General features: G+C 38.0%; 1 protein-coding gene across 1 annotated transcript; it reads right to left on the bottom strand.

Annotated features, from left to right (window-relative positions):
• Positions 1–39,610: 39,610 nt before the first annotated feature.
• Positions 39,611–47,179, bottom strand: LOC142617181 (DEAD-box ATP-dependent RNA helicase 31-like). Its single transcript, XM_075789915.1, has 10 exons — positions 45,924–47,179; positions 44,736–44,842; positions 44,500–44,555; positions 43,731–43,955; positions 43,197–43,403; positions 43,028–43,114; positions 42,840–42,935; positions 42,370–42,585; positions 41,842–42,024; positions 39,611–40,039 (listed from the first exon to the last, which is right to left on the bottom strand). Exons 1-10 carry the CDS (start codon positions 47,021–47,023, stop codon positions 39,812–39,814), a joined length of 2,505 nt encoding a protein of 834 aa, XP_075646030.1. The 5' UTR covers positions 47,024–47,179; the 3' UTR covers positions 39,611–39,811.
• Positions 47,180–60,877: the final 13,698 nt, after the last annotated feature.

Genomic DNA, 60,877 nt, shown 5'->3' with positions numbered 1-60,877 from the left:
GCACCGTGCATGGACTCATACTCTCTCTCACATGTCCCTTGGTCAGCAACTCCTCAACTTGCCTTTGAAGTTCCTTTGTCTCCTCCGGATTACTCCTATAGGCTGGTCGGTTAGGAATTGTTGCACCTGGCACAAAATCGATTTGATGCTCTATTCCTCTAATAGGTGGCAATCCACTAGGAACATCATTAGGAAACACGTCCTCATATTTCTACAACAAAGAGACAACAACACTAGGCAAAGATTCGTCAAGTTCGTTAGTATTAAAACACACCTCTTTGTACAAGAGTACAAATATAGGCTGTTTTGTATAAAAAGCACTCTTGACATCACTCGCCTTAGCATAAAAACTCCCTTGTTTTTTTTTTTTTCTCTCATTTTTTCCACCCTCAACTGTCTTTTCACTCTTTTTTATGGTTTCACTCTTTTTTTTTCTGTTCACACTCTTTTATTCTTTCACTTTGTTTTTCATTATCTTTTTTTGCATTCTCAATCTCACAATTTTTCAAGTCATTTTCTCTTTTCAGTTTCACTTAATCTTCATACACTTGTCTCGGAGTCAACGGTATAAGAGTAATGGTTTTATTATCTTTGACAAAAGAATACCTATTCTTGAACCCATCATGATTGACTTTCCTGTCAAACTGCCATGGCCTGCCCAATAAAATGTGACCCGCTTGCATTGGAACAACATCACAAAGTACTTCATCCTTGTACCTCCCAATTGAAAAAGAAACCAGTACTTGCTTATTTACCTTAACTTCTCCACAATCATTCAACCACTACAACTTATATGGTCTAAGGTGTTTCAAGGTAGGTAAATTCAATTTTTCAACTAAAGTAGTACTAGCCACATTAGTACAGCTCCCCCCCATCTATAATCATACTACATGCCTTGTTGTTGACGTGGCATCTAGTATGAAAAATGTTCTCTCTTTGTTGTTCCATGTCATCCTCTTTGATTTGAGCACTTAAAGCACGCCTAGCCACAAGTGACTCACCCTCCACTGGATACTCCACTTCCTCATCACAAGCATCCTTAAGTGATGGAATCGGGTCATCATCTTCCTCGCTTTCAGTTTCCACCTCTCCATATTGACGTGCGATCATGGTCCTCTTATTTGGGCATTGTGAAGCAATATGACCTACTCCCAAACAACGAAAACACTTAATATCACGATTACGAGTCTCGGATTCATTTTTACCTTTGTTGACACTGGGAGCTTCATCTCTCCTTTTTTGTGGTTCGGCTTTGGACTTGAAAACAGCCCCTTCGTCTTTCCTCCCATTTGACCTCCATGAAGTAGAGGAGCCCGGATTTTGAAATGACCGAGTTCCTTTCCTTTTAAGCTGTCGTTCCACCTTTATTGCCATGTGCACCATGTCCTCCAACTCCACGTAGTGCTGTAACTCCACCACGTTGGCAATGTCCCGATTCAGCCCATTCAGAAACCTTGCCATGGTAGCTTCCCTATCCTCCTCTACATTTGCCCGAATCATGGCAATCTCCATCTCCTTGTGGTAGTCATCCACGCTCCTATAGCCTTGAGTAAGACTCTGTAATTTCTGATACAAGTCCCTATAGTAGTGACTAGGAACAAACCGCCTTCTCATGATTGCCTTCATTTCCTCCCAAGTCTCAATAGGTCTCTCACTGTTTCTCCTTCTGTTCACCATAAGTTGATCCCACCATATAATAGCGTAGTCAGTAAACTCAATGACAGCGAGTTTTACCTTTTTCTCCTCGGAGTAGTTGTGGCACTCAAAGATTAACTCCACCTTCTTCTCCCACTCCAGGTATGCTTCTGGATCATTTTTTCCTTGGAATGTGGGTATCTTCATTTTTATGTTTCCTTGGTTCTTGTCAGTCCCATCTTGCCATCTTGGATCTCTTCGGAAACCTCTACCTCGCCTTTCTCTCCTTGGCACAAACCTGCCTTCATTGTTCAGTGAAGCTTGATCTCCTTCATCTTCAAACTCATCCTCGTGGTAGTCATTAGAATCATTCATGTGAGAACGCCTTTCTTGCCTTCTTGCATTAGGGCCTCTTTGACGACGCTCCTCACGCAAAGTAGCAATAACAGTGTCTTGCCTATCTATACGATCCCGAATCTCATTAAACACCACGTTCATGCGTTCAAATTGTTGTTGTATTGCCTGCAAAATGATGGACGACTCCTCCCCTCCTTCCCTATTTGATGTTTCACACCTGAAAGACATACTTTTGAAACAACAAAGAATTGTTAGAAATAATTCCTCACAACACTCCCTCACATGTTTGCACTCAAATTATGTCACTCCCACTCATGTTTCACTCTTAAATTGGCTTTTTCCCGATATTAGTCTCACACTCTCTTGCCATTTTCCACTCGTAGCTTCGCCTTTTCAGTTCTGGAATGAACTAATAAACTTGATCAAGAAATTCAACTTGTAGTGTTAAAACAGATACCAATGACAAGAAAATATGACAGAAATACCAGATCAAAGGAAGAAGACAAAAGAAAACAATATTTTGGTCTGAGAGAACTAAAACTACAAACAAAATTTTATTTTATTTTATTTTTTTTCAAATGTCTTTTTTTCACGTTTTTTTTTTTTTTTTTTTTTTGGGAACTAGGTGCACGATTTTAACCTAATGCACTTCAACAAAAACAAAAAAATAAGAACGATGAATGAAGAACACAAAAGAAACAGGATAGGATGATAACAGGAAACAAAAGATAAATAGATAGAAAACTGATTTTAGAACCTGTGCTCTGATACCAAATGATGCGAACCTCAATCGACACGCTTTGAGACCCAACAAAAATATTGGAATATTTAACCCAGGAAAGCTAAAAATCAGATTTATGATAGAAACCCTGACCCAACGTTTATAATTGAAACGCGAACCAAAGGTATAAGTTGAGCTTGACCCAATGATTATAAAGAATCACGAACCAAAGGTATAAAGTTTGAAAGCCACAAGGAAGAATCCTTGATAAGTTCACATTTTTTGAAGAACCCAAAGAGAGCAAAGCCTCACCTTTTCTGAATTTTATTCAATAATATTCTAAAAAACGTTTACAGACTTTAGGACCTATTTAAGGACTCCACAAAACTTGACAGATAAGAAAATATATTCTAAAATAACCCCTAATTGATACCTTACCATATCAGGAATCAAGTTTGACCTAAAAAGCATTAAATGCACCTAAAAACAAGGAAAATACCTAAAAAAACGTACTAAGTAATAAAACCCTAAATAAAAGTTGATTTGGTCTGAAATTAGCAGATCCAAAATAGGAAAAAATCTGTCTTAACTGATACAGAGCTAGAAAGTCAATCAGCCATTAATTCATGCCATAAATCACTCCCAATTAAGTCAGATCAGCCCTAAATAGCTTGAATTAAATTTGCTACACTTTCATCTTCCTTTGGGCCAAGCTTGGAATATCCTGCGTTAGAATCAGCCCAAATCTCTTGAATCAGCCCATTAAGTGCTTATTGGATCTTCTTGGATCTTGCTCTTGTAATAGGCCCAACTGGAACTTGCAATGGATCCTTGGGAAAAACCTTCGAGGCAAAAACCCCACCGGGTGATTTTAAGGTCACAACTCTCGACAATACACTATTATCAAAACAAGTGGTTACAAGTAAAGAAATCTCAGTACCTTATACCAACCTACAATTGAACCCTTACCCAAATACCCAATTGGACTTATTTTGTAGTGACAATCTTTCCTTGTATTGCACGGCTCCCAGTACGTGACTAACCAAAAAATGTGCAGATCCAGGTACGTGACTTTATCACCAACTTGAGAAGGATGTTAGCTACAAAGTTCTTCAATTCATCACACGATGAAAATCACGAAGTTGCTTGGTCACAAAATCCTACGATGTGTTAGGATGTGTGCCCTTAAATCCTATTGTATAATGCTATGTATGTTATTATTTATGACATTATGTATGACTTAATGTTGTGTTTAATAAAGTTGTTTTATTATTATCTAAAAATAATGGTAACATGAATATTGGGACATTATCAGATAGTCTATGGGATGCATAGTATGTGATTTATGTGATTTAGTCACAGAAGATATAAGTCACAAGTTCTTTATAAACTCAGAATTTATAGTTCGTAGTTGGTGATGAAATTGGGCATTTCATCTGTGAAGACTATAACGTATCAACTAAGATGATTTGTCTTGATCATAGAAGCGGAGACTTTTAGTTGATATATTGATTTGTTTTAAGAGTTAAAACATATTCAACTGGACCATGTGAGATTTATTATTCTTCTAACGACTGTCAAATGAATAATAAATTCACGACTTATATTTGCATAAACTCTTAATCCTGAGAGAATAATGGAGCATTGTCTTACAATGATCTATAATCTGAATACTTTAGAGGTTTTAGGTGCCGACATTGATGGAGAATCCCAAGTGGATATGTTACTCCAGTCACTACCGGAATCATTCAAGGAATTCAGACTGAATTATAATATGAATAAAAAGGTTTATTCCTTGTCTGAATTAGTGAATGAGTTGGTAGTGGCGGAAGGCATCCTTGGTACTTCTAGTGTTGAAGCCAATGTTGGTGAAGCTTCTACTTCTCAACCTAGGTCGAAAGGCAAGGGTAAGAAGAAGAAGAAGAAGGACTTCACTAAGCAAGAGGGTAAACAAATTGCCTTAGGGGTTGCCGATAAAGGAAAGAAGCTCAAAGGAAAGTGTTTCCATTGTGGTGAGAAAGGACATTGGAAGAGAAATTCTCCAAAGTTTAAGGCTGCCAAGAACAAGGGTATGGAAACTTCCTTTCTTCTTGAAATATGCTTGGTACAAAATCTCATGGATTCCTAGTGTGTGGATTCAAGTTGTACTAATCATATCTGGAATTCTGAATTAGATGATAACTCTCATGTACAATCATTAAAGAGAAAGTTTCCTTCTAATGATGCATATTTTTAGCACTTGCATTTGGGTCATATTAATTCAAATAGGATTCAAAGACTTATCAAAGATGGACTCTTAGAGCCCATGGACTTTGATGAATTTCTTGAATCTTGTTTGGAAGGTAAAATGACCAAACGACCTTTTTATGCAAAAGGTAGAAGAGCCCAAGAGTTGCTTGAATTAGTTCATACAGATGTGTGTGGTCCTATGTCAACCCAAGCAAAAGGAGGTTATGAGTATTTCACCACTTTCACTGATGATTACTCCAGATATGGTTATGTGTACCTAATGAGACGGAAGTCCAAAACTTTTGAAAAGTTCAAAGAGTTTAGGGCTGAAGTTGAGAATCAATTAGGCAAACACATAAAGGTCATTCGATTTGATCGAGGTGGTGAATACCTTCTTTGGGATTTCAAGTATTACCTAATTCAAAATGGGATTGTATCCCAATTGACTGCACCTGGACCTCCTCAACAAAATGGGGTAGCGGAGAGAAGGAATAGGACTCTTTTGGAAATGGTTAGATCCATGATGAGTTATTCAACTTTACCAATTTCTTTTTGGGGGTATGCCTTAGATACAGTAATACATCTTTTGAATTTAGTTCCATCAAAATCCGTTCCCAAAACACCCATGGAGTTGTGGAGTGGGCGTAAGCCTAGCAAGAGGTATTTCCACATTTGGGGTTGTCCAGCACATGTGCTAAAGGGGAAGCCTGATAAGTTGGAACCAAAATCAGAAGTATGTTTGCTTGTGGGTTATCCAAAAGAAACTAGGGGTTATTTATTCTATAGTTGAAATGATAACAAAGTTTTTGTTAGTACAAATGTTAGATTTTTGGAAAATGACTATATGAATAATTTTACTCCTAGAAGTAGAGTTATATTGGATGAAATGAATGAATCTGTAAATCAACAACCGTTGGATAAAACTAGGGATGATGTGGTTGTATTAGATACACCACAAGATACTACTCATGACATGTCTAGTACATAGGAGCCTCGTCGTAGTGGGAGAATTGTTCGGCCTCCTGTGAGATTCATAGGTTTGGGAGAAACTTATGAAGCTATCTCAGAAGAAGCTGAATCGGATCCTTACAATTATGATGAAGCAATAAATGATATAGATGCACATCATTGGGTCCAAGCTATGAAATCTGAATTGGATTCTATGTATTCCAATCATGTGTGGGATCTTGTAGAGGCACCTAACAGCATTAAACATGTTGGTTGCAAATGGGTTTACAAGAGGAAGAGAGGGATAGATGGAAAGGTTGAAACCTTTAAAGCAAGACTAGTGGCGAAAGGGTATACACAAAAAGAAGGCATTGACTATGATGAAACTTTTTCGCCAGTAGCCATGCTTAAATCTATCAGAATTCTCTTATCCATTGCTGCTCATTATGATTATGAGATTTGGCAAATGGATGTCAAGACTGAATTTCTAAATAGTAATCTTGAAGAAGAGATCTACATGTTGCAACCGGAAGGTTTCATAGCAAAGAACCAAAAGCATATGGTATGCAAGTTGAAAATGTCCATTTATGGACTTAAGCAAGCATCTAGGTCATGGAACATCAGATTTGATCAGGCAATCAAATCATTTGGTTTTGAACAAAATCTTGATGAACGATGTGTGTATAAAAGACATCAAGATAAAGTAGTAATGTTCCTAGTGCTTTATGTAGATGACATTCTACTTATTGGAAATGATGTAGGGGTAATTTTATCGGTTAAAGTTTGGTTGTCAAGCCAATTTGATATAAAGGACATGGGTGAAGCTAACTATATTCTAGGGATTAATCTTTGGCGAGATCGAAAGAATAGGATGTTAGGTTTGTCACAAGCTGGATATATAGATAAGGTTCTAGAATGGTTTAGCAAGCAAAACTCCAAGAAAGGATTACTTCTTTTTAGACATGGAGTTCCTCTGTCTGATGACCAAAGGCCTAAGACTCAAGAGGAAGAAAACATGATGAGACAAGATCCCTATGCTTCTGCTTTGGGAAGTCTCATGTATGCCATGCTTTGTACTAGACCGGATATTTGTTATACAGTTGGCATGGTCAGTCGATATCAATCAAATCTAGGACCTAAACATTGGCAAGTTGTAAAGCATATTCTCAAGTATCTAAGGAGAACGAGGAATTATGTGCTTGTTTACCATTGTGAGGATTTGATTCCCATTGGCTATACAGATTCAGATTTTCAATCGGATCTAGATTTTAGAAAACCCACGTCGGGATGTGTTTTCACTTTTGGAGGTGGAGCCATAAGTTAGAGGAGTGTTAAGCAATCTTGTATTACTGACTCCACCATGGAAGCCGAGTATGTTGTTGCTTGTGAAGCAGCAAAAGAAGCTGTTTGGCTCAAGAAATTCTTTTCTGATCTTGGTGTTATGAGAATTGAGCAAGTTTCATTACATTATTCTGCGACAATAGTGGAGCAGTTGCACAATCCAAGGATCCAAGAAATCACAAGAAAGGAAAGCACATAGAGTGAAAGTATCACATCATTCGAGACATTGTTGCTCGTGGAGATGTGGTAGTAGCAAAGATTGATGGTGCAAACAATCTAGCGGATCCATTAACCAAAGTCTAGCCCCAAAGGACTTTCGAGTCACATTTGGAGGAGATGGGAGTTAGATTAGTGCACAATAGTCTTTAGGGCAAGTGGGAGATTGTTAGGATGTGTGCCCTTAAATCCTATTGTATGATACTATGTATGTTATTATTTATGACATTATGTATGACTTAATGTTGTGTTTAATAAAGTTGTTTTATTATTATCTAAAAATAATGGTAACATGAATATTGGGACATTATCATATATTCCATGGGATGCATAGTATGTAATTTATGTGATTTAGTCACAGAAGATATAAGTTACAAGTTCTTTGTAAACTCAGAATTTATAGTTCGTAGTCGGTGATGAAATTGGGCATTTCATCTGCGAAGAATATAACGTATCAACTAAGATGATTTGTCTTGATCATGGAAGTGAAGACTTCTAGTTGATATATTGATATGTTTTAAGATTTAAAACATATTGAACTGGACCATGTGAGATTTATTATTCTTTCAACGAATGTCAAATGAAAAATAAACTCACGACTTATATTTGCATGAACTCTTAATCTTGAGAGAATAATGGACTTGATCATGAGGTGTGGGTTGCTTTGGTATATTAGGAGTGAGATCTAGAGTAACGGTCAAAACCTCAGTATGTTGGGCAACCACATTTAGTATTGATAGAACATATATTCTCAAGATGGAATTCATAGTCTCTTGACGGAGATATAAAATATTCCCTTGAGATAAGTTTAATGGGATTGTTATTCAGAGAGTTAGGTCTAACCACTTTAGTAAGGAGTTACTAAAGTACATATATATTTATGGAATTGGATTTCATAAATATATATATAATGAATAACTTTAAATGATTAAACCGGGTACTCAAGGAATAAAGATGTAGTAATCTACAATGCGACAATCTTCTTTCATGACTTTGTATTAGCACGAATATTTTATGAAGGGGTTGCATGTACAATAAAGTCTTGGGATATAATTTATATATAAGGCCTAGAGTGCAACTATATTTATATAGTGGTATTAAATATAGTTAATGATAACTTTGGACTTGTCAAGAGTTGACAGAAAAGCCCAAGGCCCATTAGAGCTAGTGTCTTATTGATCCCTTTTGGTCTCACTCCAAGCCACACAATTAAGCCCAATTGGAAAGGCCCAAAAGGTCAGCCCTATTTGATAATCGGTCAGACACAAAAGGAGAAACATACAGAATTTTCTGTAGAGATTTTTGTAAGAACACTATTGTGAAGTGGTGTAAGAAGTGTTAGTCACTCTTTGACCTTCTCCCTTTGGAATTGATTAAGACACCACACATCTTGGGCGTTAGTGGAATTGGAGTGAAGATTGAAAGTGTTCCCAAGCGATTTTGATCTTCGGTTTTTGAAATTCACCGCTCCAAGATACAGTCTCTTGTTCTTAAATTCTGAAACTTATATAGTACATGTTAACTTTTATGAATGAAGTAGATCCGTTATTTTTCCGCTACGCACATCCATATTTCTTTCACGATATACAAACACAGCAGCTTCTTCAAGATGAATTAGAGCAAACTAGGTTTCCGGTCACACTTTTCTTCACACTTGTGCAATTGTGCTCTTATGCAACTGTGCTTCTGTGCAACTATGGTCCTTTGCAACTGTGCTCCATGTGACAGCTCTTAAAATAATCCTTATATATGTTTAGGGTTGTGAGAAAAGAAAGCCCAAGCATACATTCACGAATTGGATGAAAATCAAAATTAGAAATCTATTTTTCATAAACCTCGACAGATACCCTATCTATGGATCAGCTATCAAGCCTCGAGCTGGAGCAGCTTTTTTTTTAAAAAACCTCGATAGATACTAGCTATCGAGTTTTAATAAACAACACTTCTTCACTTGATTCTTGGACAGACTTGCATGGCTTTAACACTTGAACTTGAAACCTTGTTTCTTGAAGCATTAAACACATCCTAGATCTATCCAAATACAAGTAAAGTGCGTTTTGTTAAAGGATTAGCCAATTACATAAAATGTTGGCATACGTTCCTAACATGAATCACATATATCCTAAAAATATCCCCATTTGGCAATCCATAACAAAGGCACAACAAACAAATGAACATATGAGAGAAGTCATAAATCACTTAATTCATACTCACTTGTTGAATACAATAAAATTTATCCTATCACAAACTCTTGAAAAACTTTGCAGGAAGAGAGTTCATGGCAAGAAAACTTTGACAACCTGTATTTCTGAAATACTTTAAACAAAACTCATCAAGGCATCTTAGTGTGAGACAAAAATAAAAGATTGCATACAATATATAAGAAACATGTGCATAAAGAGAGACAAAACAACACATGAAAAGATAGGTGAAAGAACTACAATAACAACCTCAAATGTATATATATCATCAACAAGTACAAGGTTTGCTATCACAAAGTGGTCACAAGACCTAAGGTACATGAAAAATGTATCTAAAATAGAAAGAAAAGAAAAAGATACATAAAGTCCTCACTACATCACTCAAAAATATAAACACTCCCCCTAACAAAAATCTCCTATACTAACCCTGCCCCTATGAGTATGACTACTCTCATATCTAAAACTACTTCCCCTTTTTGTCACGAGTGACAAAGGGTAAGTACATCAAGTAGACATCTCATCATCACTAGGCGAGCTAGCACCATCGTCCTCATCAGCATCATCACTGCCGGAGCCATCATCATAAGCTGTGCCATGATGTCCTTAAGAGACACCCTATCCGTGGAAGAAGGAGCAGAGATGGATGGAGCGGTAGAAACTGGAGGAATCGTCGTCCCTGGCCGTCTTAATCGTAGTTGCGCCTTGCTCTGCTTAACGGTAGCGGTGTCTATGGCACACATAACGGAGAAATGGTTGGAAACGGGAAAGAAGACAGAAAAATGGCGAAGAATCCTCATGATAGCCGAAGGAAAGATGAGTTTATCACGGGTCATCGTATCCCTATATACATTTATAAGGGATAGAATGAAATGAGAGGGAAAGTTTATAATGAGATGCTCTAAGAGGGAAAGCAAAAATCGAGCATAGGGCTTTGTAATTGAGTTACAGTGAGACAAAGAATGAAAACAAAATTCATCACCATGTCAATGAACCCCGGACCTTTAGCAAAGGTCGAGCAAGGAGTGAACTAACGATCACCCCAATCAGAAGGTCGCTCACAAAAAGAAGACATGAGCTCGTCTTTAGACGATCACAGCCAGGGTAGTCAGGATGCGCTACCCTTGGGACATGGAGCACCTCGAATACAATATCTAGAGTGACCAAGATGCGCGTACCTCGAACGCGAGTAGCAAAGAGAGGTATTGAATAATCAAATTCGTGCATGTTAGAGTAGAACTCTTGAATAATCATGGATGGACAAGTGACCGGGACACCACACAATGACTCTCAACCCCTACTGTGAATGACAATGGGTAGGTCAGTATCGGAGAAGTTCGATAGAAAAGTTCTCCGAAAAGTCCTGTCAAGCTTTATTATCACAGAACCAAATGTGAGAGGGGGTAGATTCAGAAGAGGAAACCCTAGAACGAAGAGGGTTCCGAGACAAAGTAGATTTTCGTTTAGGTGCCATAGAACAACTAACCAAAAGAAGGAGAGAGAGAGAGAGAGAAAGAGAGAGAAAGAGAGAGAGAGAGAGAGAAAGACGCAAAAAAGCACCAACACAATCAATATATAAGAATATAAAGAATTGAGGTATGTATGCATGAGAATGCATGAACATGTGACATGCAAAATTAAAAACCATCATGGGCTTAACCCAATCCAAACCTACCAGCACGAAACATTGCAACAAAGTAAACACACATTTAAAATGCATGAAACATTGTTATAATGCAAATGTGATGCAATGCATGATGATTTAAAGCCATTTAAGCAAGACCCATCTCAAAAATTTCACAAAAACTTCATGAATTTTGAAAAACCCTAAAATTTTCAAAAATCTTGAAAAGTTAGGTCAAATGCATGAAATGCATGAAGAATGAAGGATTTAGGACCCTTACCAGTGAAGAAATACTTGATCTAGGCCAAACAACATTTGAGGATGAAGTTTGGAGTGAGAGAGAGAGAGCTCTCGGGAGGTGAAGAGTCAATAGGAGTCAAGAGAGATCGAGAGAAGTGAACCTGGTATCACGAGGATCCTATATATAGAACCTCTTAATTCTCGATAGATCAAGAGGTGTCGAGCTTCAAACTTCGACAGATGCAGCTATCAAGGAGCTATCCAGAGGTGTCCACAGCAAAAAGAACTCGATAGATCGAGGAGCTATCGAGAATCTATCGAGGAGACAAAAACTTTCTCGATGGATCAAGGAGTTATCTAGAAGCTATCGAGATTGCGATAAGAGGAAGCTGAAAAGCTCGATAGATAGCCTAGCTGTCGAGAGGTGTCGAGAAGCTGTCAAGATTGCTAAAACCAGTTTTTTTAAGAAGAGAAAAACACAAACATGAATGCAATCAAACATGCAACTCAACCAAGGATCCAACCAACATTTTAAGCTCTCAAAATCATTTCTCAATCATGAAAAATGTAAGCACATTGATCCAAAACACACACACACACTAAACAAGTCTTAACCAATTTTATATTTCAAAAATAAGTCAAGAGAGTTTAGTGAGCATACATTAACGCATGTAAACCTTGTGATGGCCAAATCACACTGTACCTATACATGTATCAAAAGCACCAAAGAATATTGCGTGTTGTGTGTGTAAAAATCGCAAGATTGCATAAGTGTCTACATGTTATGACGATTTGAGATATGAGCAAATCAATTTAACTCACACATAATCATAACTGCTTGATGGGGACTATCACCTTCGAGGTACATCCTATAACTCCCACATCTCCTAGAATACACGCTTGCAATCATATTTTAAAGCATTTTGATTTATTTGCTTCAATTTTTTTTTGCATATTTTTCTTTTATTAAGCATATCATGCATGGGCATATAAGAGAGAGAAAAGAAATACGCAATGATGTTAAGTTTTTTGACATTGCATTTTTGCTATGCCGAAGCATACTGATGTCATTTCATGATTGGCGGGTAACAGTGGTGAGATGGTTATTTATGCTTTTCTCTTAGGATTTTCTAGTCTTTCCCGTCAAAAAGAGTGATATGAGTGTTAAGTACAAGAGATTACTTAATCTTACTCATCACAAATAGGAGCCACAAAGCTCACTTGCTTAGTTGTGCATACCAATGCTCATCTAAGTTACAAGAGATACAAAGTTTAGAAAACTTTGTTTCATTGTCCATTCAAGGTACACAAGTACCAATGTACACAAACACACATTGTTTTTGTATTTTTTATTTTTCAATTTTATTTTATTTTATTTTTATGAATGAAAACAAAACAAAACAAAAAACTGAAAAATAAAAAAACAAAAACATGTCAAACAAAGCAATGCTTAAAAAAACTATACTGGCTCAAAATAAGAAAGCAAAACACACAAGTAATGCAAAAACAAAAACAAGAAGGGGAGAGAGTAAAAAAAGTGACTAAATCACTTGGAGCCATTTTCCTTCCACACCTTGGAAGTACCTTTCCGTTTAGCAAATTGTTGAACCAGCGGTGAGGGGGAAGAATTGCAACCGTTCAAGTTCCAAAGGAATATGAAGGCTTTGAGGAGATCTCCTAGAGGAACAAGAGAGGATGGAAACTGACTCAGGTTTCCAGACGAGATCATGTTGTTGCTCTGTTGAGTGGCTTGCCACTTATTGCAATTAGGTCGAGTGTGTCCAACTGCTCTACAATGATGATAGAGATGCTACTTCTTCTCTCTAGACTTTTAAGCATTACTCTTCTTAGCCCTAGGATTTTTGGTTTCTTTCTTAGCAAGCTTAGGGGGTGCTCTTAAGATGGATTTTCAATTGTCTATGTTCTTACTAGCTATCACAGTTTTAGCATCATTATTCTTGGATTCAACATTATTAGCAGGAGAAACAAAAATAGTAGTATTAGAATAAGCAATATTAGGAGAAAATAAATCATACCCTAAACTGATTCAGTCGGAAAAAGATTTCTAAATACTGAGCATCTCATCAAGCTTTGCACTTGAGGTCCTCTCTAACTGGGCTCTAACTTGGATCAAGTCTGCCTCAAGCTTCTTGGTCTTCTCTGCCAAGAAATTTTTTTCAAACCTCAGTGCTCCAATGGTCTAAATTTGCTTCATCAAGCTCCACCTCACAGAGCTTCTTGGTGGCCAACCTATACAACTTCTCATTCTTTCTGAAACCTTGTATAACTTTGCATAAGCAGTGTGGATGTCATCTTGTTCATACATATTTTCAAACTTTGACTCCACCAAGTCTTCTTCTTCATCCACGTCTTCTACAATCCCCTCAATATGATTGACAGTGGCGGTGAAGACATTTAAGATTCTGTCATCTTCATTTTCGGAATCATCCTCAGGCTTGGTGTCACTCAATGTAGCAGCAAGTGTCTTACTCTTCCCAATGGACTTGAGATAAGTAAGGCATTCTTGTTTCATGTGACTGAAGCCTTGACATCCAAAGCACTCGGGTCCTAAGGGAACAGTGTACTGACCACCATCCCTAGCATCCTTCTTCCCTTTATCTTAGCCCTTAGATTAAGAAGAACTTGATTGCCTACAGTCCTTGTCAAAGTCCTTTGCATTGGCATTCTTCATGAACTTCTTGAATTGCTTGGTGATGTAGGACTTCATTTTAGAATCTTCATCGTCGGAAGACTCATCCGTGTCACTGCTCTTGGCTTTCAGTGCCATGCTCTTGCTCTTGCTTGACTTCTCGATCCTAGACAAACCCAACTCATAGGTCTGTAGATTTCCAACTAGCTCTGTCAATGGAATTTTGTCAATATCCTTTGACTCCTCAATCGCGGTGATCTTAGCATGGAATCTCTCAAGCAAAGATCTAAGCACCTTTCTCACAATCTTGGGTTCAGGAATGGTTTCCCCAAGATTAAAAGTTGAGTTTACTATTTCCTTAAGCCTAGCATAGAACTCATCAAATGACTCATCCTCCTCTATCTTAATCTCTTCAAAGCTAGTAGTGAGCCTTTGAAGCTTCAAATCCTTGACGGCCTTGGTTCCTTCATAGGTTTTTTGGAGAATGGTCTATGCTTGCTTTACAGTTTCAGTGGAGGATATCTTCTTGAACTCCTCATTTGTGACCGTACTGAATAAAGCATTCAATGCCCTGCTATTGAAATTTGCCGCCTTGATCTTTACGTCATCCTAATCGGCCGGTGCTTCCTTAAACTTGGTCCAGCCTATCTCCATAGCTTGCCACACTTTCTCATCTAAAGACTGCAAGAAAGCTCTCATGTGTACTTTCCAGTATGCATAGCTAGTGCCATCAAAGAAAGGAGGTACAATGAGAGATTTTCCTCTATCCATGACAAACAGGGGTCAACGGATCACACAGCAAATATTAAACCCTAATCAAAGTGTGTTTGCTCGGATACCCCTTGATAAGCCAAGAATGTATTGGCCCCTTGTGATAAATTAATTGATTAATTACTCAAATTTATTAATTAATCAAATTAACATGCCATGTATGTGGCAGCACAAAAAAATCACCAACTAAAGTATAATGCAACGGAAAATAAAGTTGACAAGATAATTTGTTTACGCATGGGGAAAACCTCAGAGGCACAAACCCCACCGGGTGATTTTAAGGTCGACTGATACCCTATCTATCGAGCAGCTATCGAGCCTCGAGGTGAAGCAGATTTTTTTTTTTAAACCTCGATAGATACTGGCTGTCGAGCTAGTTGTAAAGCTTTAATGAACATCACTTCTTCACTTGATTCTTGGACAGACTTGCATGGCTTTAACACTTGAACTTGAAACCTTGTTTCTTAAAGCATTAAACACATCCTAGATCTATCCAAATACAAGTAAAGTGCGTTTTGTCAAAGGATTAGCCAATTACGTAAAATGTTGACATATGTTCCTAGCATGAATCGCATATGTCCTAACATTGGGTGTATTACATTTTGAGTATAGGTTGTAGTAGAGTGTGTTGTTTGCGTTCACAATTAGAGCTTTAGGGTGGAACTATAGAGGCATTTGCAATGCCTCATTGGTGAAAGCCTTCAGAGCTTACAAAATAAGTCATAATCCATATATAATTTTCTATGTGAAATGAAAGCAAATGAAGACTGATGATGCACAAAAATCATTAGTGAGTTGATCGTCCCCACACGTACCTATGGGTGTACCTAAAAACCAAATGAGAAGAACCAATTAAAGGGCACTGGTGGCGTACCGGCCAAAGACCCTCCAAAGGTAAAGTCAATGTTAAAAGAATCTCCAAGAACTCAAGTGTGCAAGAGCTAGAGAGAATTCACGTACCTTAAAAAGGGTAAGGTTTGTGGCTTATATAATGGTAGAGAACGGACCTGAATCCCTTGATAGAGGAAATTTCCTTGTAGAGAGAAGGATCCCAAGATACTCAGGATCATCTTTCCATATATAAGAGATCTAATTGCGTGGTAGGGCCTTTGGTCATGATATACAAGCAATTTTCATGTACAGATGTGTGAGTGAGCCCCATGCAAGCCCCACGGAAACCCTAGGGGATGGGTCATCCGGATCACGGATTACTAGATCCATTAGCCCCGAGTTGATCATCCCTTTCAGGGGCTGATCTTCCCTTTTGAGGTTGATACTCCCTTTTAGGGTTTGATCTTCCCTTTTGAGTGTGGTATTCCCTTTTAGGGGTTGATCTTCCCTTTCACGGGTTCTTCTTCCCTTTTGAGGTTGATCTTCCCTTTTAGGGTTAGTCATCCTTTTTGAGGGTTGGTCAAAATTTTCCTTCATCGGCTGCCCCTTACTCCATGAGTCATTGTTATGGCAGACTAGTCGCAAATTTGTCATAAATGCCTTGCCTTAATGACATGCGTCATAAATAGGGGTAATCATGTCCTTTTAATAGGGCTCGAGACACGCGTCACCCTCTGGGTCATGGAACCAAACATTGCAACGCTTTGTTTTTCATGCCAGACCATCCTATAAATAGTTCAATGCTGTTATTGTCCTCATTACCTAAAAGTTTTCCCTTTCAATCCTAGAGCTCAATCGTCGATTCTTTTGCTTCGTCAGTCTACTATTCGTCCATCCTTTAGGTATGCTCCGTCAGTCTATCTTTTTCTTTTCCCACTTCCTTTTTGTTTGTTAGTTGCACACTTAAGAAGTAGAGTAGAATCTTAGCTTTCATTCATCGCTTGTAGGTGAGAGATGTCTGGAGATAGTGAAGCATCGAGTGATCGTACCCCGTCGGTCCGCATGGGTTCGGAAGACAATTTGTCTAGTCATTCTAGGCTTAGGTACTCGTCAAACGACTCATCGATCTCTGATAGGGAGTCAACATTAGATCCCAGCATCAAATCCCTCTTCGGGGGAAAGCCTTGAGGTTGATATTTGACATGCCAAATTTCAATCATCAATGGAAAGCTAGGTTCTTTTTTATGCAAGGGGTCAACTAGGTGTGTCGTCCCGACGAGTGGAATAGCATAAGGTCTTTTTATGACCGCTCGTGGGGGCTTCTGAACAAATCTAGTGAGTCATCAGGATTGTATGGGTCGTCGGTTTACACATTTTTTTAACTAATGTATCCATTTTGTTTCGTTTCAGCTACAGTGTGCCCGACGATCCTTCCTAAGCAAGAAGCATTCTTGGAAAGGGTCTTTGAGATACCTCTTGAGGAGAGGTCTTGGACGAGGCTTGTTAACTTAGACACACTTCACACCTTCTGTGGTGGACCTGTCCCTTCTGAGAAAGCCCAACAATTAGACCGCATCTCCAGAGTTCGTAAGTATTTTTTATTGCCGCTTTTTCTTTTGTTCTATTCAAAAGATGGAGACCGTTGGTTGGTTTCAGAGATGGAGACCATGAAGAATAAGCAGGTAGCAAAGAATAGGCAGGAGGATATCAAGAAGGTTGCCACCGTAAGGGCTCAAGGAGAGGGATTGTCAACCCTGCCCCTTCATGTCTCAAAGAAGAGGAAGTACACTTCCGACGTTCAATCATCGGGTAAAGGTGCTTGTGGCTCATCCACTCATCTAGAGGCCCACGAGGTTACTGTTGACGTCCCTCGCCATGGGATTGGGAAAGGATTCATGACTTCCCAAGGACTCATGACTTCCTTTGTTGGTGAAAGACAAGGAGTACGCAGTGGATACCGCTCATTCCATCATCCGTGATACTGATCTAAACGAGCGCTCAGAGTATGAGACCGACCCTTTGAGTGACTCTGGTCTTCATGACATGATGAGGGTACACAATATTTTACATTGTCCCTCCTAGACTTGTCCCTTTTAATAGACTTGTCTCTTTCTGTAGACTCACTATTTGATCATCCTTTTTTTCCTCAGGGCCTAGTTAGGATTAGTGCCCTTAAATCCTATTGTATTGTTGGGAAATTTAGGGCCCGATTAATAGAATTAGCAAGTTTTAAACCCAAGTTGTAAATTAGATTTATTATGCATAAAACTTGTTAAAACATACAAACATCAATATCATGTCACAAATAATATGCAGCGGAAAAGTAAATAAGACAAGATATGATGACCCTGGAAAACCAATAAAACCAACCAGTTTCACAGTAAAAAACCTGGGGGAAAACCTTCCCGAAAAGCAATTCACTATAGTAAAGAGAAGTTTCAGATCTAGTACAAAACTTTTGTCCCTAGACTCTACAATCCCCGTAGATAAACTCACAGCAGAAACCTTCTACCGCTTCAGAACCTCTGAACTCTTCAATTTATGAATGCCACCCTTTGATGCACGAATCCCAGTACATGACTAACTCCTTTGCACAAATCCCAGTACATGACTCACTCACTAACTTGAGAAAGAAGAATGTTGGTTACAAAGTTCTTCACTTCATCAATAATGAAGATCAAGAAGCACTTGATTACAAAACCCTAAGGCGTAAAGACACAATAACTTCTTCAAGAGAGAATAAGGCTTTGGTCACCTTTTGCATATGTTCTCCTTGTATTCTCTTATGTGACGGCCTCTAAAATAAGCCTTATATATGTCTAGGGTTGTGAGAAAAGAAATCCTACACAAATACAAAAGTATGGCCCAAAAATCATATTTGAAAATCTAAATTTCTGTAATCTCGATAGATACCTCAATAGATAGCAGGTGTCGAGCCTCATTAAACCTCGATAGATAGCTATCTATCGAGCAGGTGTCGAGCAGCTATCCAGCAAGTGTCCAGCTATATGTCCAGCTTTAGTGATGCGAACCTCAATCGACACGCTTTGAGACCCAACAAAAATATTGGAATATTTAACCCAGGAAAGCTAAAAATCAGATATTTGATAGAAACCCTGACCCAACGTTTATAATCGAAACGCGAACCAAAGGTATAAGTTGACCTTGACCCAATGATTATAAAGAATCACGAACCAAAGGTATAAAGTTTGAACGCCACAAGGAAGAATCCTTGATAAGTTCACAGTTCTTGAAGAACCAAAAGAGAGCAAAGCCTCACCTTTTCTGAATTTTATTCAACAATCTTCTAAAAAACGTTTACAGACTTCAGGGCCTATTTAAGGACTCCACAAAACTTGACAGACAAGAAAATATATTCTAGAATAACTCCTAATTGATACCTTACCATGTCAGGAATCAAGGTTGACCTAAAAAGCATTAAATGCACCTAAAAACAAGGAAAATACCTAAAAAACGTACTAAATAATAAAACCCTAAATAAATGCTGATTTGGTCTGAAATTAGCAGATCCAAAATAGGAAAAAATCTGCCTTGACTGATACAGAGTTGGAAAGTCAATCAGCCATTAATTCATTCCATAAATCGCTCCCAATTAAGCCAGATCAGCCCTAAGTAGCTTGAATTAAATTTATTACAATTTCATCTTCCTTTGGGCCAAGCTTGGAATATCCTGCATTAGAATCAGCCCAAATCTCTTGAATCAGCCCATTAAGTGCTTCTTGGATCTTCTTGGATCTTGCTCTTGTAATAGGCCCAACTGGAACATGCAATGGATCCTTGAATGCTTGTTGATTCTCATCATTTAGTGAACACTTTTTCTTCACTTGTTTCTTGGTCCAATCATCATGGCTTTAATACTAGACTTGAACAACATGTTCTTTGAAGTATTAAACACATCCTAGATCTACCCAAATACAAGTAAAGTGCGTTTTGTCAAAGGATTAGCTAACTACATAAAATATGTCCTTAACATGTATAATGCTATGTATGATATTACGTATGACATTATGTATGACTTAATATTATAATTGATAAAGTTATTTTATTATTATCTAAAATAATGGTAACATGAATATGGGACATTATCATATAGTCCATGAGATGCATTGTATGTGATTTATGTGATTTAGCCACAGAAGATGTAAATCACTCCTTGTAAACTCAAAATGTAGTTCATAGTCGGTGATGAAATTGGGAATTTCATCTGCAAAGACTATAACATATTAACTAAGATGATTTGTCTTGATCATGGAAATAGAGATTTTTAGTTGGTATGTTGATATGTTTTAAGAGTTAAAACATATTGAACTGGACCGCTGTGAGATTTATTATTCTCCTAACGACTGTCAATTGAATAATAAACTCACGACCTCTATTTACATGAACTCTTAATCCTGAGACGATAATAGACCTGATCATGAAGTGTAGGTTACTTTGATATATCAAGGGTGAGATCTAAAGTTACGGTCAAAACCTCAGTATGTTAGGCAACCACATTTAGTGTTAATGGAACATATATTCTCAAGATGGAATTCATAGTCTCTTAGCGGAGATACAAAACATTCTCTTGAGATAAGTTTAATGGGTTTGTTATTCAGAGAGTTCGGCCTAACCACTTTGGTAAGAAGTTACTAAAGTATATATTTATGAAATTGGATTTCATAAATATATGATGAATAACTTTAAAGGACTAAACTAGATACTCAAGGATAAGATGTAGTAATTTACAAAGTGGTAGTCTACATTCATTACTTTGTATTACTACGAATATTTTATGAAGGGGTTGCATGTATAATAAAGTCTTGGGATATAATTTATAAATAAGGTCTAGAGTGCAACTATATTTATATAGTAGTATTAAATATAGTTAATGGTAACTTTGACTTGTCAAGAGTTGACAAAAAAGCCCAAGGCCCATTGGAGCTAATGTCTTATTGGTCCCTTTTGGTCCCATTCCAAGCCAAACACTAAAGCCCAATTAGAAAGGCTCAAAAGGCTAGCCCAATTAGATAATCAATTATAAGGAGATAAACATACAGAATTTTAATGTATGAAAAAGAGAGACATCATTGTGAAATGGTGTGTATGTGAGAATGAGACATTCTATCATTCTCCCTTTGAAACTGATTGAGAGACCACACTTCTTGGGCGTAAAGTGGAATTGGAGTGAAGATTAAAAGTGTTCCCGAGTACTTCAATATTTGGTTTTGAAATTTACTGCACCAAGCTACACTCTCTTGATTCTATATTTTGAAATTTACATAGTGCATGTTATCAATTACGATTGAAATAGATCCGTTAATTTTCCGCTGCGTACATGCATATTTTCTTCAAATGGTATCAGAGCGATCTTCAATTCGGATCTGTATAACATGTTTTGTGAATTCTAGAATTAGAAATAATAGTTTCATGATGTCAGAAGATTATATATGTATTTAATTTTCTGCATTGTTGTTCAAACTATGATTTGATAAAAACTGATTTTGATGTTATGACGTTGTTTAAATTTGAATTTAAGTAAGTTAAATTGATCTTTAAGGCTATAGCATCAATGGAATTTAGTTTTGATATCAAATCCCATCTATTATGTTCATATGGTGGTTGTTTGTTCATGAAAAACGGTTGAAAACTGTTCAGACGTTCCTTTTGAAAAACTAAAAATACGAGTTTTTCGCGGGTAAGCGTTACTCGCGAAATAGTCGCGAAAGCTTCTGTCTGAACTTTGTGTTTTCACAAATTACTTCGCGGGTAAGCTTTACTCGTGAAACATTCGCGAGACAATTGCGAAAGTCTCTGTTTGATTTTTGTGTTTTCATTTTTTTTTCATAATTCATTTTCACGAGAAGAGCTTAGTCGCGAGATACTCGCGAAAATGTCACTGAAGGGAATTTTGAACTTTTTCTAAATGTTTTCAAATGTATAAAGTGCAAGGCTGTGTGTAATTAAATTATGCATGTTTTAGAATTAAAAACCTTTAATTTAAAATATCTAGTGAAGGAAAAAAACTGGTTTTGTATCTCATACAAAACACATAGCGGAAGCAACAAACAAGGATCTATTTCATTCATGATTGATAACGTGCACTACGTAAATTTCAGAATTTAAGAACAAGATAGTGTACCTTGGTGTGGAGAAATTCAAAACCAAAGATTAAAGTACTCGGGAATACTTTTAATCTTCACTCCAATTCCACTTTACGCCCAAGATGTGTAGTCTCTCAATCAGTTTTCAAAGGGAGAATGAAAGTGTATGTCTCACACTCACATACACACCGTTTCTTATTTCACTAATAAAAATTCTGTATGTTTCTCCCTTTATAAGTAACTGATTATCTAATTGGACTGGCCTATTGGGCCTTTCCAATTGGGCTTTAATGTGTGGCTTGGAGTGGGACCAAAATGGACCAATAAGACACTAGCTCCAATGGGCCTTGGGCTTTTCCGTCAACTCTTGACAAGTCCAAAGTTATTATTAATTATATTTAATACCACTATATAAATATAATTGCACTCTAGGCCTTATTAATAAATTATATCCCAAGACTTTATTATGCATGCAACCCCTTCATTAAAATATTCGTAATAATCCAAAATCATGAATATAGACTGCCACTTTGAAGATTACTACATCTTAATCCTTGAGTACCCGGTTTAATCCTTTATGTTATTCATCATATATTTATGAAATCCAATTTCATAAATATATACTTTAGTAACTCCTTACTAAAGTCGTTGGGCCCAACTGATGCGAACCTCAATCGACACGCTTTGAGACCCAACAAAAATATTGGAATATTTAACCCAAGAAAGCTAAAAATCAGATATTTGATAGAAACCCTGACCCAACGTTTATAATCGAAACGCGAACCAAAGGTATAAGTTGACCTTGACCCAATGATTATAAAGAATCACGAACCAAAGGTATAAAGTTTGAACGCCACAAGGAAGAATCCTTGATAAGTTCACAGTTCTTGAAGAACCAAAAGAGAGCAAAGCCTCACCTTTTCTGAATTTTATTCAACAATCTTCTAAAAAACGTTTACAGACTTCAGGGCCTATTTAAGGACTCCACAAAACTTGACAGACAAGAAAATATATTCTAGAATAACTCCTAATTGATACCTTACCATATCAGGAATCAAGTTTGACCTAAAAAGCATTAAATGCACCTAAAAACAAGGAAAATACCTAAAAAAACGTACTAAATAATAAAACCCTAAATAAATGCTGATTTGGTCTGAAATTAGCAGATCCAAAATAGGAAAAAATCTGCCTTGACTGATACAGAGTTGGAAAGTCAATCAGCCATTAATTCATTCCATAAATCGCTCCCAATTAAGCCAGATCAACCCTAAGTAGCTTGAATTAAATTTATTACAATTTAATCTTCCTTTGGGCCAAGCTTGGAATATCCTGCATTAGAATCAGCCCAAATCTCTTGAATTAGCCCATTAAGTGCTTCTTGGATCTTCTTGGATCTTGCTCTTGTAATAGGCCCAACTGGAACATGCAATGGATCCTTGAATGCTTGTTGATTCTCATCATTCCCCCTCTCTTCAAAAGGATTCATCCTCGAATCGTCACCTACATCAAAAGGAGAAAGATCAGAAACATTAAATGTAGCACTAATGTTATACTCACCTGGAACATCCAACTTGTATGCATTATCATTGATTCTCTCAAGGACTTGAAATGGACCATCCCCTCTAGGATGCAACTTGGACCGCCTACGAGCTGGAAATCTTTCTTTTCTCATATGCACCCAAACCCAATCACCTGGTTCAAAAAGGACTTGTCGACGGCCCTCGTTGGCTTTGGTCGCATATTGCTCATTTTTCTTCTCTATATGTTGTCGTACACTTTCATGGAGTTTCTTCACCATCTCAGCCTTCTTCTCACCATCCAAACTAGTCATTTCATTAACTTGTCCCTTCAGGTGTTTTAAGGACTCATGGTCAGTATGTATGACAAATTCTTTCGGCCAAAGGTAGTGTTGCCAAGTCTCCAATGCCCTCACCAATGCATAAAGCTCCTTGTCATATGTTGGGTAGTTCAAAGCTGCCCCATTTAGCTTTTCACTAAAATAAGCTATCGGCCTCTTCTCCTGCATCAAAACAGCTCCAATACCTATTCCTGAGGCATCACATTCAATCTCAAAAGTTTTAGAAAAATCAGGTAATGCTAATAGAGGAGCACCACATAATCTTTCTTTAATTTCATTAAATGCACGATCTTGCTCATTTCCCCATTTAAAACCAATACATTTTTTAACAACTTCAGTGAGTGGTGCAGCTAGTGTACTGAAATCTTTGACAAATCGGCGATAAAAACTAGCCAAACCGTGAAAACTTCTTACCTCAGTGACTGACTTAGGTGTGGGCCATTCCTTAATAGCCTTCACCTTTTCCTCATCCACCTCAATTCCTTTCGCGCTAACAACATAACCCAGAAATACAACTTTGTCCATGCAAAAGGAACATTTCTTTAAATTGGCATATAGTTTTTCTTTTCTCAAAACAGCAAGCACACAATGTAAATGATCAATATGCTCATCTAAATTCTTGCTATATACCAAAATATCATCAAAATAGACCACAACAAATCTGCCTATAAATGCACGCAATGCATGGTTCATTAACCTCATGAATGTACTTGGTGCATTAGTTAGACCGAAAGGCATTACCAACCACTCATACAATCCATATTTAGTTTTAAAGGCAGTTTTCCATTCATCACCCTCTTTCATCCTAATTTGATGATATCCACTTTTCAAATCAATTTTTGTGAAAACACATGATCCATGCAATTCATCCAACATGTCATCTAGCCTAGGAATGGGATGTCTATACTTTACTGTAATGTTGTTGATAGCCCTGCAATCAACACACATTCTCCAAGTTCCATCCTTCTTAGGCACAAGCAGCACCGGCACCGCGCATGGACTCATACTCTCTCTCACATGTCCCTTGGTCAGCAACTCCTCAACTTGCCTTTGAAGTTCCTTTGTCTCCTCCGGATTACTCCTATAGGCTGGTCGGTTAGGAATTGTGGCACCTGGCACAAAATCGATTTGATGCTCTATTCCTCTTATAGGTGGCAATACATTAGGAACATCATTAGGAAACACGTCCTTATATTCCTGCAACAAAGAGACAACAACACTAGGCAAAGATTCGTCAAGTTCGTTAGTATTAAAACACACCTCTTTGTACAAGAGTACAAATATAGGCTGTTTTGTATAAAAAGCACTCTTGACATCACTCGCCTTAGCATAAAAATTCCCTTGTTTTTTCGTTTTTCTCTCATTTTTTCCACCCTCAACTGTCTTTTCACTCTCTTTTATGGTTTCACTCTCTTTTTTCTGTTCACACTCTTTTATTCTTTCACTCTCTTTCTCATCATCTTTTTTTGCATTCCCAATCTCACAATTTTTTAAGTCATTTTCTCTTTTCAGTTTCACTTGATCTTCATACACTTGTCTCGGAGTCAACGGTACAAGAGTAATGGTTTTACTATCTTTAACAAAAGAATACCTATTCTTGAACCCATCATGATTGACTCTCCTGTCAAACTGGCTCGCCCAATAAAATGTGACCCGCTTGCATTGGAACATCATCACAAAGTACTTCATCCTTGTACCTCCCAATTGAAAAAGAAACCAGTACTTGCTTATTTACCTTAACTTCTCCACAATCATTCAACCACTGCAACTTATATGGTCGAGGGTGTTTCAAGATAGGTAAATTCAATTTTTCAACTAAAGTAGTACTAGCCACATTAGTACAGCTCCCCCCATCTATAATCATACTACATACCTTGTTGTTGACGTGGCATCTAGTGTGAAAAATGTTCTCCCTTTGTTGTTCCATGTCATCCTCTTTGACTTGGGCACTTAAAGCACGCCTTGCAACAAGCGACTCACCCTCCACTGGATACTCCACTTCATCATCACAAGCATCCTCAAGTGATGGAATCTGGTCATCATCTTCCTCGCTTTCAGTTTCCACCTCTCCATCAATACGTGCGATCATGGTCCTCTTATTTGGGCATTGTGAAGCAATATGACCTACTCCCAAACAACGAAAACACTTAATATCACGATTACGAGTCTCGGATTCATTTTTACCTTTGTTGACACTGGGAGCTTCATCTCTCCTTTTTTGTGGTTCGGATTTGGACTTGAAAACAGCCCCTTCGTCTTTCCTCCCATTTGACCTCCATGAAGTAGAGGAGCCCGAATTTTGAAATGACCGAGTTCCTTTCCTTTTAAGCTGTCGTTCCACCTTTATTGCCATGTGCACCATGTCCTCCAACTCCACGTAGTGCTGCAACTCCACCATGTTGGCAATGTCCCGATTCAGCCCATTCAGAAACCTTGCCATGGTAGCTTCTCTATCCTCCTCTACATTTGCCCGAATCATGGCAATCTCCATCTCCTTGTGGTAGTCATCCACGCTCCTATAGCCTTGAGTTAGACTCTGTAATTTCTGATACAAGTCCCTATAGTAGTGACTAGGAACAAACCGCCTTCTCATGATTGCCTTCATTTCCTCCCAAGTCTCAATAGGTCTCTCGTGGTTTCTCCTTCTGTTCATCACAAGTTGATCCCACCATATAATAGCATAGTCAGTAAACTCAATGACAGCGAGTTTTACCTTTTTCTCCTCGGAGTAGTTGTGGCACTCAAAGATTAGCTCCACCTTCTTCTCCCACTCCAAGTATGCTTCTGGATCATTTTTCCCTTGAAATGTGGGTATCTTCATTTTTATGTTTCCTAGGTTCCTGTCAGTCTCATCTTGCCATCTTGGATCTCTTCGGAAACCTCCACCACGCCTTTCTCTCCTTGGCACAAACCTGCCTTCATTGTTCAGTGAAGCTTGATCTTCTTCATATTCAAACTCATCCTCGTGGTAGTCATCAGAATCATTCATGTGAGAACGCCTTTCTTGCCTTCTAGCATTAGGGCCTCTTTGGGGACGCTCCTCACGCAAACTAGCAATAACAGTGTCTTGCCTATCCATCCGATCCCGAATCTCATTAAACACCACGTCCATGCGTTCAAATTGTTGTTGCATAGCCTGTAAAATGATCGACGACTCCTCCCCTCCTTCCCTATTTGATGTTTCACACCTGAAAGACATACTTTTGAAACAACAGAGAATTGTTAGAACACTCTCTTGCCTTTTTCCACTCCCTCATGTGTTTGCACTCAAATTATGTCACTCCCACTCGTGTTTCACTCTTAAATTGGCTTTTTTCCGATATTAGTCTCACACTCTCTTGCCTTTTTCCACTCGTTGTTTCGCCTTTTCAGTTCTGCAATGAACTAACAAACTTGATCAAGAAATTCAACTTGTAGTGTTAAAACAAATACCAATGGCAAGAAAATATGAAAGAAACACTAAATCAAAGGAAGAAATACCAAATCAAAGGAAGAAGACAAAAAGAAAACAATATTTTGGTCTGAGAGAACTGAAACTACAATTTTTTTTTTTTTTTTTTTTTTTTTTTGGGAACTGGGTGCACGATTTTAACCTAGTGCACTTCAACAAAAACAAAAAAATAAGAACGATGAATGCAGAACACAACAGAAACAGGATAGGATGATAACAGGAAACAAAAGATAAAGGGATAGAAAACTGATTTTAGAACCTGTGCTCTGATACCAAATGATGCGAACCTCAATCGACACGCTTTGAAACCCAACAAAAATATTGGAATATTTAATACCATATGATGCGAACCTCAATCGACACGGTTTGAGACCCAACAAAAATATTGGAATATTTAACCCAGGAAAGCTAAAAATCAGATATTTGATAGAAACCCTGACCCAACGTTTATAATCGAAACGCGAACCAAAGGTATAAGTTGACCTTGACCCAATGATTATAAAGAATCACGAACCAAAGGTATAAAGTTTGAACGCCACAAGGAAGAATCCTTGATAAGTTCACAGTTCTTGAAGAACCAAAAGAGAGCAAAGCCTCACCTTTTCTAAATTTTATTCAATAATAATCTTCAAAACGTTTACAAACTTCAGAGCCTATTTAAGGACTCCACAAAACTTGACAGACAAGAAAATATATTCTAAAATAACTCCTAATTGATACCTTACCATATCAGGAATCAAGTTTGACCTAAAAAGCATTAAATGCACCTAAAAACAAGGAAAATACCTAAAAAACGTACTAAATAATAAAACCCTAAATAAAAGCTGATTTGGTCTGCAATTAGCAGATCCAAAATAGGAAAAAAATCTGTCTTAACTGATACAGAGCTGGAAAGTCAATCAGCCATTAATTCATGCCATAAATCACTCACAATTAAGTCAGATCAGCCCTAAATAGCTTGAATTAAATTTACTACACTTTCATCTTCCTTTGGGCCAAGTTTGGAATATCCTGCATTAGAATCAGCCCAAATCTCTTGAATCAGCCCATTAAGTGCTTCTTGGATCTTCTTGGATCTTGCTCTTGTAATAGGCCCAACTGGAACATGCAATGGATCCTTGAATGCTTGTTGATTCTCATCACAAACCCTCTTTTCTTGAGTCGACGATTTACCCTTTTTTGGGCTTTGACAAGAATTAGGTGTACCCACATCCATCCCTTAGGTAGTGATGAGAATCAACAAGCATTCAAGGATCCATTACATGTTCCAGTTGGGCCTATTATAAGAGCAAAATCCAAGAAGATCCAAGAAGCACTTAATGGGCTGATTCAAGAGATTTGGGCTAATTCTAATACAGGACATTCCAAGCTTGGCCCAAAGGAAGATGAAAGTGTAATAAATTTAATTCAAGCTACTTAGGGCCGATCTAGCTTAATTGGGAGTGATTTATGGCATGAATTAATGGCTGATTGACTTTCCAGCTCTATATCAGTTAAGGCAGATTTTTTCCCATTTTGGATCTGCTAATTTCAGACCAAATCAACTTTTATTTAGGGTTTTATTATTTAGTACGTTTTTTAGGTATTTTCCTTGTTTTTAGGTGCATTTAATGCTTTTTAGGTCAAACTTGATTCCTGATATGGTAAGGTATCAATTAAGAGTTATTTCAGAATATATTTTCTTGTCTGTCAAGTTTTGTGGAGTCCTTAAATAGGCTCTGAAGTCTGTAAACGTTTTTCAGAATATTATTGAATAAAATTCAGAAAAGGTGAGACTTTGCTCTCTTTTGGTTCTTCAAGAACTGTGAACTTATCAAGGATTCTTCCTTGTGGCGTTCAAACTTTATACCTTTGGTTCGTGATTCTTTATAATCATTGGGTCAAGGTCATCTTATACATTTGGTTCGCGTTTCGATTATAAACGTTGGGTCAGGGTTTCTATCATAAATCTGGTTTTTAGCTTTCCTGGGTTAAATATTCCAATATTTTTGTTGGGTCTCAAAGCGTGTCGATTGAAGTTCGCATCAGGTAGGATTTAGGATTTGATTAGGTGCACGAGGGCATCCTTAATCTTCTATCCACCCCTTAGGTAGGACTTAGGATCTGATCACGCACACGAGGGCATCCTTGATCGTCTGTCCATCCCTTAGGTAGGACCTAGGATTTGATCAAGTGCTTGAGGGCATCCTTAATCATTAGTCCACCCCTTAGGTAGGACTTAGGATTTAATCAAGTGCACGAGGGCATCCTTGATTATCTGTCCACCCCTTAGGTAGGGCTTAGAATTTGATCAGGTGCGCGAGGGCATCCTTGATCGTCTATCCACCCTTAGGTAGGACTTAGGATTTGATCATGTGTGTGATGATATCCTTGATCGTCTGTCCATCCCTTAGGTAGGACATAGGATTTGATCAGGTGCACGAGGGCAACCTTGATCTTCTGTTTGCCTTTAGGACAAAGCTTTGCTTTTTATAAGTCTTTCCTCATTGTAGATAATAATAGCTTCATTTGAAAATAACTAAATAAAAATGTTGATAACTTGCTATTTGGTCAACCAAACAAAACTGGTCAACTTAAACAAAACTTAAAGGAAAGCAATAACATAAGCGATAACATAAGTTGTTGCTGGTGTACTACTGATAGTATCTTCTGAGGTGATTAGCGTTCCAAGGGTTGTGCAGCCTCTGCCCGTCGAGCGTTTCTAAGTGGTAGGTACCCTTCCTGTTACAATCAAAGATTATGTATGGACCCTCCTAGTTGGGTCCTAATTTCCCTTGCATGGGATCTTGAGTGGCCATGGTCACTTTCCTCAAGACAAGATCCCTAATGCTGAAGTATCGAGGCTTTATCTTGGTGTTATGTTGTTTGGCCATGAGGTCTTGGTATCAGATCATTCACTACTCAGCGGTCCCCTGACCTCGTCCAATAGATCCAAGTGCAGATGGATCCCTTCTTCATTCTTCCCTTCGTCATGGTGGGCTATCTTGTAGCTTGTTATTCCCACTTCCGCGGGGATGACAACCTCACTCCTAAATGCTAGTCGAAACGGTGTTTCTCCTGTGGGTGTCCAAGCGGTCATCCTATATGCCTATAAGGTCCTTGGTAGCTCGTCTGGCTATATCCCCTTTGCCCCCTCCAACCGAGTCTCTATCAGTTTGAGCAAGGATCGGTTGGTAACCTCAACTTGCCCATTGGCTTGTGGATGGGCAGGTGAAGAATAATGGTTCTTGATCTCCAATTGCTTGCAAAAGTCTCTAAACGCATCATTGTCAAATTGTTTGCCATTATCGGTGACGAGGACCCTAGGATCCCGAATCGGCAGATGATGCTCTTCTAGACGAAGTTTCGAACATTTTCTCCGTGATGGTTGCTAGTGATTCTGCTTCTACCCATTTGGTAAAGTAGTCAATTCCTACAATAAGGAATTTGAGTTGTCGCATTGCCATTGGGAAAGGTCCCATGATGTCCAGTCCCCATTGAGCAAAAGATCATGGGGCGTTCATCGGGGTGAGTGGATCAGAAGGTTGCCTTACGAAATTGCTAAAGCGTTGGCACTTGTCACATGCCTTCACGTAGGATTAGGCATCCTTCTGCATTGTAGGCCTATAGTACCCTGCTCGTATAAGCTTGTGGACCAATGATCGGGCCCTTGAGTGGTTTTCGCACACCCCTTCATAGACTTCCCTCATAATGTAGTCCGCTTCGTCGTGGATCAAACACCTTAGGTATGGTCGGGAGAAACCTCTCTTGTATAGCACATCCGCTATCAACATGAAGCGTGTTGCCTGAACTTTCAATCGTCGGGATTCATCGCGGTCTTTGGGAAGTGTCCCATTCTTAAGGTAAGAGATGATCGGAGTTATCCAATTAGTGCCCTTTGGAATCATCTGTATCTCTAATTCCTCAATGATGGGGGACTGTTGAACGAAGGATAGGACTTGTCGATCGATTGTATTGTGTTCCGCAAATGCAGCTTTGGCCAATCAATCGGCGTGCTCATTTTCTTCTCTCAAAACTTGTAAGAATTTTACCGCAAAGGTTTGATTCGTCTGTCTTCTAATAAGGTGAAGATACTTTTTCATTCATTCGTTCTTGGCTTCATAATCCCCATTGATATGCCCAATGACAACCTAGGAGTCACTATGAAGGACGACTGATAAGGCCCTAACTGCATTGGCCAAATCTTTGCCCTGTGAGAATGGCTTCGTATTTGGCCCCATTATTAGTTGTCAGGAATTGGAGTCAGACAGCACATTCGATGATGTCCCCTTCAGGGGATTGAAGGACCACTCTGATCCCTCAAACACATTTGTTGGACGACCCATCCAATTGAACCTTCCAAGAGGTTGCCCCTCAGTCGTCGGTTTCACCCATCATGAATTCTATGATGAAGTCAACTAAGGCCTGGGCCATGATTGTGGTCCTTAGGCGGTACCGTATGTTGAATTCACTCAGCTCTATTGCCCATAAGACCAATCATCCAGCGGCCTTTGGATTATCCATTGTTTTCCAAAGAGGCTTGTTCATTTGAACCACTATGGTATGTGCTTGGAAGTATGGCCTAAGCTTGCAAGCTGTTGTGATCAAAGCGAAGGCTAACTTTTCAATGGGGGCATATCTCTCTTCTGCGCCCTTAGCGCTCGGCTGGTGTAGTACACGGGCAATTATACGCGATCTTCTTCTCGGATCAGGGCTGAACTAACGGCTGTGGGGGATAGGGCCAGGTATAGGAAAAGCTCTTCATTGAGTTTGGATGGATTAAGGAGTGGTGGGGGACACCAGGTATGACTTCATCCTCGAATTCATTCTAACATTTGTCAGTCCATTCAAAAGCTTTCTTCATAATTCTGAAGAATGGCAAGCATTTGTCTGTTGCCCGCGAGACGAATCTGTTAAGTACCGCGACTCTTCCGTTTAGGCTTTGTACCTCTTTGACATTCTTCAGGGGGGCTCATCTCTAGGATTGCTTGGATCTTATCATGGTTAGTTTCAACACCCCGTTAGGATACCATGAAGCCAAGGAATTTTCCCGATGATACCCCGAACACACATTTGCTGGGATTGAGCTTCATTCCATAGAAGCGAAGAGTTCCGAATGTCTTTCTAAGATCATTCAGGTGATGATCCTCTTTTTTTCTCTTCACTAACATGTCATCTATGTATACTTTGACGTTCCTTCTAATCCGTCGGACGAACATCTTGTTTACGAGCCTTTGGTACGTTGCCCCCGCATTCTTCAATCTGAATTGCATGACCTTGTAGCAAAAAAATGCCTTGGCTTGTGACAAATGATGTCTTCTCTTGGTCAGATTCCTCAAGCTTGATCTGGTTGTTACTAGAGAAAGCATCCATTAAAGCTCAACAACTGGTGCCCTGCCATCGAATCCACAAGGAGCTCAATCCGTGGGAAGGAATAGCTATCCTTTGGACAGGCTTTGTTTAGGTCGGTGAAATCCATACACATTCTCCACTTCCCATTTTTTTACTTGACCATGACTACGTTGGCCAACCATTCAGGGTAGTAGACTTCTCCAATGAAGCCTACGTCCAAAAGTTTACGAACCTCTTCGGCTATGGCATTTTCCCTTTCTTGAGCAAAGACCCTCTTCCTTTGACGGACAGGTGGAAAGGATGGGGAAACATTGAGCTGATGGACCATGATGCTTGGATCAATTCCTGGCATGTCCTTGTCCAGGTTGCTTTTTAGGAAAAGGACCTATCCATTCTGGATCGAAGGGCTGGCTTGCGTGCCGATGTGAGTGACACGATCTGGGTGTCCTTCGTCTAGGGAGATGGTCACTAATCCCTTTGTTGGCTCTACATTCACTTGTCGCTCTTCAATGTTCATGGTGGTCATTTGTTTGTCCATCTCCAGCATGGCCACGTAGCATTCTCGGGCTGCCACCTGATCTCCTCAGGCTTCTCCTATCCCATACTCCATTGGGAACTTCAATAGTAAGTGATATGTGGATGTGGTTGCTCTCCATGCGTTAAGTGTCGATCTCCTGATGATGGCGTTGTAGGCAGACGAGCAATCCACTACCAAGAAGGTGACATCCTTGGTGATTTGTTGAGGATAGGTGTCGATGGTGACTAGCAGCATGATGGATCCGACGGGCATGACCTTCATTCCGCTAAAGCCTACTAGAGTGGTGTTTGATGGCGTGAGCCGTTCCCTTCCAATCCTTATCTATTGGAAGGCTGAATAGTAAAGGATGTCGACTGAGCTTTCGTTGTCCACCAGGACCCGTCGGGTATTGAAGTCTGCAATGGTCAAATTGATCACCAAGGCATCGTCATAGAGGTGATGGACTCATTGGGCATCCTCCTCAATGAAGCTAATCACTAGGTCATCCATTCGAGTGAGCTTGGGCGGACAACCGGTGAGTTGGACATTTTGCACCATCCATAGGTAGGTCTTCCTCACCTTCCTCAAGGATCCAATCATTGTGGTCCCCCTAACGATCACTCTTATCTCTCCAAGTGGAGCCCTGGGTCACTCCTCGACTCGTCGGTTCAGCTCTTGGTCCCTTGGTGGGTTTTCTCCTACCATTTCTCACCCTATAAACAGTTGCAATTTTCCTTGTCTAATGAAGGCTTTTATCTATTGCTTTAAGTCATAGAAATCTAAGGTGTTGTGCCCATGGTCGCGGTGGAAGCAAAAATACTTATTCCTTGGCCTTCTGTTTGGGTCGCCCGTTAGCTTACTAGGTCATGCCAAGGCACGGTCGTCCCTGATCTACATCAAAACCTAATCTAGCAGGGCGTTAAGTGAAGTGAAGTGAAGTTCGTCATTCGTCTTGGCGGGGGTCTTGTCCTTCGTTCGTCCCTTCTGTCACCCATTTGGGCTACCTTCCTTCCTCTGTCTGGACGGGGATCGTTATGCTACTCTCGCTTCTTCAGTCCGCCCCCTTTGGCGAACACGGCATCCTCATTGTTCATATACTTCATGGCTCGATATAGCCTGTCAACCATGGTCTTCAAGTAGTTCTTGTAAACAGAGAATAAGAACTTTCCAGATTAGAGTCCATTGGTAAAGGCTATGACTAGGACCTTATCGTCGACTTCGTTGATTAATAGTGCCTCCTTGTTGAACCGAGTGACATACGACCTCAAGCTCTCATCATCCCACTGTTTGATGTTTAGGAGGCTTGCCAAGGACCTCTTGTATCACTGACCTCCAATGAAATATGTGATGAAGAGCCCACTTAATTCCTTAAAGGTCGAGACGGAATTGGGGGCTATCTTGCTAAACCATACTCGGGCTGGTCCTTTGAATGTGGTATGAAAGGTTCTACACATGATCTCGTTCAGAACCCCTTGCAGATGCATGAGGGTTTTAAATGACTCCAGGTGGTTCAGGGGGTCCTTCGATCCATCGTACACTTCCACTTGTGGCATTCTGAACTTGGCTGGAAGAGGGAAGGATGTGACCGATGTAGTGAAAGGAGAATTGGTATAATGGACTAGTTCGTCCAAGCTAGTGGAAACCTGACCCTTCAGGGAATTCATCATCATATCCATCTTCTCTTTCATCACCTACATCTCTTGCACCATGTACAACGCGCCAACTTCCAGCTCGAAGGGACGACTGGTATCCTACTAGTCCCAACTACTAACGGCATTACTTTCCTCTTGGTCATCCCTTTCTTGGTGATCATTCTTCTGGGGATGGTTGTTGTTGCGTTAGTCCCTATTATGTCTGTTGTTCTGATCATTCGGCTCCTGATTGTTTTGCTGCTCCAACTGTTGTTCTAGCTCATGGTTCCATTGAGTGAACCATTTAACCGCTACAGCTAGGGTTTGCACTTGCCTCTCCAATGCATTAGGCAAGTTCTCGGTCTCTTGGTTGGTGGTAGTCATTGATCACGTTAGGACCATACAACTCTTTGTCTTTGAAACGGCGATATGGCTTATCACTTGTTCCTACAGACGACACCAACTGATGATGCACAAAAATCATCAGTGAGTTGATCATCCACACACGTACCAATGGGTGTACCTAAAAACCAAAAGAGAAGAACCAATCAAAGAGCACCAGTAGGGTACCGGCCAAAGACCCTCTGAAAGTTAAGTCAGTGATAGAAGAATCTCCAAGAACTCAAAGTGCAAGGGCTAAGGAGAATTTACGTACCTCAAGAAAGGTAAGGTTTGTGGCTTATATAGTGGTAGAAAGCCGACCCGAATCCCTTGACAGGGGGAATTTCCTTGTAAAAAGAAGGATCCCAAGATACTCAGGATCATCTTTCCATATATAAGAGATCTAATTGTGTGGTAGGGCCTTTGATCGTGATATACAAGCAATTTCCATGTACGGATGTGTGAATGAGCCCCACGCAAGCCCCATGGAAACCCTAGGGGATGGGTCGTCCTGATCAGCGATTACCTGATCCATCGGATACTTGGGATCCTTTTCTCTATATATAAGAGATCTGATTGCATGGTAGGGCCTTTAGTCGTGATATACAAGCAATTTCCATGTATGGATGGGTGAGTGAGCCCCACGCAAGCCCCATGGAAACCCTAGGGGATGGGTCATTTGGATTAGGGATTACTTGATCTGTCAGCCCCGGGTTAATCGTCCCTTTCATTGGCTGATCTTCCCTTTTGAGGGTGGTCTTCCCTTTTGAGGTTGATCTTCCCTTTCAGGGGTTGATCTTCCCTTTTGAGGGTGGTCTTCCCTTTTCAGGGGTTGATCTTCCCTTTCACGGGTTGTTCTTCCCTTTTAAGGTTGATCTTCCCTTTCAGGGTTAGTTGAAATTTTCCCTCAGCAAAGGCCATACAGAGTTTGTAAAATGGAGGATTGATTTTAATGAAAAGGTGGTAACTGAGGCAAAAGTTAAAGCAAGAGGATTATGTTTAATGTGGAAGAACAACTTGAAAAGTCAAGTGATGGAGATTGGTATTTGGTCAAAATTAGGGATCCTGGTGGAGATTAGTATTTGGTTGGCTTCTATGGACCACCTTATGCAGCTAAAGAAGAAAGGCTTGGGAGAATTTGTGTTTACTGGAATCAATTCAAAGGCCTTGGATTTGCTTTGGAGACTTCAACATTGTCTTGGATAGTGAAGAAAAGGATGGGGGAAGAGCTGAGAGCTCAACGTCACCAAACATTTTGAAGGACATTTTTTTTGAGTTGGGAGCTATTGATCTAGGGTTCTCTGGAAGTAGATTCACCTAGTGGAAAAAAAGATGGGGAAGGAATGTCATAAGGGAGACGTTGGACCAAAGTATAGCTAGCATGTTTTGGAGATTAGCTTTTCCAAAGGCTACCATTCACCATTTGGGTGCTATAAAATCCGATCATTGTCCTATCCTTTTGGACACACATCTGGCTAATCATTACTCCCTTGCTCCATACAAACCTAATATATTTTGTTGTGCTACCCTCAATTCTATCGTGAATTAGCACTTAATTGGGATTTTTTTTTCTTTGCTAGGATGTTTTTTCTTTGCTAGATATGGACTACAATTAGGGTTTCAAGTAGAAAATTATTCTTACTCTGCTTTGAAGAAAAAAATACATAAATTTGACTAGAAAGACTCAGAAATCATAAGATCCTCTAGCTTAAATAAAGGACAAGGTTTCTCTCCAAACTAGTTTAGAAACCTTCAAACTCCTACATTTTTTTTTTATTGGATACAAATTTTTATAACTGTTGTATTGTATGTATTTTATGTTCATAACACACATGTCAAATGTAGTTCAAATCGGATGTTATTTACTATTTGATCTATAAACTTATTTTTTATACACAATTTAAAACGACAAAAACTTAAAATTGAAACATTTAACTGATGACATATTTATGAATCTTTGATTTTCTTGAAATTTTGTATTCATGGAAGATATAATAAGAAAATGCAATCTAATGGTGAATTTGTCCAAATTCACATCCAATAAAAAGATTTGGAGAAGCTTTCCCTAAGTAAATTGCTACTTTTAGCTCTAACATCATGAGATTTTTCTAGAATTGTAAATGTAAAAACCATACCAAGTAAATTGCAACCTTTAGCTCTAAATTTCTCTTGCAAATGAAGTTGGGAAGTGAGAAATTGAACGAATTTCATCAGATAGAAAAAGCCTCTGAGAGAGAGAGAAACCAAAGTAGTCCAATATAATGCTTGGTTTGAACCAAGCTCTCAGAATCGGACTTAATCTAGACTAGGTCTCAAGCTTGAGTTTGGATTAGCTAAGTCCACTAGGGATTAAGACAGTGAAAGAGGAGATGGAGGAAGGGTGAGATGGAGAGAGAAGGGTGGCAACGCTGCAGCGATCTTGGTGGTGAGCGGCACAGAGAGAGAGAGAGAGAGAGAGGCAAATAAAAAATAGTATATTTAAGAAATACAAGAGCAACTATTCTCTAAATTTGAAGGATATTGTAGCATTCATTTTTTACAAAAATTTGAACTATAAAGAATTAGATGTGAGTGTTTACAGTATTTTGTGTACAATATTCCCTATTTTGGATTTTAATGCATTTTAGAGGACTAGATGTGAATGATGTTATATTAGAGCATTTACATCAGTCTCCTTAAATGTTTAGCAAAATTGGACACAACCTGCAAACCCGACACGATACGACACGAAATTAGCAAGTTATATGTTAAGGCTTAACGGGTTCGTGTCATATTCGGGTTGACACGGCTGACCCATTTAATAAACAGGTTGGGTTAGTGTTGAACACATAAAACCCGTTTGATCCGTCTAACCTTTTTAATTAAATAACATTTTACCAATATACCCTTCAAACTCTAGGTATATAATCTTATTAGTTGTTGTGGTTTATTTTCTTTGACATATTGTGACTGGCTATATTTGATATTGAGATATGCTTTAGTTTTGAATGATTATTTGTGATGTAGTTACTCATTAGTTCTAAATTTTATATTAAAAATATTTATTTGTTTGTTTTTTCATAAATTTTTTTTTTTCATTTTGATAAAATCTGATAAACAGGTCGACACAACTGACCCATTTAATAAATGGGTCATGCTAGGGTTGAGAAATCTTGACCCATTTAATAAACATGTCGGGTTAGTGTTGATTTATATAGTCAAATACTCATGAATTGACACAACACAAACCCGACACGTGAAGATGAATTGCCACTCCTAACTAGAACTAGATCTTATCGCCACTAGAACCACCAAATCACGCCATTGCACCACCACTAAAAATACCAAAAACATCAAATGTAATGAAGAGAGAGACGAGAGGCAGACCAAATTGCATCTCCACAAAATCATATCGCACCACCATAAATCCATTACCACACCACAACCACACAAACACCTCGCCCACCAAAAACTCCACCTATTTGGTGGTGATTTTTATATGACCAAGAAGAGAGACGAGAAAAGAGAGAAGAGAGGCAATCAAAATAGGAAAGAAAGAGAGGGAGATGAGAGAGAATCTGACGAAGAGAGTAAGGGAGAAGATTAAGAGAGAGAGTATGAAAATTGAAATTGAATTAAAAAAAAAAATTAATGTAGTGATGATAATGGTAGTGAGGATACTATGCATTGTTTAAAGCTTTTGCCAATTTAGGGAGACTGATAAACGCATGTTTTGGTTGGGCTTAGACAAATTTTTGCTGAAATTTAAAATTGGTGAGGCTGATGTGAACATTTTTATCATTCAAAGGAAAGTCTTTGAAATGTTTGTTTTTATATTGAATTATTCTAGGACAAACCAATTTCACCCATATTTTCACAACTATTCTATGTGGCAGACAGTGATTGACTGTCTGTCACTTTCACATGAACCTAGGGGTGTCCAGACCCGACCGTGACCCACCGGACCGACCAACCCGCCCGATCTCCACTCGAGTTCAACCCGAACCGACGCTCCCATCGGTTAGCTTCGGGTTTCCGCGCTCAAGGCCTGACGCCACCTGACCCGACAAAGGTAATATATAAATCTGGCGAAATCACGCTCAAATCCAAGGAGATCCAACGAGTTCTCAACCATATTTGGTGAGATTTATCTAGATCCGACCATTCCCAGCAGATTTCAGCGATTTTGGTGCAGATTTCGGCGATTTTGATGCAGATCTGGTGAGTTTTTACATTTTCCGACGATGATTTGCATATTCCAGCGATGATTTTTCAGCTTCGGCGATGATTTTTCAGCTTCGGCAACGACCCGATCTCCACCCGAATAGACCCAACCTCCACCCGAACCCAAAACCGACCCGACCGATTGACGCCGACGGTCAGTTTCGGGTCACTCTTCTGTCCACCCGACTCCGGTGGGTCGAGTTCGAGTGGGGTCGAAAACCGACCCGGCCCGACCCGTGGACACCCCTACATGAACCCATCATTTTTTATTTTTTTTGTCTTTCACAATTAGCCACATCGAATAATTGTGAAAATGGGTGTAAAACTGGTTGCGGTCTTAGAAATTTTACAAATTTAAAAATACCAAACTATATATAGCAAAAGAAATGTCAAAGAATACATTCATCATAAACTATTTGATAATAACAAAATATTCCAGGGGTATTTCCCAAAAAATAATCAACGCACAGTAAGATATATATTCTTTTTTTTTTGTTGGGGGAGGGGGGGGGGGGGGTGTGTTTAGCGGCTAACTAGTTAAATAGGTAGAAACCAGAAAGGCGGAGCTTTGGAATTATTTGGAGCGCAAACCAGAGATATTTCTTAGGCCCATCTTGCCAAGGACAAGCTTGGGAATTGCAGGAGGGTTGTCAAGCCCCATGCTTCGGCTGAATTCATTAGCAAGCTCCACAAGCCTATGCTTGTCTCTGCCCACTTTCTTATTGGAATTGTAATAACCAAGCCAGGCCTGGTATGCTGTTTCCTTGTTCTTCATCTCCACTTGGGATAGTGCTCGTTCAACCTGTTTCATCAAATGTGCATTAGAAAATGTTTGTGGGAATCTATACTACAAAATAGTTTAAAAAGTGTTTTAAGGAAAAATAATCAAGACATATTAGTAAATTGAGCCATTTAAATTTATCTACTACTCCAACTACCAAATAGAAATTAAATTTACTAAATCACCATCACTCAATTTCCAATTCATGTTCTCTACCTCACCACTTTCTGCTTTAGTTTTTCTCTCTCTCTCTCCAACAACTAAGCCTTCTTTTTTGTCATTCTTTTTTTTTTTTTTTGATAAGAAATAAGCATTATTGATATCAAAATAATGATGCCCTAGCACACAAGGAACATAGGGGGTCAACAATCAAGAATAAAAATTACAAGAATCAAGAAAAACAGAAAGAGAAGAGAATGATTGGTTTCAAAAAACAGACAACCAATCAAATAAAGTTCTAAAGAAAAAAAAACTTGTCACATCATCAATTGACATGTTCTTTTTTACTACTTATATTGATATTATTTTAACATTTACATTTCAGCTACACTAATTTTATAAACATATTGCTTCTTAGTAGTCTAATAAAATTCTCTCTTCAACATAATAGGTACCTATAATCACACTATTTTTTATGTGCTTCACTTCATCCAGCCTTCTATTATCACATCCTCCTCAATCTCTTCATCCTTATGAATTATTAATCCAAGATACTCTCTCAATATTTATTCACACAACTTCATCTCTACATTTTTGCTCCTTAGGATTACAACTTATTTTTTATGACATAGGACCTCACCAAGGCAGGCTCTTTAGGATTATAACCTATGAAGCACGGGTGCGTTTCTGGATTCGGGTGCGGGTGCGGGTGCGGGATTCGGCAATTTTGGAAAAAGTAGGGTGCGGCGATTAAAAAATTATTAAAAATATTTATATTTATATTTTATATATATTGCTAAACATAAATTATAAAATTATGTTTTGAAAATACAGTTTTATGATTTTACAATTATAATTAAAATTATATGTTTAAAATACAATTTCACAAATATATGCAAAATTATGTGTAACTAGTTATATATAACAATAATTAATCTATATTAAAATCTGAATGATAGGGCACAACTTTAGTTTCAGGTGCACTAAACTAAATAAGGTCATTGGGCTTCCACACTGCTTCCCACACGCCAGGACCCACTCCCCTCAAAAGTCACCTTCACTCCACATCAGTGACATCACTCACCTCTCCTCTTTCCAAAAAAAAAAATCTTCCAGTTCCACGCTCTCCTCTCCACATCAGAAGAGCTTTCATCCGCTTTGTCTACTGTCTCACATCGGCGGCAGCGGCGAGATTAAGATTCTCATTCTCGCCGTCGATCTCAACTCTTTCATTTCCAAACTCTCTGCTCTCTGCTCTCTGTGCAGCGGTGCCGATTTCGACTTGTTGTTCAAGTACCAGCTCCCGGCGAAGACCTCTGCTTTGATCTCGGCCGATTCGGCGCGAATTGGCGCCGAGTCGGCGCGAGTTTGCGCCGCGTCGGCGCAATTCATGAAACAAAAAAAAAAAAAAAGTGGACGCGGCACCGACGCGCAGGCAGCCGCGTCCCTCACGCGTCGCCGCGTCGGACGCGGGTGCGGCGGCCGTTTTGCCGCACCCGTGCTTCATAGATTATAACTACACTACATATGTTTTTAAATATTTTATTAAAAAAAAGATTAAAAGAGTTAACACGTGTCATCTGTCGTGTGTGCTGACATATAGTAGAAAGAAAAACTCGAAGACAGAGAGTGACCAAGAGAGAAGAAAATCTTTGTAAGCTTACCTTTTTCTTTGTGTCTGGATCAATCAAATGTACTGGAGCCTTCGATATTGGCAAATCCTTGATAGTAGATAAAAAGAATTCCTCCCAAGGTGCTAGTAACAATATGCCTTGCCCTTCTTTACCTTTACGCCCAGTTCTACCAAGTCTATGTATATACTGTTCTCTGTCAGAAGGCAAACCCACCTATAATTGCATCCACCAAAACAAAAAAGATGGTGAAATTGATAACTGAACAAAGTGTACTGAATATTCAAAAGGTTTGAAAAAAAAAAAAAAAAGAGAGAGGCTAAATTCAATTTGAGTGAATAAACTAGTCTTGCCAAAAAATCAAAGCAAGGACTAAGAAATGCAAGGTAAAAAGGGTTTATAAGAAGTGACAAATTGACACTAAACTTTGCTGTCTATGATTTGTGCATATAGAAAGCTTCTCAATTGCAAAAGGTAAGTGAATACTCCAAAAATTGCTACAGCTATAAATGATTTGCACCAAGTTCAAGTCCACATGACCAGAAATTAACAATCCATTACCTGTATGACGAGGGTAACATCTGGATAATCTACTCCACGTGCAGATACATCAGATGTCACAAGGATAAGACCCTTTGACTTCCTGAATTCATCAGATATCCTGGTTCTGTAACTCTGTGGCTTTCTAGAATGGATCTCTCTGACATTCAAGTTCAGCTCCCCAAGAAGGTCAGCAACCAACCGTGTGACCATGGCAGTTGTGCAGAATACAAGAACCTGCACAAACCAAATGCTGAATAACATATTTTGGACAACCACGAAATTGCTTTCAAACAAGAACTATTGGCATCAGAGAGTTCAAGAAACAATTCAGATATTGACACCGAAAACCTGAGGTCCGAAATGAATAAAATACTTGTGACAACCTTGACAGATGTTCAATAATGTTTGTGAGCCTCCTCAGAAACATCTTGACAATAACTACTCTAATAAAGATTCTATGGCGTAGGCTTGTAGATTACAATGCATACCTTATAGTCGATATCATCTGCAATATGGTCTTTTAGAAGAACATACAATAGGGAAAAATGCTTGTCTAAAGGAGCCACTAAATGCATCTGTCTGACCTGAAATGATCCAGCATTTAAAGAATTGAGAAATAAACAAATTCATTAAATTTACAGAATCAACTAAGAAACAGAGTTGGATAAAGGATTACCTGTGAATGCGTCTCCTCAGTGCCTTCTTGAACTGTATTGATAAATTCATGATCTCTTTTCAAGGCAATGTGACTGATTTGACGGACCTTCATACCAAAAAGCAAGTTAGCAATTTGAATTGTTATTTTACATGAAATATCATCACAGACTAATAATTGTAATAGAAACCTCTTCAGGAACTGTGGCAGAAAACAAAAGCGTCTGTCGTTGTTTAGGAACAGCAGCAATGATCTTTTCAATGTCTTTACGAAATCCCATGTCTAGTAAATGATCAGCTTCATCAAGTACAAGGACTTTCACACCCATCAGCCTAGTTGCAAAACCTGCGGTATTCTCAATATGATCTCTGAGCCTTCCAGGTGTAGCAACAAGAATCTGTAAGTTACAAATGTGGGAACTATAAAAACAAGTCCAATTAACTGTTTTGAGGCAATGATATTAACCTGTATCAGTAAGCTTTGCAACAGTATATATTTAACAGAAACTCAGTGAGGACCTAGCATTGATTAGCTGGTAGCTTGCGATCAAGTAAAAAACAAGAGGATAGAGTCAAAATAACCTAAAATCCGATCTACTAGCATACTTTACCACTCCCACTCTGTACCCATCCCATGACATACTAACATTCCATCAATGTTTGCCTAGTGAATATCATGAGAGTACATAAATGACAGTCCTTTGGCAAATAATAAAAACACTTGCCTGGCAAGGGTTTGCTTGCATCCGTTTCTGTTCCAGAGCAAGTCTTGTTCCTCCTATTACAACTTGAACACCAATAGAAGGATGATACTTCAACAGGATATTGGCCTCTGCAGCAGCTTGGCTTGCAAGCTCTCGAGTTGGGCATATTACAAGCACAAGAATAGGGGGCCACTTTTGGTCACGGCCAATAGGAGGTGACTTTACAACAACCTCGATTGATGGAAGCTGAAAGAAAGAACTTAAAATAGTGAGTGAAAACTCACTCGAACAATGCTACATGTGTGTGCGTGCGTGTAAACTCCCTTGAACCTATAGTTCTGGATGCCATCAGACCAAATAAAGTCAAAATTCATAGAATTTCGGTTCTTTGGAGATTTTAATACAGCTACATACAAAAAAATTGATTGCACACTCATTGGATGGCTAGAACACCTTTTACCATGCTTAGACTTTCAAACTGAAAAGACAAATTTTAATTTTATCTTAAAAACCAATATTAAAAATTTCAACTCAAATGTAATTCCTTATAATTCCAAGTATACCATTTATTCTTTTCTTATTTTACATTATTCTTAAGAAAGATGTCTTTGATGGCTTATCACCAAGAAAAAAAGGGAAAGGACGACTTTGATGATATTCACAATGCAAATACATGGATAAGTCATTGAGACTTTAGAAGTAGAATAATGTGCTCTGCTTTTAGATGGGAGTTCTGCCTTGATTAACAGGCCAACATGCATCCATGCAGACACAAAATTAGGGAACTTACCAAAAATGCTACAGTTTTTCCAGTGCCTGTTCTAGCCTTGGCCAGAACGTCCTTGCCTAGAAAACAAAATCAACTAGAGTAAGCACCCTCATATGGAAATGCAAGACAATAAAATCAACAGATTCGCAAATGATGATACTATAAAAAATGCAAGGCACCATGTGTATGATCATTTGAGGAGTGCATAATAGAGCTGATGGTTGGTAGTACCCTAAGGGGCACAGTTGAAAACAAACCTTTCAGTATTACTGGAAGAGTTGCCTCTTGTACCACGGTCATTTTCTCATAACCAGCGTCTTTGATTCCTTTTAATGACAATGGAGATACTGAACATTGATCAAATCTGCAGGCATTCACAGAAGTAAGATGTTAACAAAATGCTGTAGCAATAAAGAGGTAGTGAGCTTGGTCATGGAGCTAAAAGACTATTAGCCAGTGGTGATAATAGTTTGCATAGATGATGAAAACAGTAAAGAGTTCAGAGCAAAACAAGATTAAAGAATTGTGGACAGCAACCTGAAAAATTCATGGAGGAAACTTTTAAAGGAGAGAACTCTTGTATTGCATGAGGGAAATTTTGAGCAAGAACAAGAAAGCCAACAAAAACAAGTTGAATTTGCATATTATAGGAAAAGAAATTGACAAAACAGCTACTATTTAGTATATTTCTGTGCCTATTACATCTCAGCCAACATGTATTCTTCTACAACAAGCTAAAATTGAAGAAAAGGAAGACAGCATGATGAATGAACAGATAAAAGTGATGGAGAATAATGTTCCAATGCTTCAACATGTGCATCATGCTAAGGGTGTGTCACTTGCAATGATGATTCCCATTATTGATTTTGCAATTTCGGACAAGTTTAATGCTCCCACTAGAGAGAAGGATGTTCCACTGTTATCGTGGTTTCAAATGTGATGAAACACTTCCACACACTTTTGGCAGGAACACATTAGAAGAAATCTCACAGGGCTCGAGCTATTTCTTGTCTATATTTATAATATAGAGCTGTGAGGTGGTTGTGAGAACAAGCTCGTGTAGAAAATTTTGACCGTGTAGAACAACCAATGAGTTGATTGCAAAAAGGGAATATAGTACATAAATATGTTTAGCTATATGCACTCTATAATGCTACAGTTTTTTTTTTTTTTTTGATAAGCTGCGATAGTTGATACAGTTACTATGATATCCTCAATTATGCAGAAAAACACAACCTATGTAAACCATATAACACAAAATGTTGTGGCTCAAATGTGTGAGTTCTATTTCCTTACTTTGGTACAACCTAGACATTACCAAAACATAGCCACAACAAACACTAACAGAGAAAAAAACAAAAATTAAATAAAAAAATGAAAACAAGTTCAATTAAAGCCTAAGACTAGAGGAAACCAATAATAGAAATTGCACTTTTAAACCATACCGAGTTTCGCTTAAATAAGATTGAGTGTCAGACTTTGAGGATGAAGGCCTTGGTAACACCCTTGCACTCACTTCATCATCTAATCCAAACATAGAGATCGCACTCTTCTTCAATAATTCATCATCATTATCATCATCTTCATCTTGACTATCACTATCTTCCTCACTAAGCAAATCCCCTATAGTAGGCAATAACTTCTCTCCATCCTCATCATTCATCCAACGTGGTTCCTTTATCGAATCCTGCTTCATTGAATCCTTCACGCCTTTTCTTAACCCTTCGGTACCTCTATTTACATTTCTACTTCGCACATTCACATCATCATCATCCATCCATCGCGGTTGCTTTATCGAATCCTTCATGCCTTTCCTTAAACCATCACTACCTCTATTTACATTTCTATTTCTCACATACCCCTTATCCACCTCTCTTCTCCCCATCACATTCCTATTTCTCTCAAACCCTTTATCCATCTCTCTCCCACCTTTCCTTCCCATCTCATTCCCCCTTTGAAACCCACCATTTGCTCTCCACGACACACCTTCCCCCTCATTCTCATTGTCTTCCAATGCACTCCCAAACCGCCTACTCCCCCTCAAATTCCGATTCGACTCATCAAACGACTCCTTCGACCTCCCCCTCCTCTTGTTGTTGTTGTTATTGTTCATCATTGAAATTGACTCCCTACCACCCTTACTATCCCGGTCTCTCGTTCTATTCCTAACTCTATTTACATCGGAGGCTTCGTCTTCGCTAGTGAGTTGACCTCGGAACGAGTCGGTCCTCAAATCACTAACCCAATCACTGAGTTCAGCCTCATCTTCAATCAAGCTCTTAGATGACGATGATGCCCTTCGAGCCTCCTTTCCCAAGTGCCGAGTGGAGAATCTTCGAACACCCAGTTCTCCATTTTCATTGCGAAGTAGATGGAGAGCACGACCACCAGAGTATCTAAGCCTCAATGGGAATACGCGAGAGAAAACGGGTATGACCCGATGAGAGGGTTGGACCCAAGCTCCGGGTTTCATAGTCAGAGGGAAACGGGCGACCGGAAGAGTGGGCTTGAGGAGGAGGAGCTGTGGGAAGAGCTTAACGGGCATTATACAACCTCGATTCTCCGGTTTCCAGTTTGTTGCTGCCGGATAAGAAGTTGAAGAAGAGTCAGTGTTTTAGGGTTTTAAAACGAAATAAGAGGCTGTGAGACAACAGTCAGAGAGGGTTTAAGAATTTACTCTTTTTTGCCAAAGTATGAAAGCGATGATAGGGAACGCCCACCAACACATTACCGTTTATTTGGGTCACTATTCTCATTGTGTTTTTTTTTTTAAACAAAGTTAGACTACAATTCTCACCCAAAGAAAAAAAACAAAACAAAATCAAAAACAAAAAGGGGAAAACACTTTGGTTCTTACATTTCAGGGTTATAGTCAATTTAGTCCTTACATTTTATTTTTTTTCAACTTGCAATTAAATTGGTTCTTATTGTCAACTAATTAATGGAAAATGCTTACGTGGCTAACAAATGTATAGTTGGGGTAGATCCCGCATTTTGTGCCCCTTATGACTCGGGCCCCCATTCCCCAATAATGTTGAAATTCTAAAGCCCAATGTTGGTTTAAGCCTCGATCCAATTGAAATTGACTCGAGGAAAATGTTTTAGGAAAAATATAACTCTTTTATGAATAAAATAAGCTATTTTTGAAAAATAAAGACCATGAAAACTCTAAGGCATGCGTACACATACACGCGCATGCGCATGCATGCTCAAGCTCTGCGTATGCATGCTTCACACATGCATACGCATACATGGGCATACGTACGCATATTAGGGTTCTAGAAACTATGAAATGCAAGTTTTTTGCATTAAAGTTTGGGTTTTGGAATGAATCTCACATTGTCTGGAAGCCGTTCCAAACTCCCAATTTCAAACTATAAAAGGCCATACATAGTAGTAGCTTTTCAAAACACACAGAAAATCATAAGGGAAAATATAAGATTTACTTGAAATAGTGAATCAAAAAGGGAGTTTTTTACGAAAAATCCTCAAGTCAATATTTTTCTAATTGAGGCCTCTTCTTGCCTTGATCTCGGAGTTTTAAGATTATTAATCACTTCCTTATTTGATTGTGAATAAATTGACTAAGGGGAACAGTCAAAATCAAGCCAAGGAGCCTTTGTTTTGGAGGTAAAGGTTCTAGCTCTTCTTGCCTCCTTTTCTTTGTTTAATTATGTTTTTCTCTTGTTTATTTGCTTAGTATGTGTTTTAATATGTTTGTTTAGTTTAGTTTTATGTTGTTTCTCTGTAATAATATGATAAGTTGCAAAAATTTGTTTCTACTCTATTCTGCATTCATGTTTTTCTAGGTTAGGGTTTAGGGTGTGTATGCATACTCATGCTTACTGCATGCGCAACTGGGCTAAGTACGCAGGCCCTATACTCATGTCTAGAAATCCTAATCTAAACCTTTTCACCTCTGTTTCTTTATTTTATTTATACCGTATGCTTCTACCTTATCTTGTTTCATGCTCTTGAGTCTCTGCCTCTATGTTTTGTTTGATGTTTTTTCTTCACATGTTAGATTAGAGTTTCTCTCTAATGTTTTCTTTGATGTGCCATGAACATGCATATAACATGATCATGCATAGGTGTAGTGATGCAGAAATGTGAGTTAGGTAAGTCATGCATTCACATGGATATGCATTTGGGTTTACCTTGATAATAAGTATAAACATGCTTAGTTGGATGTTTAGATACCTATCACATGCTTGTTTGATACCATGCCTAATTTCCTATCTTGATGATATATGCTCATTTGTTTGCTACCTTGGATATGGTTTGATATGAGATGCATGATAGATGTATGCTAGATTTGAGATGTGATGTGTATGATAGATGTATGTTAGGGTTTGGTGAATAAAATTTCATGTTGATTGCAAGATGTATGCTAGTGTGTGTGTGAGTCTAGAATGACAATATTGAATGTGCCTTTAATGGGATTAAGACGTAAGACACAATGAGTCGAAGTTGACCCACACATTGGGTGGGGTTAGGTGCCTAACACATTCTCATCCACATACCTAAACTCTAGACACGTGCTTTGGTAGTAGATCAGTCCTTCCATGAAGGGCACTATATATATTGTTCCTAGACCTAATCTAGGTGGCGACTCCATCTTTTCTTTGCCTCGGTCCACTCGGGAAAGGTGTATGCCCCCCCCCTTCCCCAGTTGCACCCATAGTGGTGACTCCACTGGAGATAGAAAGTTTGATTCCAATGTGTCTTATTTCTTAATCTTAATAAAGGCTTGTTCAATATTTGTTTGCACACACTTCATTTGGTTCTTTGTCCCTTCACCCTAGTTGGTGATAAGTGGGAAGATGAGTACGCTCCATTTAGGCCAAAGTCTTCTAGAGTTCATCCCACCAACTCACAATCTGTGCTATTGCCTTTAAGCGATTTTGAGTACGTTAACGGTTGCCACCAATTCACTACGGTCCATTTAGGCCCAATGTTGGAATCATGGCCCACCTAGTTGTGAGTGATCTACTAATCTATCCCTTTAGTTCTAGGGAGCCTACCCACACTTAGAGAGATCCTAGATCCTATCAATAAGAGGGTACTCTTTTTTATCTTTTGTTTGTCAACCATATATCTTGTGTTCACCTAATTCTAAAGGACAAATAAAATATGTAAAAATTTGAGGATGGCCCAAAAGTTATGGATGTTGGGATAAAAGAAAAGAAGTTCTCACATGAAAGGTTTGTCCCAAAATTCAAAGGTTCATAAGACCATAAATTAGTGAATATCATAAGCCTAAATCAAAAGGCCTCTTAAAAAGGAGAACCTTGGGCCAAAGGTAACAAATATGCTATGGACTTAGCATCCAATATCCTACAAAGCCAATATGAAATTCCCTAATCTTAGGCCTCCTTGTTGCATGCCTAGGCCCAAAATGATGAGAAATTCATGGACTTTAAATGGAGGGCTACAATATATTCTAGCTAGAGGGCTATTTCAAAAAATATATATTATAATAATGAATGAAAAAAAAAAAGAGCCCAAAGGTGACAAATACGTTTTTAGCCCATATATGAGACAAAGGGTTGAAAATCTCTAAGAACATTCTAATGAAAGCCCATGAGAGAAAGATGAGAGTTTTATTGTAAATGGACTAAAGCCCAATGAAACAAGGGGCAAGGTTCATGTGAGCAAAGGGAGTGATTTTGTAATTCTAAAGGACAAATAAAATATGTAAAAATTTGAGGATGGCCCAAAAGTTATGGATGTTGGGATAAAAGAAAAGAAGTTCTCACATGAAAGGTTTGTCCCAAAATTCAAAGGTTCATAAGACCATAAATTAGTGATTATCATAAGCCTAAATCAAAAGGCCTCTTGAAAAGGAGAACATTGGGTCAAAGGTAACAAATATGCTATGGACTTAGCATCCAACATCCTACAAAGCCAATATGAAATTCCCTAATCTTAGGCCTCCTTGTTGATGCCTAGGCCCAAAATGATGAGAAATTCATGGACTTTAAATGGAGGGCTACAATATATTCTAGCTAGAGGGCTATTTCAAAAAAAAATTATAATAATGAATGAAAAAAAAAAGAGCCCAAAGGTGACAAATACATTGTTAGCCCATATATGAGACAAAGGGTTGAAAATCTCTAAGAACATTCTAATGAAAGCCCACGAGAGAAAGATGAGAGTTTTATTGTAAATGGACTAAAGCCCAATGAAACAAGGGGCAAGGTTCATGTGAGCAAAGGGAGTGATTTTGTAATTCTAAAGGACAAATAAAATATGTAAAAATTTGAGGATGGCCCAAAAGTTATGGATGTTGGGATAAAAGAAAAGAAGTTCTCACATGAAAGGTTTGTCCCAAAATTCAAAGGTTCATAAGACCATAAATTAGTGAATATCATAAGCCTAAATCAAAAGGCCTCTTGAAAAGGAGAATATTGGGTCAAAGGTAACAAATATGCTATGGACTTAGCATCCAACATCCTACAAAGCCAATATGAAATTCCCTAATCTTAGGCCTCCTTGTTGCTGCCTAGGCCCAAAATGATGAGAAATTCATGGACTTTAAATGGAGGGCTACAATATATTCTAGCTAGAGGGCTATTTCAAAAAAATATATTATAATAATGAATGAAAAAAAAAGCCCAAAGGTGACGAATACGTTGTTAGCCCATATATGAGACAAAGGGTTGAAAATCTCTAAGAACATTCTAATGAAAGCCCACGAGAGAAAGATGAGAGTTTTATTGTAAATGGACTAAAGCCCAATGAAACAAGGGGCAAGGTTCATGTGAGCAAAGGGAGTGATTTTGTAATCAGGCTTCCATTAAAATGAACTTAAAGACTTTCTAAAAACATCTAAGTTAATGAAAAGAACCTTTTAATTGGGACATGAGCTCAATAAAATGAGACTTCTTTTCAGGCACTATTGCACCACCAAGATCAAGTAAGCATGTCCCTACTCCAATTTGGGTCCAAGAAAAGAACAAAAGGCATTTGGTCAAAATTGAAGAAACATATCAAAGAAGAGGTATTTCAAGAAGAGACATTTCAAGAGGAAGTATCTCAAGAAGGAGTGGCTGCTCCAATTGATGACACAACCGCACAAAAGATATTCAAAGTAATAGAAGAGCAAAGCAATGCCCTCAAAAGAAGAGTCAGAATTACACTAAGGACTTCCTTGTGAGTCAAAATTACCAAGAAACGTGTACACAAATCCTCCTAGAATTAAATATGCAGGTACATATCCCATACAAATTAGAAGAGAATAGTACAACACTTGTGCACATATCCTTTAGAAATTGAATATACAGGCACATATCCTATACAAAGTCAAAAGAGAAGAGTACAACACTTGTGCACATATCCTCCAGGAATTGAATATACAGGCACAGACCCTATACAAGCCAGAATTTGTGCACATATCCCAAAGGAATTGAACATGTAGGCACAATAGAAGATGTAGACATAGAGACAGAGACCAAGGTCACCCCGAGACAAGAGCCTCATTAGAGTAGGTAGAGATGGAGATGGAAAACAAGTATTACCTAAAGGCGCAAGCGACCCAGAGAAGTTTGAGGGAAAAGCCTTAGATGGACACCATATATCTATCATTTTAAGCTCATAAGTCTGAATTCTTACGTGGGATTCATATGTCTGAATTCTTTGTTGCTCGAAAAACAAGCAACGGCAGTTTACTATCCTAGAATCTATTTTTCTAATTGCAAACAAAAGGCGAATGACTCACTATCTTAGAGTCACAAAAAAGACAAACAAATATAGCCAACAACCGCAACCATCAACCAAACAAACAAAGTGCTCTTACGAGCTTAAAAGGATACATATTTGTGGTGTCCATCTAGGGCTTTGGCCTTAAACTTCTTCGGGTGGTTGCGACTCTTGGCTTCCATCTCTATCTTTACCTATTCTAGTGAGGCTCTCACCTTAGGGTGACCTTGGTCTCTACCTCCATCTCTTTCTCTTCTAGTGTGTCTGCATATTCAATTTGATGCAAATCAAGGAGCTGGTCATACTGATCATACACGTGGAAATGGAGTTTAATTTGCACATGACCCTTTGTCACTTCCTAGTGGCCCAATTACAAGACTTAGAGCCAAATGTTTCAAGGAAGCACTAAATGGGCTAGTCCAAGAGAATGGGGCTGATTCTGAAAAGACTAAGATGGGCTCAAATAATAATCAAGGCTTAGTCCATGTCATCAAAGCACTTGAAGAGGCAAATTAAAATACATTAAATCTAGTCATTTAGCTTGTTTGACTGCCTTTAAAAGTCCAAGAATCCAAAAAAACGTGGGAACTTGTTTTGGTTAATTTTTGTTCTGTTTTCAAAGCTGTAATTATGACTTGCCTATTCTTGGAGGGTTGTTCTAGGTATATAGATGGGTAGTACGAATTTTAAAAATGAATTTTGGGTTTTCAGGAAAACTATTCTCCTTGTGAGGTCTTGTGTTCCTCTTGGTTCTTAAAAGAACTCTTGAACTTATCAAGTTAATCTTGTGGCGTTCAAGCAACCAAACTTATCACCTTGATTCTTGAGAGTTTATTAGGAATTCTTGGTGTGGCGTTTTCAATCCAACGTAGTCTTGGTGTTTCATCTGATTAGATGATGGGTCAAGGCTCAACAAATCTTGTCTAACGATCTTGGGGTTCCGAACCATCATTGTTATCGGGTTACATCACAATTGTTGGTGAAGTTCATATCACAATTCCCTTATGATATGTACACAAATTCTGGCTTACATAGGGTTTGTGCCTGCATATTTAATTCCTGAAGGATATGTGCACAAATTCTGTACTTTCTCTTTTGACTCGCCTGGGATCTATGCCTGCATATTTAATTCTCGAAGGATATGTGCACAAGTTCTTGGTTTTCTAACTTTTGAAGAAGTCCTTGGTGAAATATCCATTGGGGAGAATGACTAGCTGAGGAGTGTATTGGTGACCCGCAAGGGAGCCTTCTTCGTAATTTCGACCTACTAGGAAGTCTTTGGTGTGTGATCTACTGAGGAAAATAACTTTGCTGGTGAGTGTGTTGGCGACCCATTAAGGAGCCCTCTTGTGGTTTTGACCTACAGAGAAGTCTTTGATGGTGTGTAATTTTCTAGGGATAAGATAACTCGCTGTGGAGTTTGTTGGTGACTTTGTACAAGGAAGTTTTTGATTGGGTGTAGCCTGCTAGGGAAAAATCCTCTTCTTTTCTTTCATGACTCACTGGGGAACTTGTGTTGATTCTATCAACTCCATCACAACTCTCAAGGGGATCGCCTTTATGCCTTGGATTCGCGGGAGTCCTTCCATGATATTGTACTTTACTAGGGATTTTGTTGATGGTCTTAACTCACGAGCGAGTTTCTTTAGCGATTTTCGATTCACTGAGGGATGCTCTTGATGCTTCCAATCCACTGGGGGATGTTTTAAGGATCCTTGTGTCTTTTACCCAAATGACGGTATTTTTGAATTTTCAGGTGTATTCTTGAATTTTCTTTTGCACTTCCTACCTTCAGGAAACCTACTGGGGATATTTAAATTTTTTTTTTTACTAAACTACACATAGTTTAGTGGGTGGGCCTAAACTACATGTTGTTTAGCCACCAGATGCATTCCCGCCTCTTCAAATTTTTCCAACAGTTACCATCCATTTCTTTTTCTTTTCATTCCTCTTCATCTTCTTCACCCCTTCATTTTCTCTCTACCTCTTCAACTTCCACATTTCCTCTCTACAAATACTTTTTGCCTCTCTCTGTGTGAGAGGCCATGCTTCTTTGAGGGGTGCTCTCAAAAAGAAATCTAGGTGCTTAGAGCAACTCTCTTTTGGGTAATTATGTGGAGTCGCCACTTATTTTTTATACCAAAAAAAAAAATATATATATATATATATATATATAAAGTACAACTCACATGTCCAAAAATACCTCAAATGACATAAATTGATTATACAAATACAACTTGATAGAATAACTTTACAAGGCTTTGGTCCTAAATACAATCTATGTAAAAAGTACAAAACTTTGATCCTAGTTACAATATACCAAAACAAAAGATAAAACACTAGTCTACTATCCAAAAACCTAAGTTCTGGGGCTAGGTTACAGAATGAGAAGGTGTTAGGCACCCATTCCGCCCAGATAGAGTCTGGTATTCTACCCATATTCGAAATGACCATTAAATACCCATATTCGAAGTATGAAATGTTATGCAACAAGTGCTATGATAAATTCTAGATCTAGGGTTAAACTTTTATTCAAAAACCTTAGATCTGCCATTTTATTTTTTGTGAAAAAATTTGATGAGAATGATTAATGAAAATTTTGATTTTTGAGTTTCCACAAAAGAAAAGAATGGATTTAAAATAAAAATTCAGATCTGATTGAATTTTTTTAATGTGGGAAAAACATATTTTTATTTTGGAAACACAATTTTTTATTGAAAGATGCAGATCTAATTTTGATATAAAAAAAAAACAGTCAGATTTTTTTTTTTAAATGCAGATCAAATGTTTTATTTGGAAAAAATGCAGATCAGATTTTTTTAATTCAAAATAGACCAGATTTTTATTTGGAAAAAAATGTAGATCAGATTTTTTATTAAAAACATGGCGGATTTTTATTTGGAAAAAATGCAGATTAAATTTTTTATTAAAATATATATTAAACTTTACGGATAAAATTCAAATCTGGTTTTACTTTGAAAAAGAAACAAAGAGAAAAAAAATATACAGATCTGACTCTTAGTATCCGTTTAGATATACGTCTGCGTCCCACATTTCTGAGTTTCACGTTTTCCTTTTTTTCTTTTTCTTTTTCTTTTTTGGGGGAAGCGCGTTTTTGTCCTTCTGTGGCTGTGGCCGTGGTTGTTTTCCAGTGGGTCCCATGCACTGTTCACGAGACCCACAAATCTTTTTTTTCAGCAACTTTTTCATTAAAAATAGGTCTCACGGCATTATTCACACATTTAAAAATTATTTTGCTACAGTGTTTTCAGTTTTTAACGGTATCCAAACGAACCCTTAATAAAAAAAAATTAAGAAAACTTGCAAATTTGTGATTAGTTTTTTTAAATTAAAAAAAAAAAAAACACAAAGAAAAATTGCAGATCTAAAATTCTAAGGCAAGATTCAACCCTAGATCTAGACATGTTCATCAACTAATCATGTGAAAACTTTTGAAAGCAAAAGAGAACATGTGATAACATATGAGAAACATGATTATTTAAACACAAAAGAAAGCATCATGTCCATGGAAACTAAAACATATATGAAAGCATGTTATGGAAACAAAGTTAGAGTTATACTTGCATGAACTTAATCCTCAAGGAAAGAGTTCCTCAAAGAGAAACAATTTTTTTTTTAAGGATTTAAGTGAAGCCTCTTAACAAAAAAAGAAAAGAAAAAGAAGTTCCTAAAGTAGGGCTTCTAGAACTTCTCTAACATAAAGGGAGAGAGAAGTCAGAAAAAGAAGGGTTAGAAAAAGGGGCCCCTTGAATGTTGGAAGACCTCTCCTGTTTATAGTGGTGGTAGTTGCTTAGAAAATAAGCTAGATTTGCTTAAAAATTAAGTCCAATCAACTTAAAAAATAAGCAAAAAACGTATGGGAAAATCCTAAAAAAAGGAGATTTGGATAAGCGTAAGCTGATTTTTCAAATCAGAATAAACTTCAGTATTTTGATCATATCTTTTTACTCAAAATTTGGATTAAGCTGAAATTTTGACAGATGATGGGAAATTCGATTATCTACAACTTTTCCAGAAATAATCTAGTCCGAATTTGGAGTTCTACTATTCCAAAAGTGACTTGGAACATGAATTTGAAATTTGCTACTTGATTAACACGTTTTTGAAGTGATTTCCAATTCTAAAACTGTATTTGGATGAATATAAGAGTTATTTTTATGATAAACCTCATTCCAAAGTGATAATTAGGACTTTAAAAATAATTATTTTGAATATAATTATCCCAAAAGCCTAATTATCTACAGTCTTTAAATATCATCAGCTTATTTGTTTTAATCCCATGCAACAAATTTCACTTTAAGGAAAATACTTAACCAATCACAAAAATTCATTTAATTAATTCTAATCATTAACCAATCAAAATTAATTTCAATTAATCATATGTGATCGACTTCACTCCATACAATGCATGCAGACTGTGAAATTTTTTTTTTTCTTTTTAAGAAAGGATCGTGAAAATTTGATCATGTGATATCTTTCAATTCGACGGTCCGATTTAGAAATCGGGCATACTATCACGACCGTTAGAATCTCAAAATTATTTTTATGATATGCAATGAATAAATTAATGTATGTAATGAAATTATGATTTTTTGGGTATACGAAATGGTCATTCTAGTCCAAGATTAAATTATGAGTGCAAAATCGAGTGTTTGCACTCTCATTTCTGCACTTTGATCTTTCCCTCTCACAATTTGTCATCCACAACTCTCTTTCTCTCCTAAACTCTCTCATCTCCATGGCACTCAAGTCCAAGAAAAGTTCCTACGTGCTTTTCAGCGATGCGTTCAACCTCACCCACTAGAATGGGGCTATGAGGCTGAATGAGCCCCCTTATTGACCCATAAGCCACATGATCATCTTTCTGACAATGCAAGGATTAAATTTGTAAGTTTTTCAAGTTTTTCTTATTTTGCTTTTATCTTGCATTTCGATATGTTTTTGGACATATAAATGCTTGGGTTTTGTTGTTGGGTGGGTCTAGATGAAAACATGACACTTTAGGAGGGGTAGAAACATGTTTAGGATGAGTTTTGATCAAAGTGTTGCTGAAACTATCGAAGAAAACTTTTTGTCTATGCTCATGCATAGGCAAGTATCGGCTTGCATACACAACTTGCATCCATGTGTATGCACACATGAGTTATGCGTATGCATCTGTATTCTTCAGTTTACACGGGCGCATGTTCCAACTGCGTATGCATGTGGCATCCCTACGTATGCAAATGCGAGCCTGCGTGCACACGTTGGCACTCAGAAATCCTATTTTGACTTTTTTAACTCCTTTTTTCACTTATTTTCTCATCCGACTATCATTTTAATGCTCTATTTCATCATTTTGCAGGCCTTGCCTACTTTTTTAAGTAGGGGCAGCACCAACCATGTTGCTTCATGGTACCATATCATGACCAAGGAGACCAAGGGCTACATACGTGCTGCAGTCTTTGATCCCATCATCCACTTGTTGTTGGAGACCTCTACTAGTGCCATTTTGGTGTAGTGCTTGTCTGAGAGGTGGTGATACTATCCACACCTTCCACATTGCTGACAGGGAGATAACGGTGACTCCCCATGACTTTCACTGGAGGATCGGCCATAGGTGATGGGATGCTCATCAACTTGGGGGTGCTTCAGGTGTGCAACTAGGCATTGATTTGCTCGGGAGGAGGTACTCGATGGATACGATCCGTTACTATGACATTAAGACGGATTACATGCCTCTCTCATAGGCAACTCATGATGACTGTGCCTGGATGGCTAGGGCCTTTTTCCTGTATATCATGGGGGCATATCTTTTTGCTAATGGGGGGCAGACCATATCTCTGTTAGGATTAGTACCTTTAAATCCTATTGTATGATGCTACGTATGATATTATGTATGACATTATGTGTGACATTGTGTATGACTTAATATTGTGTTTAATAAAGTTGTTTTATTTTTATCTAAAATAATGGTAACATGAATATTTGGACATTATCATATAGTCCATGAGATGCATAGTATGTGATTTATGTGATTTAGTTACAGAAGATATAAGTCACAAGTTCTTTGTAAATTCAGAATTTATAGTTCGTAGTCGGTGATGAAATTGGGCATTTCATCTACGAAAACTGTAATGTATCAATTAAGATGATTTGTCTTGATCATGGAAGTGGAGACTTCTAGTTGATATGTTGATATGTTTTAAGAGTTAAGACATATTAAACTGGATCGCTGTGAGTTTTATTATTCTCCTAACGACTGTCAAACGAATAATAAATCTCATGACTTCTATTTGCATGAACTCTTAATCCTGAGAGAATAATGGACATAATCATGACGTGTACGTTGCTTTGATATATCAGGAGTGAGATCTAAAGTAACGGTCAAAACCTCAGTATGTTGGGCAGCCACATTTAGTGTTGATGGAACATATATTCTCAAGATGGAATTCATAATCTTTTAACGAAGATATAAAATATTCCCTTGAGATAAGTTTAATAGGTTCAGTTATTTAGAGAGTTAGGCCTAACCACTTTGGTAAGAAATTACTAAAGTATATATTTATGAAATTGGATTTCATAAATATATAATGAATAACTTTAAAGGATTAAACCGGGTACTCAAGGATTAAGATGTAGTAATTTTTAAAGTAGCAGTCTATATTCATGACTTTGTATTATTACAAATATTTTATGAAGGGGTTGCGTGTATAATAAAGTCTTAGGATATAATTTATTAATAAGGCCTAGAGTACAATTATATTTATATAGTGGTATTAAATATAATTAATGGTAACTTTGGACTTGTCAAGAGTTGACGGAAAAGCCCAAGGCCCATTGGAGCTAGTGTCTTATTGGTCCCTTTTGGTCCCACTCCAAGCCACACACTAAAGCCCAATTAGAAAGGCCCAATAGGCAATCCCAATTAGAGAATCAGTTAGTTATAAATAGAGAAACATACAAAATTTTTATTAGTGATATAAGAAATGGTGTGTATGTGAGAATTAGACACACTTTCATTCTCCCTTTGAAAACTGATTGAGAGACCACACATCTTGGGCGTAAAGTGGAATTGAAATGAAGATTAAAAGTATTCTCAAGTACTTCAATCTTTGGTTTTGAATTTCACCACACCAAGGTATGCTATCTTTTTCTTAAATTCTGAAATTTACATAGTGCACGTTATCAATGATGAATGAAATAGATCATTGTTTGTTGTTTCCACTATGTGTTTTGTATGAAATCCAAAACCAGATTTTCCTACAATTGGTATCAGAGCCAGGTTTTCAAATCATAATTGTATAGCGTGTGATTGGATTTTAGAATTTTAGAAAACCGTTATCTTTGTGTTTTCAAATTTCTGCATAAAGAAATTGTTCCATAAACCTTGTGTGCATTGATCAATATATACGATATATTGTTTTGCATGACACAAAGAGTGCACGACTTGGATATTAGTGGCAGTTATGAGGAGTTATTTTCATTCAATAACCACCATTAATGGAAATCTTAGTTTGTAGTGTATATATATATATATTTATTACAAGTGGGATTCAATGGAAGTTCATTGTGCCGTGTCTTAGTAATTGCCAAGGTATAGTTATTGAATGTAATTCAAATAACTGTCATGAACGTAATTGTCAATTGCATAAATGCGCTTGATTTTTTTTGCACCTTTTGGATTATAATTGCACGGTTTGGACTTTAATGCATGGATTGCATGGCTTGAATTTTAATTGCACGCATAGCCATCATGCATGTGATCTTATATATTGCAATAATTTGCATGAGACAAGGCCTGTTAGCATGTTAATTGCCTTGAATTCATTCCATCCGTATATATTATATTATATAATTTTATATGGGTTTATATGCCTTCAAGGCTTCTTCATGAATTGATTAATATATATATATATATATATATTAATATATGAATGATGAACATAGCATGTGTTATATGCCTTTGATGTCTTGGATGCATATATTAAAGTGTGTTTCACATGTTGCAATTTATATGGAGATACATGGATACATATGCTATCATATTAATGCTAGGGTTATGAAATTTATTTCTAATGAGATTAGGATTATGTTTTCAAGGATTTCTAGCATTATTATGGTTCATGGTCTTAAAAACCTTTATTTTAAAATATCTAGTGGGAGAGAGATACAAGGGTTGGATCTCACGGCCTTCATTATCGGTTCATAGTAGTGTAGGTAAACACCTCGTCTTGGCGTATATGCCTCGCTATCCCAAAGAAGAGTGTTTAGTTCATAGTACTACAAGATTGAACTTACCCGTTTAAAGTAGTGTGGACAAACACCTCGTCTTGGCGTATATGCCTCGCGATTCTAAAGGAGGGTGTTTTGTTCCATGGTACTACAAGTTTAAACACTATAAAAAGAGAGAAGAAATGTGGCTACACATGACTCTAGATAATGGTGTACACTAGACTAAGTGTAATGTTAACCTCCCAAAGAAACTATGTCATTATTACTTAGAGGCTAAAGGTAATACGGCATATTATTAATGTTTGATAAGAGTTATTATGATAGCACTAATAATGAGAATAGTTCTCAACCAATTAATGTATTTATAATAAACTTGCTACCAAAGAATTATAGACATGGAGGGTTGTCGTTGCATATATTATTTTATGGTTTTATTAAGGTTCCATATTATATGCTTATATGC

Source organism: Castanea sativa, chromosome 11 (assembly GCF_040712315.1).
Source record: "Castanea sativa cultivar Marrone di Chiusa Pesio chromosome 11, ASM4071231v1".
Taxonomy (NCBI): Eukaryota; Viridiplantae; Streptophyta; class Magnoliopsida; order Fagales; family Fagaceae; genus Castanea; species Castanea sativa.
This window is presented reverse-complemented; position numbering and strand designations above follow the sequence as displayed.

Excerpts from the sequence above, each read along its gene's own strand:
- LOC142617181 (XM_075789915.1), bottom strand. The coding sequence starts at position 47,023 with ATGCCCGTTAAGCTCTTCCCACAGCTCCTCCTCCTCAAGCCCACTCTT. Across the intron at positions 44,556-44,735 it reads TCTTCCAGTAATACTGAAAG|GCAAGGACGTTCTGGCCAAG; the intron begins GTTTGTTTTCAA and ends TTTGTTTTCTAG. Across the intron at positions 43,115-43,196 it reads CTGCCACAGTTCCTGAAGAG|GTCCGTCAAATCAGTCACAT; the intron begins GTTTCTATTACA and ends TTTGGTATGAAG.